At 40.4% G+C, this 62,429-nt stretch overlaps 1 protein-coding gene across 1 annotated transcript; it reads right to left on the bottom strand.

The window, feature by feature from the left end:
- Nucleotides 1-23,517: 23,517 nt before the first annotated feature.
- Nucleotides 23,518-33,246, bottom strand: LOC135464354 (ankyrin repeat domain-containing protein 33B-like). The gene is made up of 4 exons (XM_064741780.1): nt 33,070-33,246; nt 28,317-28,446; nt 26,242-26,382; nt 23,518-24,675 (listed from the first exon to the last, which is right to left on the bottom strand). Exons 1-4 carry the CDS (start codon nt 33,244-33,246, stop codon nt 24,095-24,097), a joined length of 1,029 nt encoding a protein of 342 aa, XP_064597850.1. The 3' UTR covers nt 23,518-24,094.
- Between the last annotated feature and the right edge of the window lie 29,183 nt (nt 33,247-62,429).

Genomic DNA, 62,429 nt, shown 5'->3' with positions numbered 1-62,429 from the left:
CGGAAAACCGAAGACTTCCGAGAGCTTGGCGAAGAAAGATTTCGTCACCGGAACTGACATCGTCAGGGAAACGGAATGGTTCCGCGAGACATTCGTCAAGGAAACTACCGACATCTACTTCGACTCCATTGACCGAAACAGCGATGACGTCATCACCTTGGCGGAATGGCAGGAATTTTACGCCAACAGAGGTCAAGTGGACGACGACTTCACGAAAAACACTTTAACAAAGTGGACACTGACGGAGACGGTAACGTTACCAGGGAAGAATTCAAAGAGGCTTTCGCGAAATTTAGCGTATCTGAAGATCCCGACGACGATTTTTCATTTCTGTACAACATTAGTAAAGTGTCTAATCAGTAAAGTGAAAATTTGGATAAATATCTAGCTAGCTAGCTAGCTAGCGCGATAGATATTTCTGCTTTTTCCCATTTTCTGTTTCTTTTAATGAGATAAAATAAATAAATAATTTCACATGTAAAAGGTGTGTATAATGTAATACTTTCACATGCGAAAGGTGTTTTAAGGAGGAACAGGTTATGGCTTTGAATATAAGGTTGATAAACTCCAAAATCAGGGGAAAAAACTGGGAAATTACTAACACCAGGGATTACTTCAAATTCGAAAAATTTGAGCAAAGTACAGCTCACATACATGATCTTAACATTTTCAGAGATACATTTTAAATATATGTTTACAAGGTCGCCGGCGAAGATAAAGGGCCTACTCTGAACATCATGCCCACACGGGACAACCCTTGATCTTGCCTAGAGGGCTGAGGTTCTATTTCTTCACATCGGAGACCACGTGGATTCTGCGAATGAAAATGAATGCGTGTAGGGTCAAATGAGGGGAGGTGTGATCGGCCACCTTGGTTTTCTTTTAGCAAAATATTCCTACCTACGGTTACCACTTCGGCAGCTTCATGGTTTGAGCGTACGCCTCTAAATCTGGTCATACCAAAGACTTTCATGTTTTTTTTTCGCTTGGCGCTCAACACCAAGATGTTAGAGTAAGAGAACAGGATTGGCTGGCCCGTTGTCAGTTTGTGCACAAAAAAAATTAATCTGTTATTTCAACAGACAGTCTGTTGTCTGAGTGATGCTAGAATGTACTCTGTTATTATAACGCAATATTCAACGTAATATCCCGTTAGTCTATCGAATTTTTATGTTGAATGAATAGAACATGTGTCTATGTTACAATATATTGTAACAGAACAATCTGCTGCACTAAGAATACATTCTCGCATCACTCAGACAACAGACTTTGTGTTAAAATTAGTAGATTAATTTTTTGAGTGTAATGTGACTGGTTGGTGTGTCTCGTGTCTTTGGTATGATATAGCACTGGAGACAGCACTTTTAGACTATCCCTTCTACAAGAAGACAAAGTATATGAAAACGCACATATTGTCTCCTCGTTGTCATATGGCTGAAATTTTTTAAAGTCCGACGTTGAACTCCAAGCATTCATTCATTTTTGTGCATGGAGTAAACACTCGCGCTGCAGTTGACAAGTGCAGTTCTGGCTTCCGCATACAAAGACAATGGTACATTTTCTTCGTCGTTTAACAACTGGCACGAGGAAAGTTCGGGTTGAAGTCAAATATGCTACAGAGCAATAAAAAGGGACTTGGCGAATTTCTTTTTTTTTTTTTAAGTGTGGACTTCTTATATTTTTTCCACTTTTGAAGTCGGAGTTTTTCATTTTTTAAGCAGGCCCACCAAAAGAAAAAAAAATTAAATTTAAAAAAAAACAAACAAAAACTTTCACAAAAAGAGATCGGGTTGGATTTTTTAAAATTCTTTTTTAAGCAGACAATGTACCAACCACAATTTGAGATTCTGATTTTTTTAAGCATTTGCAAGTTAAGGCCCCAGGATCACGAAACAGTCTTACATGTAACGTACGCTTAACCAGTCTTTGTCCAATTTTGTGGTATTAGGCCTAACCTTAGATTTGTTCCTAAGCGCTAGTTTTTGTTTTTACCTTAAACCTCAGTAAGTATTAATGATGAAAATTCCTGTGGTAAGTCACTAGTTTTGAACAGTAATTTGTTTTGATCCAGGGACCATGTTTCTTGGCCACGTAACGTAAATCTGGTTCGTCACTAGATTCCCAAATGTCGGCATTCCTTTTTCTCTTTCCCCCATAAAATGGCCGCCGTCATATTTGCTGAATTATGTGTATCATGCCAAGCTTTAAACAAATACATAAATAGTTGAGTGCCATAGCCAAGGTGATTGAGCCTCTTACAGATGTGGTCGCCGTGAGTTCAAATCCAACTCATCCAACTTCCTGTCCCACCTCACGTGGGAAGGTATCTCAGCAACCTGCGGGTGGTCGTGGGTTTCCCCCGGTCTCCTTTCACCATAATATTAGCCGCCGTCGTATAAGTGAGACATTCTTACGTACGGTTCCTACGACGTACGACACCAGTAAATAAATACCAGAGACGTGGGTTTAATCCCATCTTCCGACATTTCCTTTTCAAAACTTTCTACCGTTCATTGTTCTCCAAGCTTAGTATGAAGCGGTTTACGGGACTATGTTCTGTAGTCATCATAAAGTACAATTAACCCACATTCCGTCCGTCAGTATGACGCGACACACATAAGAACGTTTGCCTCTAACTTGCCAAATGGTTATGGTTCACTCAGACACTTTAGGATTTCACGTTTAATAAATTAAGAATCAAATGAATCAATTATTTTTTTCCTGTACTATACGAGGTTTGCAGCCATACGTACTTGTTAATCTACAACATGCATATCGAGAAGTGAAGCTAAGTGCAATTCCAAGGGAGATCACTCTATTCCACCTTTATGATTGCGTTTTCGGGCAATCACGAGTCTTCTCCTCCTTCCTTGCGCAACTTGGGAGATCAACATGACAATATGCTGAGGATAGAGATAAAGGATTGGTAAGGAGAACTCTTATACGAAGATTATGATTATTTGGGAAAAATTGGATAATTTGATTAACATTTATTTGCTAAATGTTTCATTTTGCTATATTTAAAGGTTAACTCTTCGGCCTAAAGGGACCAGCTTAGCGACACCCCAGGCCTCCCGCCGCCTGACGTGTCAACAGTTAACAAAGACCAGCGCCCATATTTTCTGTATGTCATAGAATGAGGGAGGCAGTGACGGTATGTACAATAAAAAGTTCGTTAAAGACACGGTGCCTTCCATGCACCAGTGTGGTGGGTGTATCTGTACGTACAAGTACGGTATGCCAGACGTGGAAAAGCTCATCAGTGACTTGCCAAAACTCGGTGGTTTGTCACACGCAATCTGATTTATCACCTGCATGATCTGACCACGACAGTAAAAATCAACATGCAGCTTGTGGCGTTAACCAATAATCAAATAAACTTGTCTTCCAGTATGGCGTGCACATTTGTACAAGTGAGAAAGTTTGTCAGTAGCTCGTCAAAGGTCAGTGGTTTACTCCAGGTACTCACAGGTTTGTCTACAAATAAAACTGACCGCCATCGAATAAGAGAACAGCGGGTTTTCGTTGTCTAGTGAGTAGCGTGCTAGAGCAGCACACCTCGGCCTATAACCAGCGCGATTCAAGTTCAAATTGAATCTTTGGCCTTTAGTATGGCATAAAACACCAGTCAAATAAATACGTAAATACATAAAGAAAGAAATAAATAGGTGTGAACATTCTTGAGTGAAACGTTAAAAAACAATACAATAAATCAAATTATGTCAATAAACTCGTAAATTTTTTTTTGCGGAATTTAACATAGTTATAGACAGAACGCTGTGATAAAATATTTTGCATAAACAAATTTAACATCATAGACGACCAAAAATTTCCAAACACTGTCGTTCAATTATTCTATTGGTATGTTGATCAAATGTTGATATCCTATCTCTAAAAGGAGAACAAAATATAAACTTGATGACAAAAGCAGATGAAAGAGCCTGAAAACTTATTTCCAAATATGGCCTTTATTATTTATGATCCATTTTTTTTTGTCAGGTGAAAGGGGTATTTGAAAATATTTTCGTATATTGGATATATGGGACCACTTCTTGGTATATATCCGCTTTGCATTACAATGTTCTAAATAAGGATCTGCTGAATGCCTAATAAATTTATTTGAATGCAAATTTGTTGTACATACCAAAACACGTATATTTAATCTGAATTATGATAATATTCAAAATATATTAAAACTATAAATATTATCAAAATCCAGCTTGAACATAGTTTTAGCTCAAATTCTAGTGCAACTAAACTTATTAACCATCTGCTGCATCCTCATTTATAGCATTATAACAAAGACAATATATACATAGATATGGTCGCTGTGAGTTCCAGTCCAGCTCATGCTTGCTTCCTCTCCGGCCGTACGTGGGAAGGTCTTTCAGCAACCTGCGGATGGTCGTGAGTTTCCCCGGACTCTGCCCGGTTTCCACCCACCATAATGCTGGCCGCCGTCGTATAAGTGAAATATTCCTGAGTATGGCGTAAAACACCAATCAAATAAATAAATAAATAAATAAATAAATAAATAAATAAATAAATAAATAAATAAATAAATAAATATGGTCCCAAATACCCACATACAAAAATTATTTATAACTTTCTAAACTGTTTTAAGAAAAATCGAAAAAACACATTGATGACCACATTTACAACTAACTTTTCGCACTGTTTCATCTGAACTTTATGTAAATTTCATGTTTTCTCCATCTTTATGTTTGGAGACAGGACCGTACAGTTAATACGAGGCCATATAGTAAATGTTTCTACAGGATGTCATCGCTATTGTGTATTTGTACTTCGTCAGAAAAACAAGAGTTTGATAGAAAACGTTTGCTACACACAGGAGTTAAGAAGGTAACAAGAAGAATAAACATACAGAATGTGTTACTGAGAGTCAGTTATTTTTGGATGATGTCATCAATGATGTTTGGTTTGCTTAGTCAGGATTCATGCGAGCGGGACTCAGTGGAAAGGGGCGAAGTCAAAGACAAAGCAGTGCATGCTTGGCGTGTTGACATTTTGTACATAAAAATACAACAATCCAAAGTAGACGCTCCTCTAACACATTTTCTTAGTTCAAAAAGCATAGTGACCCAGGACCCTCTAACCAATGCGGGCGCTGTGAGTTTAAGTCCAACTCATGCTGGCTTCCTCTCCGGCTGTACGTGGCAAGTTCTCAACAACCTGCGGATCGGTTTCCCCCGGACTCCGCAATGAAATAAATAGCTCAAAAAACACTTTTCAACACACAAAATTTCATTCAAATCAAATATTTTATGCCAAAACGCAAAATTTATTCGAAACGAAATATTTTATGTCTCAAGCCAAAATTTCATCTAAGACATCTTTTTGTTCAAGAAACCACGCGACTACTCACGTGACTGATGACGTCATGTTAAGACTGTTTGGATACTCACGTGCTTTCGTGGACAAATTATGGGTGATATAAATTTTTTACCTAGCACAAGAAAAAATGTTGGACAAGTGTTTGCATATTGATATGCAGTTTGTATCTTGGATGAGATTTCACGTTTTGAGCTAAAATGTGTGTGTTGCGAATTTCGATTGAAATATGCTTGTTTTGAAGGGAAATGTCCGTTTTAACTATTACATCTTTCGCAAGTAAAAACTTAAGGTAGAATTTCTTTTTCTGATGTTTTTTTTCCACTTTGACATTCCACATAAAGATAACCGTATAATGCTCTTCCTTTGTGGCAAGCTAAGAACTCCTCCCCCCCCCAAAAAAAAACCCCAGTAAAAAAGTCATACAATCATTGTAAATGGACATAGCTTCTAATGGCCGGTCATTAAAAGCACACTTAGATTTAGGCTTACTCTACACTGTAAAACGCACACGTTCAGTTCTTATCTTCTGTACAGAGCCAAAATGCGCAGCTTAATTCTTTACAGTGTATAAGCATGCAACGCCGGACTCCACCAGTAAATTAACTAATGGTTAACTACACCCTCGGAATGAGATGAGTGGGAGATTAATTGGCCCGCCCCAAACGGTTAACAGCTCCTCCAAACAGCTCGTCTATCACTGTCGACTCCAAGCTATAATACTCTACAACAAAGTCTGGGTAAACTCCTACTCTGTGCTTACCTCCCCGATTAATTCAGGGTCTAGGAAATCGATCAGGTTTTTGCCTGCCCCTCGAGGAACTGAAGATTTTATCCTTGATCAGTCGTTCACCAGCCAGGCGTTTCCACGCTCCTTCTAGATTCAAGCAGCTTGCTGGCAAGTTTTGGGTCTCTCAATGCCTGACATATTGTGCTAGGGATTAATAGGCCCCATATCCCAATTATGGATTGCTTGCCAACATGATCGCTTCAACGGCCTAATGGTTAGAGCGTTCCCTTTGGAGTCGGGAAGTCCGGGATCAAACCCGCTTCGTGTCACTCTTAAGACTGAAAATGGTAGGCCTACTTCTTGGTGCCTCGCCTGGTTGGATCGGTATCAGCATAATGGGAATGGATGGCATCTCGTATCTTGTCTATTTATTCAGCCGTGGCAGCTCTTGACGATACAGACTCGGTCTACCACAAGAAGACACGGCAGTCCTACACATGTCTGCCCCCTATGTCCACATCCCCACAGCCCCCTCGTCGTCATATGACTTAAAATTGTTACAAAACCAAACATGCATACATATATCCTTACATACTCGCCAATGTTGATTGTGTTAGAATACCTGTGTCCAGAGCCAATTTATCAATACTTACATAGGCCCTATTTGGCAAAATTCCGATATATCTTATGTCATAACTTGTAATTTTTTTATGATACATTTTGCATCTAGTTGCACAAAAACTGAATAGTTGATATCAATTTTATGGCAAGTATAACTGTTATTAACGTAATAGTGATGTCTTAATTAGAGTGGCTCAGAAGTTTCCGTTTTAGTAGTATATGGGGTTAGCATTGCACACTGAAAAGTATGTACAGAAGAAGGAAAACTGTCTTTGAAAATGTTCTCTTGAACATTTTCGTTATATATTGGAAATCTAAACAGACATTCGTACACCATCCCTCAACCAGTACGGACGTTCCAGGTCAATAATCGCAAGGCCATAGCACAAACCACCAAAGAACTAATAAAGTATATAAAGTACCGAAGCAGTCATCAGTTTTCAATGGTATCAACTGTCTACAGTTTTAAAATCCATGCCTACCTTTCCTGTTTAACATACGTTTAAACAAATATGCCCTTATTCTCTGTATGATTAGAGTGTCAGGCTCAAGTGTCAGACTCACCATCTAACCTTCAGACATACTGATTAACTTATAATCAGTATGAGCAGCTCATATTTTTTCGCAGCAAATGATATGGACGTCACACTCACTCAAACCCAGCTCATCCTGCCTTCCTTTTCGGTCAGACCGCCTCGGTGGCCTAATAGCTAGAATATCCGCCTCGAAGTCGGTAGATCCGGGATTAAAGACTTTAAAAATGGTACTTGTTGCTGTCTCGTTTGGCGCTCATAACAGAGAACTTAGAAACTGCTAACTACGACGTTAAAACCCAAGGATTCATTCAATCACCCCTTTGAGAAGGTCTGGCGGCACCCTGCGGATGGTCGTGTTTTCCCACGTTTTTTTCCAAACTCTAATGATGGCCACTGTCGTAGAACTGATATATATTTCCGTACGCTACAAAACACCAATCCCCTAACACCATCGCCGTCCTACTTCAGCGAGGGATATTTTGCATTGTCACACAACAACCCCAATGTTTCTACTCGCGGGCGAGACGCTATTTTTGTCATAATCAACAAGTGAAATTATGGTTTCTGGTTTCAAGCAGCCGAACAGAGCTTTCAAATTGACAGAGTAATATTCTGACCTAGTTAATGCCCTTAATTCCATAAGGGGCCTCCGTGAATCAGTCGGTTAGCGCGCTAGCGCAGCGTAATGACCCAGGAGTCTCTCACCAATGCGGCCGATGTGAGTTCAAGTCCAGCTCATACTGGCTTCCTCTTAGGCCGTACGTGGGGAGGTCTGTCAGCAGCCTGCGGATGGTAGTGGGTTTTCCCCGGGCACTGCCCGGTTTCCTGCCACCATAATGCTGGCCGCCGTCGTATAAGTTAAATATTCTTGAGTATGGCGTAAAACACCAATCAAATAAATAAATGAATAAATTAATTCCATAAAATCATTATCATTGATCAGCCAATTGTTAACCAATGACAATCACTTTAGCAAATAGGAACTATCACAGAAAATAATAGGCCATGACCTTTACACTCCGACTCATTACACTAAACCTCTGATTCCACGCGCTGTATTCCTTGCAATAACAACCAGTACAACGCTGACCGACTCATAAGTTTGCGTTCTGTTCAAGATATCATGAATAGGAGATCATAATGAAATAATAATAATAAGAGATATTGGAAGACAACACACACAGACGACGGTAATGAAAACTATAATCAGTAGGGAAAACATATCCGCAAACCTTGCCCTTGTTTCTTTCCTCGTCCAGGCTGAACCTGTTGCCAGTCTCCCCACTAAATGTTATCACAGTGGCAGGAATCAAAATGGGACCGGACAAGCGTCAGACCGACAGATATACCCAGCGACTTATATTGGCAGGAATCAACATGGGACCGGACAAACGTCAGACAGACAGACATACCCAGCGACTTACATTGGCAGGAATCAACATGGGGCCGAACAAGCGTCAGACCGACAAACATACCCAGCGACTTACATTGGCAGAAATCAACGTGGGACTGGACAAACGTCAGACCGACAGATATACCCAGTGATTATATTGGCAGGAAGAAACATGAGGCCGGACAAACGTCAGACCGATAGACATAACCAGCGACTTACATTGGCAGGAATCAACATGGGGCCGGACAAGCGTCAGACCGACAGACATACCCAGAGATTATATTAACAGAAATGAACATGCGGCCGAACCAGCGTCAGACCGACAGACATACCCAGCGACCTATATTGGCAGGAATCAACATGGGACCGGACAAGTGTCTGACCGACAGACATACCCAGCGACTTACACTGGCAGGAATCAACATGGGACCGGATAAGCGTCAGACCGACAGACATATCGAGCAACTTACATTGGCAGGAATCAACAAGCGTCAGACCGACAGATATACCCAGCGACTTATATTGGCAGGAATCAACATGGGACCGGACAAACGTCAGACCGACAGAGATACCCAGCGACTTACATGGGCAGGAATCAACATGGAGCCGGACAAGCGTCAGACCGACAGACATACCGAGCAACTTACATTGGCAGGAATCAACATGGGACCGGACAAGTGTCAGACCGACAGACATACCCAGCGATTATGTTGGCAGGAAGCAACATGGGGCCGGACAAGCGTCAGACCGATAGACATACCCAGCGATTATATTAACAGAAATGAACATGGGACCGGACAAACGTCAGACCGACAGATATACCCAGCGACTTATATTGGGAGGAATCAACATGGGACCGGACAAGCGTCAGACCGACAGACAGACCCAGCGACTTACATTGGCAGGAATCAACACGGGACCGGACAAATGTCAGACCGACAGATATACCCAGCGATTCTATTGGCAGGAAGGAACATGGGACCGGACAAACAGACAGACCCAGCGACTTACATTGGCAGGAATCAGCATGGAACCAGACAAACGTCAGACCGACAGACATACCCAGCAACTTGCATTGGCAGAAATCAACGTGGGACCGGACAAACGTCAGACCGACAGACATACCCAGTGATTATATTGGCAGGAAGCAACATGGGACCGGACAAACGTCAGATCGACAGATACACCCAGCGATTGTATTGGCAGGAAGCAACATGGGACCGGACAAACGTCAGACCGACAGACATACCCAGTGATTATATTGGCAGGAATCAACATGGGACCGGACAAACGTCAGACCGACAGATATACCCAGCGACTTACACTGGCAGGAATCAACGTGGGACCGGACAAGTGTCAGACCGACAGACATACCCAGCAACTTACATTGTCAGTAATGAGCATGAGACTGGACAAGCATCAGACCGACAGACATACCCAGCGACTTACATTGGCAGGAATCAACATGGGACCGAACAAGCGTCAGACCGACAGACAGACCGAGCGATTATATTGGCAGGAATCAACATGGGACCGGACAAGCGTCAGACCGACAGGCAGACCCAGCGATTATATTAACAGGAGTCAACATGCGGCCGGACAAACGTCAGACCGACAGACAGACCCAGCGACTTATATTGGCAGTGGCAGGGCTCAACATGCAGGCGGACAAGCGTCAGACCGATAGACATAGCCAGCGACTTACATTGGCAGGAATCAACAGGGACCGGACAAACGTCAGACCGACAGAGCGACCCAGCGACTTACATGGGCAGGAATCAGCATGGGGCCGGACAAACGTCAGACCGACAGACATACCCAGCCACTTATATTGACAGGAATCAACAAGAGTCAGACCGACAGACATACCGAGTGACTTACACACAGCTGCTGATCCCAACTAACGATGTTCATGTCACATGCAATATCATAATACAGACATTTGGCAGCAAGTATTTCCGAATAATAGATGATTTCCGCATTGATCATAGTTTTCTGAAAGTTATGTTTTAACCTTGCCGTGTCGATATTATCCGTCGGCAACGCGTCGCTGAAGTGTGTCATTGGACACCTATTCGATCCACTCGGATAAGGACATTGTTTTCCTTCAAGCTCCGAGATCGAATTATGTGCAGGCGGCTTGCACGTTTCTGTCATTCTTCAAAAATGAGCAGCTGTCACGGGACAGACGATTCGCTTTCCACAATCGAAAACACGTCAAACAAATGCTCTACAGATCTACTTAAAGTCACGGGTTTCGATGGTTTCCATAGGCTCATCCCTGCCGTAATTTAATCTCGAGATATTTGACAAGCTCTCCTGACGCTAATTTCTCACTCTTTCTGGAAAACAACTGCGTTTAATTTGACAGTGTGGAGTTGAATACTCTTTTAGTCTCTGGATGAAAGTTGTAGACCTACCAGCGACTGCTGTCAAACTCTTTGCGGACTCCACGTCATCATGTGACTCAACAATTGTTTTGTGCAAAGTCCCAAGCATACATATAGAGTCATCCTCGTTATTGCGCACATGCCGCTCCCGACGCTCGCTTTCCTCACTACCACCACCAGACAAGCTTAACCTCACCAATCATGTCCTCGCATCGACCCATAATCAACATTTTCCTCGATAAAATCGTTTTCAGTGCCCGTTTGAATACTTTAAATAAAGATAATACATGTGCATGAAGTATGATTAGAAACAAAGGTTAAGACAGAGTGTTTGGGTTTTGTGACATCACTTCCTGCCTCATCACATTCACCCCAGTGACGTTTCTGGTTCAAGACTTCTGTACAAAGTTTGCCGGAAATTTAAAACTTTACCCCTGTTTAACCGAATGTCGCAATGCTCCGGTATAGAATGGATACGAGAATAGACCTCACGGTGATCCATTGATGATAATGTAAAGATAAAGTATTTATTTATTGATTTGATTATTGTTTAACGCAACACTCAAGAACTGTGTACATATATATATACGATGGCGGCCAGTTGCATGGGTGGAGGAAACCAGCAAACCTGGTTATACCACTTAATGAGACGTTAGATAGCTCAAACGATCACATGACCGTCGTCGACTGTTTATTGTTACCAAGGCCCCACTGGGAGTGGGAGCTGGGTAACTATCGGGATTTTATTAATGTTGTTTAATGTTAGCTCCTATTGTCGCAATATGTAACCATAACTGTCATTTGAACGCTCTATTTTATTGCCTTTGAACAATCTGATAGCTGAGAACCCATTAACGAAACGCTGACTATAAAACGCCTTGTTAGGCTTATCGTTGATATTCAAAATGGAAATGGACATCTATATGATGACCTACATTAAAAGCGTAAGAGTTTTTTGGGGGGTTTTGTGTACTTTGACACTGTCGTCGGTGCTCTGCGTTTTCTGTCTGCTATAGTCTGTCATACTATAAGCCCTATAAACATATACATGGTGGTTTGAATATTAACAAAATTTCACCATCTGCAATAATGCTCCAATCTAGTTCACTAGTGGTAACAAGTGTCCAGTCTGGTTTATCATTGACAATTATTCCATGTGGTTTGTCACTGGTGATATTTGTCCCATACTTTCATTATTGGCGTCTGCGAGCAACTTGCAGATGGTTATGGATTTCCCCCGAGGTCGGCCCGGTTACCTCCCACCATAATGCTGGCAGCCGTCGCATAAGTGAAGTACGGCGTAAAACACCAATCGAATAAATAAAACAAATCATTATTGGCAATAACGAACCCATCTGGATCATCATTGGCATTAATTATTCCATCTGGTTCATCATTGACACTAATTGTCCCAATAATAATTGGTAATAATTGTTCCATCTGGTTCATCTTTGGTAATAATTGTTCCGTATGTGTTATCATTGGAATTAATTATTCCATCTGGTTCATTATTGTCAATAATTGTGCCATCTGTTTCATCACTGGCAATAATTGTGCCATTTGGTTCATCATTGACAATAATTGTGCCATCTGGTTCATCATTGGTATTAATTGTCCCATGGTTCATCATTAGCAATAATCGTCTTATTTGGTTCACTAGTGGTAATAACTGACGGATCCACTTCATCATTGGCACTAATTGTCACATCTGGATCATCACTGGCGCTGATTGTACAATCTGGTTCATCGTTGACAATGATTGTCCAATCTGGGTCATCATTGCCACTAATTGTCTGATCATCTGGTTCACAGGTGGTAATAATTGTCTCATCTGGATTGTCATTTTTCCATCTGGTTTCTCATCAGCACTAATTGTCCTATCTGGTTCATCACTAGCGCCATTTTGTGGAAACTGGCGTAGGAGCTAAAGTTTGTATATATAGGATACCAAAGGCCGAAAAAATGTTAGATCGGCCATAAAGTGCGCATCAGGAGTACTTCATAATTTGTACCTCAGAGAGCCTCCACTCATTTTGAAGTATTAGAATGTTTTATCAAACACGAGAAGATAAGACTTGCTATATAAAACAAGCCGGACGGCGTCACTGGCGTAATCTTGTAGCGAATGAGGGAATTTCATGACTACCAGCAATACGTGGTATATTTGTCATCGGGTCTGGAGAGTAGCGGAATTATTACGCTGTTTCAAGTTAAAGCAGTGCTCATTTTCCATGGCTAGTAAGCATTCAAACCTGAACAATGTGCAAGTGATGATCCCTATGGAATTCGATCCAATCTAGAACTGTACAAATTTGTCCAAGAATGTTGAAATTGTGTATGTATGTGTGTACGTATGCTTGGGTTTAAGGTCATAATTAACAATTTTTCAGTCATATGACGACGCGGAGCCATTGGATGTGTGTACATATACTCTACTTTTTGAGCCCATGCTGACGTCACTGATCTATCATGCCGAAGACACCCGACATCTTACCCCATCCAGTTAGACGATAGTGACACCGTGCCAAACAGTCCTGTTTCCTTGCCCTAACCTCTCAGTGCTTAGTGTCAAGCCGTGGTAGCAACAAGTACCATTTCTAAAGTCTTTGGTGTGACCCGACTTAAAATCTGGTCTCCCGACTTCAAGGCGGACGGTCTACCATTAGGCCACCGAGGCGGTCTGTGAAAATTGTGACATGAGCGAATCTTTATGTACGCGTATACCGGCGATAAAGGAAACCATATACCGGCATGGCTTTATAGACCACGACATTCCACCACAGACTTACTTCATAATTTGTACTCCGAACAATTCTCACTTATTTTGAAGTATACGAATGTTTTATCACTCAATAAAGAACACGATAAAATAAGAATTGTTACACAAAACCAGCGGAAGATTGTCATTTCACTTCAAAACAGAAAGTCCGTTTTCCCGTTTTTTCGGGGCTCGATAAATATTCCATAAACCAGATTTGATTTATTACATGCCCCTATTCGAATCCTCATTAAATATTTTGGAGAGGCGACCAAGTAGCTTGGCGTAATCTTCTAGCAAGTGAGAGAATTTTATGGCAGCCTACATTACGTGGGACATTTGTCATCCGGTTAGGAGAGCATTGTATATCAGACAGCTGCAGGAAACGGGAAAGTTAAGAGGAAAGCTGGCTTGGCCGAACATGAATGGAGAAGACTGGCCGTGTAGGCCTGTTCAGCAAAGTAACATAATGGAGTTACATTATTGATTGTACCACATATCATCCTATCCGACCAAACGAGCAATTGTTGCCTGTGGAAAGCAAATGGAATGCCATTCTGGCGAATATGCGTGAAATATTCTCTAAGAACCATCTATTGTTAGATATCTGTAGAAAGGAAATCGACAGTCAGTCATTGTTGCCTTAAAAGAAAACACTGACAGACAAAATAATATATTTTTATTGATTGCATTTATTTATTTAATTTGATTGTTGTTTTACACCTTATTCAAGAATATTTCACTTATAAGACGGCAGCTAGCATTATGGTGGGAGGAAAGGGGCAGATAGCAACAGCAGGTTGCTATTAGATTACTAGACTATGTTTTTATGAATACGTGGTGTCCAAAGCAAAGTTTGTGGGAGGATTTATTTAGCTTTCAAATCATATCAGCTGTCCTTAATGGACGATAATGCTCACAATATCTGTCATTTTAATGTAATAAATGGGACATCTGAGTAAATAATGTGCAGCAGGGAATGGATTAGGGTCAAGGTCGCGTCTGCCACCGCATCTAGAGCATTAAGTCGCAAATTACTCACGTTTAGTTTGTGAGGGAAGGCGTAGTGCTGAGTCGGCAATATTGTATAAATATGTCACTCTTGGAAAAGACCTGCGAGTAAAGCGGAAAGTCTCTTCCAAAGTCACCATGATTAATTCCGGTATGGTTGTGGCAGCCATGAGATCGATTCTTGAGGGTGGAGAATTTATTTCGCGCTTTCTGTCTTAGCATTATATGACTCTTTTTACGGCGTAAAATTTCCAATCAAATGAGAAAAGAGATAAATACTGCAAGGGTGTGTGTGAAACAGCAGAGCACGAGTGTTTAATTTAGTTTGGCCTAAACAAGCGTTGCGAATTAGGCACGTTGAAACTGTAGTTTACATATGCTACCAAGCGCTGAGAGTTTTTTTTATTTTAGGGACATTTTCTTTGCCAATACGAAGTCGGTTTTTTTGTTGGACGTACCGTAATAAATCATATTAACTGTCCGTTAATTGATAATAATCCTGACAAATCTGTCATTTTGTGCAATAAATGGGACATCTGAGCAAACAATGTGCATTAGGAAATGGATTAGGGTCAAGGTCGTGTCTGCCTCTGCATGGGAAGCATTAGGCCTCAAATTGTTCCGTGGTGTAGGTGGTAAATGAGCGATCACGTGATGCCGAATCAGCAAAGTTGTATTGTCATACCAGCAAAGATGGCTGTCTCTTCCAAAGCAAAGATAATCAGTGCTTTCACAATGTGGTTAAAACACGAGTGAAAAAAACAGAAACCGTTTTCATTGTCTACATCTATGATCTGGTCTTGTGATCCAACGTCCTGTGATGGAACCCATCAACCTATACTTTCGCTTTTTGGTTATGTCTATATAAACATTAACATCAGCGGCTGTAACCATACTAAAATATCACACGTCATCGTATTTAAAAAAATGATTTTGGCCAGTCTCCAGTGTCGCCAGATTACGAAACTTACACTTTGAGTTCCAGAAGTCAGAAAGAAAAACCTAAAAACGAAAAGACTGAATGCTTTTTTTTGTCAGGATGCAGCCCATCTCTTCCATTTTGCCAAAGCTTAATCAGATTAAAGTCTCCTACCGCAGCGTATTAATTTCCAGACAACTACAGTAGGTATTACCTGGTCAGACGTTATGAGGCCATACATTGCACAAGGCTCTCCGGTTACCCCCGAGATTTCACCCCGAGATCGCCCGAGATTTGACAAGAAAGCGGCATCCTGTTGGCAGTAGTTGACTGTTTTCTTTAATATGAATTGCTCATATTGTTTGCTAACACTTGAACAAACTTTGGGAAGAGATTTTGGATTTGTCTTAAGATGTGGAATTGATAAGTCTAACACTAATATATAGACGATGCTATTGTAATAATCTTGAGGCAAAACTTGACGATACTGTGGTAAATGATCTCTGGTTTGGGAAACAAATGTAGACTGAAAAACAAGATAAAGCGTGTTACCTTAAGCCAGATCCATAGAAAACTAAACGGCTAGCAGTTCTCATTGATTTTTTTTTTTGATTGGTGTTTTACGCCGTACTCAAGAATATTTCACTTATACGACGGCGGCCAGCATTATGATGGGTGGAAACCGGGCACAGCCCGGGGGAAACCCACGATCATCCGCAGGTTGCTGGCAGACCTTCCCACTTACGGCCGGAGAGGAAGCCAGCAAGTTCTCATTGATGTTGGGATGCCAAACTCTATGATCTTTGATCGAAACTGTGAAACTCCAAAAACACAAACTTCAGTGTAACCTATTGTTTTTAGAACTCTGCAAAATCAGCAATTCATGCTACCAAAATTGCCTTTCGTTAGTGACACCTAACACCACAAGTCTTATACATCCATATGTTTTGGACACTCGCATTATTACAAAGAAAATGCAGTTAGAATACTTTTTATAATTCATAATGTTAAACTTCAAAAGCTTGGTTTCGACACCAAGAATTCGTTGCCTCATCATGCTATTTTGTGTAACTATGACGTCACGCGAGGCAATGTGTGCTTGGTGTAGAAACCGAGCTTACAGAGTTTGACATTTTCAATTAAAAAAAAATATTCCAACTTCATTTTCTTTACAAGGATATGAACTTTGAACGGATCCATGTGTGGAGCTTGTGATGTTACGTGTCAAAGGCAAATAGCAATTTTGGTGGCGAACATGATTTTCCTGACAGCTGAATGTAGGCGATTGGCTAATGCAACAGACTGTAATAATCGCAATAATTATAATATTCTGATAAAAGGAAAAACAAAGGGGCGTCAGATCTAAACGTTTTCTGGGTAAATGTTTTTTTGTCTTCATCTGTGCAGACAACAATGTTGCCAGAAGAGATAGGCTTCTCTGGATCATGTTCGGTCGACACCTCAGTAAATAATTACAAGTAATCAGACAGGAGAGCCGTGTCAAACAAGGTAAATAACCTGTGCTATAACCCAAGTCTGATTAAACACTCGGTGTAAACTGTTTAGGTTCAATCCGTGAAACATCTAGAGTTTGAGGAGATCAAATAACGCTTTGTCTCGCGAGACTGTCCTGTGACATACATAGTTTGATGGAATGAAAATGGGAGTAGTTACTTAAGCCGTATTTGCTGATGTGCCAGAAGACAGTGTTTGGTTAAACTTACTAAATGTACGATCTGCAAAGTTTAGCTGGTGTCCAGTTTCTTGGACACTTGCGAAGTACAATTTCCCTTCAGGACTATTAATCAGAACATTAAAGCAAATCCTGAATCAAATACATCGAATCCAACTAGACGGTAATAGGAGCAGGTACGAAAACATGTAAGATTGTAAACATTTCTGTGTATAAATATTTACACTGGGAGTATTTTCTGCAGATAATTCGCGTACAGCATTTTATGTCGGTCTGAAGTAACGTTTTGTGTATCTCTTGTCTACATGGCTTGTAGCATTACAAGCTGGAGCCTACCTTCATTATACTGAGCGAGCTCGGCGTTTAGTTAACCTTTTGCTGTTTTCGCCCAAGTTCGCAACGAATCCTCGGGGATAGCAAACCAAACCCATTAAATGTTTTCAGTGGTTAATAGCTTCTGTGAAGTCACCGAGATCAAGTCATCTTTGACAGTAATGAACTTATCCGTCTGTACGTCAAAATCTCGTCCTACTTTCTCGGCACTGATGGTGGAATGTCTTCCGGAAACAATACTAAACCCACTTTACACCCCTTTTTCACGCGCGGAAAAACCGTTTAAGATTTCCTAGGATGGGCAAGTCAGCCACCCGCGAGACACGCCGGTAAATTGACATTGACAGCGCATGGTCTAGAGTAATCATCCTTTCTCCTAGCCATTGTAAACAGTTTAAGGTTTTTAGTGCTTCTGAGACAACAACAACCATTTTCTTGGCAACGGTTTCGTTTTGAAACAACGCGGATGTGTTTTTTTTCATCACTGGTGAACGTCAACGTTGATGCATAATAAGGCTGGATTTCTCAGCAGGGGAAAAAAGTCACCTAAATGACCAGAGAAAGAATTTCATCTCTAAATCAACAAGCTGTGGGTTCAGGTCCAGCTCCTGTTGGCTTCCTCTCCTGCCATACGTGTGAAGGTCTGTCAGCAACCTGCATGGTCGTGGGTTTCCGTCGGGCTGTGGCCGGTTTCCTCCCACCATAGTGCTGGCTGCCGTCGTATAAGTGAAATATTTTTGAGCACAGCGTAAAACAACAATAAAATAAATAAATAATAGCCATAGTGGCATAGTTTACTGTTTACATGTAATACGTAGCACTTACGTCCAGATTTACAGTTTACTACACGCCTAATTTAACAATACGCCATGGCATAGTAACCCACAATAATAGCACAAAATTGAATTACAACTAGAAAAAAATCGTGGAATTTTTAGATTGTTCTTGGCTTTTCCCACTAATAATTGCTTTCTATATAGAATCCTAGATCAGACATCAGCTTAGGCCATGCCTTGACTCAGAATAGGGGCTCTCTGGCTTTACTCTCTGTCCTGTAATTTTTTTATACAATGTGAGTTAGATGTTGTCAGTAGGAAACGATCTGGTAACGGGAAAAAAATAAAAAGATTAAAACTTGTGTGAATGTGATTTGCCCAAACTAAACATTCCACGTTGACAAAATTGTCAGCAGATATGTATGTGGTTCTTGTATATAAATAGGTTTCTTAAATTTCATAATGCACGTTCCATATTCGAAAGTATTGATATCATTTTCTTTGTAAATAAAAAAAGAAAACCCGTTCGACAAGAACTGCATTCATCCCACGACCTCACAGAGTTAGACGTTTCCAGCAATTGACTTCAGAACGCACTATTAGGCTGGGATTACAGCACAGAGGATTAATGTTAGCTAATGCTAGCCTAAACCAAACGAGCAAAGGCTGATTTATTCTTTGGTCTCTGTTTTTAGAGACCTGAGACCTGATACATTTGTCGTACTTAAAGCACGTCACGTTATGTATCGGTATCTCGAGTCCTGCCTTAGGACTGTATCCATTAAATTACATTCCAAAGCTGAGAGGAAGCCTTTGTTGGAGTATGGCTTGTGTGAGCTAATCAGATCTGCAATGGATGACATTGATATTAGCCAACTGTCACACTGTCGTCGCTGCTCTCGTTTTACTCTCTTCGTCGTTGCACATTGTTTTTATATAATTATTTGATTAGCGTTTTACGCCGTACTGAAGAATATTTCACTTATACGACGGCGGCCAACACTGTGGAGGGAAAAAACCGAGCAGAGCAGAGAGAAAATTACATGGACAACTTAAATTAAACCCTAACTTGTGTAAATTACAAGAGGCCGCGTTTCAGAGGTTACCTCTATATGACCATTTACCATCTATCACATAGGTCCTTACCCTGGTTTTGTTCTCCATTCTGTTGTCTTTAACAGTACATTGAAAAGCACTAGGGCATACTCGCAATCCATCTTGGTAGAACGTCATTTAGTGCAAATGGCGCAAAGCAGATTGAAAGACACACGAAACGACTGACCTTCATGTCTAAATATATAGTATATAATGTGGCCTAATATATACAACTACAAAAAAAATTTCAATTTTCTAATTGGGGTGAAAAAATTGCTTTAAACTACAATTTTCGCGAGGTTCCATGGGTCAGGTCGATAATTAAGTAGCCTGTTGTGGTAAGGCCAACGTTGATAGCTGTCAAAACAATTAATTACGTGCATGCCAGTAACATTGTGTCATTTTACTTTAGTGCTGGTGTGCTAAAGCAAGGTGTGTCTATTGTGTCATAATGTCCTTAGTGAGCTATGTGCGTCTCAGTTCCATACGGTTACGTATTTAATAATGTTGTCTTGGATAAGCTACGTGCACGTAAATCCCATGGTGTCTTTGGCACACCTAGTCTTGGCAGCTATTCGTAGTTAGAGGCACCGAGCGTGTTGTAAAACCAGTACCTGATGTGTTGTGCATTGGCAGATGCTATAGGAAACGAACTTTCAGTCGACAACGTAGTCAGCCATTTTCATACGTCTTTTTTCAAACTTCTACACGCTTATAACCAGAGTTACACCTGATAGCACTAATCTTCGAATTCAAGCCCAACCTCCTCGAGGGTCAGTCTTTACTATTTATTATATCTTCTAGCGAAGACTTGTCCACCTGATGTCTTAAAGTCTACAAGATATCAAGCTGAGATTAAACAGGCTGTCAGATGCTATCGTGTCACCACTGGCAACGGATTAGACAAGGCCAGGCTCACTGGTTACCTGGCGGGGGTGTTTTGTTGGCAGATAGCGAGATTTTACAGCCTTGGGAATTGTAAAAATCCGACGCTAATCAAGGATTATAGTCCATGCCAGATGAGGAGAAAGTTCAATGATTCGAATTTCAATCGTGTTGATCTTGAAATTGGTTGAAACTTGGGGTTGGAAGGTTTGGTTGGGGTGGAGGGGGGAGGGGGGCGAGATGTGGTGGGTGTAAATGGTACGAAAATGCAGGAAAAAAGAACATTCTGTCTTATGGAATAGATTGCCGATGTTAGATTTGTTTGTCACGGTATCGCTGCAGTTTTGCAAAATGGTAGACAAGTGGTCTCTAACCTAAGGCACCCAACGTCAACAGCCGCTTATTGCCACCACGGCCTATGGACATTTAATCAAGGGAATGTAGAAATGCTCTCTCGTAGGCCGAGACTGCATACACACGTCGCGTGAAAGCGACATAAATCAGAACAAACGTTGCCATAACTGATACAAAACTTCGTCAACTTCTATCCATTTTGTGAAAAAATATTATTTGGAATATAATATTTTCCACAAAAAGGATGAATTCAAATTCATATATATACGCATTACTTACTTGTAATAACAATTATGTATTAACAAGCATTTTAGCCAAATAACGACCAGTCATCAGTAGGTGTGTATACATTTATTGTGTCTTCAAAGTGCTGCCACCACTTAGGTATCATGCCGAAGACACCAGACATGACACCCTACCCAGTGACGCACTAACACCAAACAACCAGTCCCGTTTCCTTGCTGTAATCCTCAGAGCTGAGCGCCAAGCGAGGATTCAACAAATACAATTTTAAAGTCTTTGGTATGACCCTACCCGGATCTGATCCCAGGTCTCGTTAGGGACCATTAGATCACCGAAGGGGGTCATCAAAATGCATGGCACAGTTCAATACTTCTCTTACAAGCGTTGCTCCAACATGATACAGTTATCCAGCTGTCTAGAACAAACGCAGTCTGGCCCTTCCATATAAATTCAGTCAAAGGACGAGTCTGCTTGACTGGTACATGTTCGCTAGGACGCCATGGGAATTCCAATCACGCATCCTCGTAAACAACTTGTCTCTTGATGATATACAGGCTGTCTATTAAGTCTAGAGCGGATTACACAAAGATTACACCGGTCTCTCAATGGAATCTAAACTTTATTTTACCCGCTGTTATTTAGAATATCAACCAGGGAATTTATCTTGAATTGCTCACAGTTGTTTGACAGCATGTTTGTAAAGAACGGCTTCTCGACATGCGACGAAACACCTTCGCGAGTGAGAGAATTTATTGTATTTAAATTGCGTTGTAACAAAGCTGATTTCTTGTTAAACAATGGCTCTACCTTGTCTTTCGTGATGTGGATAATGAGTACGTAATGAAGTCTGCTGTTTGCTGTGTCAGCTGATACTTTAGTTTTCAGGGGTTTATCTGGCGACTTTCCTCCGATCTTTCCTGGCTTCATCCAACGTTAAAAATGTGCATAAGGCGTAAAAATGTACGTAAAGTATATAAGTAAAATACAAAAATGACTATGAATACAATGGACATCAGCATGAGTATAAAAGCTAGAGCAGTTACGATAGTGTGGTCACACGTAACCGGTGAAGCCCGGACTTTTGTCAGTTTACCTCAGTTAGGGTACCACATGTTTAAAAGATGGTAACTTACACTGCTCTAGTTTGCACAGTAACTTACACTGCTCTAGTTTGCACAGTAACATACACTCCTCTAGTTAGCGCATTAACTTACACTGCTCTAGTTTGTACTGTAACTTACACTGCTCTAGTTAGCACAGTAGCTTACACTTCTCTAGTTAGCACCACTGTATGTAGATACAGTTTATTAGATGTTTCTAGTATAGAATTAGTCAAAATGCCATTTTATCAAATTTAATAAACATGAAACCAATAAAAAAAACCCAAAGGAATGACGTACATGTCTGTAGTCTGCCTCATCTTTCTCCGATCGAATTCTTTATTTCGTATTTTTAGATCTGACTTTGGTGGGATCATGTTAACTTCAGATCTAGTTAGCGACAAGTCAGTATGCGGAAAACTATTAAGTCTGACTTTAGTAGAGTAAAGACATAACTGAGAAATCTCCAGAATACATGACAGTTTGTTCATGATAATGAATCAAGAGTCATGGCATGATTTGCAAACTAGCCACATGATTAATACTCACACTGCACTCTTGTGTCTGGTGTCTTCGACATGATTTTTCAGTGACAGTGACACTTTTTTCGGCATGGACTCCCCCTGCTACAGGAAGATATATTTATTTATTTATTTGATTGTTGTTTTACTCCGTACTCAAGATTATTTCACTTATACGACGGCGGCCACCATTATGGTGGGAGGAAACCGGGCAGAGCCAGGGGGAAACCCACGACCATGCGTAAGGTTGCTATCAGAGCCTCCCACGTATGGCCGGAGAGGAAGCCAGCATGAGCCAGCGACCGCACTGGTGAGAGACTCCTGGGTCATTACGCTGCGCTAGCGCGCTAACCAACTGAGCCACGGAGGCCCCAGGAAGATATAAGCCAAAAGATACATACATACGCATGGCCTAATCTCCTTGTGTGAGAATACCAAAAGACTTTAATAATGGCTCTTGCTCCTGCCTGGTTTGGTGCTCAGCACTTACAAGAGCTCGTGGGTCATCATCAGAGCAAAACTCAGTGCTGACGGTGCACTGTGATACCGACAACCTCTAAGACAAATCGAACGCTTTTTCTGCGATTTACCCACAATTCAAACATTTTTCGTTGGCAGCTAGGTGGTAATCTAGTCGCAAACATTGAAAAATTGGTCGTACCGCATACATGGCGGCCATCAATGGCACAATCCCGAAATCGTAGGGTCTGGTGTGATCGGCTCAAATTTCTTTATGCCTAATTGGCTCAACTATTAGCAGAGCTTCTACGTATGACAGATGAAAGACAAAACTCTTTTCATGTACCATAATTTTTTTTTCAAGTATAGAAACTTTTGTATAATAGAACGATGAATGTGCACAGATATTTGACCTTTGGAAAGAGACAAGGGTAAAAATATTCGATAGAAAATATGTTTATACGTTTGCCTCACACACAGAGCATCAGAAATTCACAAAAAAAAATAAACAGAACCTTTGCACAACATTAAATCTGGAGTGTCCGAACCAATTCAAATCTTCGGGAAGGCTCAAAGTACTTTTCTCACATCAAGACCCTTCAAAATCTGCTACCTACAAAACTAAACGTGTAACTGCTAAAGATGAAAAGGATCCACCGATAATAGATACAACAATCCAAAATCACAAATAAATCTTGTTTTAAAGAGAAACAAATATCAATCGAATGTAATTTCTAAGCCGGTTAAAATTTGAAATGCTTATAACATGCGTCTGCTTCAAGTATAGTAATGGCGTGTCGGGGTACATCGCATTATTGAATCCCATTGAATCCAGAGGTAACTTGAACAATCAAGCTGCCGGGATATAATCCAATAAAACACAAAGTCATCTTTTTGTTTCAACAATTCACAACACTATTTGGTTTCACTTGGAAAGGACATCGCAGTGTTTGCATCCACCAGAAGTTTGTTTCCGACGCCTTCGCGCAGGTGACGTGTTGTTATAATCTGGCTGGTCCAGAACGCCGGCTGGGGTAGTGACCTCCACTTTTGGTATGGCGGAGAGATGTTCGATACTTAATGGCCGTCGGCGCAAAGGAGGGGAGCTGGAAAAGTTCAAAATTTCCGGAAGCAGCGGCGTGGAGACGCACCTTGCGACAATCGCAAACGGACTCTGGTCCGTACACAATCCGTTTCCGCTTTCATTTTCCCAGTGGAAAATTTTGCGGAACGCCTTTCCAATGCCTTTCGTTCTACCATTGCTGCTGTGTTGACTGTCGTCTTTGCTAGATTTATCACTGGCGGCTGGTTTGCAGTCCTCGGCTTGACTCAGGTCAGGAACGCTACAACTTTTCTCTCTTAACGTTCGGAATTTGGGTTTGGAAAAGAATGAGCGTGTATGGGAGAGTTTAGCAATGGCGTCGGCACAGTCATGGCGGCCGCAGAATCTGGCCCACTCTTCGGCGCAAAGATGACGACCCGGATCTCGTATCTTGGGTGAGGCCCCTGAAAAAATGAAACAGATGGGAATGGTATAATTGGTTGGTGGTGACTAAAATCGTGTGCAGTTGCGATCTGACTCGTGGAATGCGACTAACCGAATGAATGACATTCTATGCACCGCGTTCACATGATCCGAGCACAGTTGGTACAGCGTCCGCTTCGGGACCGGTGGATCCAGGATCAATCCTTGATCGAGTCACACCTAAGACTTTAAAAGAGGAAGTTGTAACTTCCTCGCTTGGCGTGAAGGGGATAGTGCAACGACTGGTTGACCCGTATCAGTATAATGGCTCGGGCGGGGCGGCTTACTTGCCTTCGGTAAGTCGTCTCAGTGAAGCAGCACTAAATAAAAGAGCGGTGGAAATCCGTCCTGCAACAAGGAATTTGACAATTCTGCCTAAAACACATTCGCACGGTGTGATTGTCGATTCGAACCCTCCAATTTGACCAGTCCAATCAAAACATGGAATGCGTTTTTTTATGCAAATGTAGGATTCAACGCAAGGCGTCGTGTGAACGCGGCCTACGAAATAGACTTATTCTGCTTTCATTCCACATGTCGAATTGTGCGATTCGGTACGACAAATCGCATCGTATGACAAATCACAACTGCTTAAAACAATGTTTACTGTTTTACTGCGAGATTTTACTGTTTTACTGCGAGATTTTACTGTTTTACTGCGAGATTTTAACTGATTGTCTGGAGTAAATCCACTAACCTTGAGCAAGTTACTGACAAACTTTCTCACGTGTACACGTGACTTGAGCGCTACATCTGTGTTAACCTGGTTGTCTGGAATAAGCCACCGCACCTATCCAGCTACATGGAAAACATCCTCACTTCAAGCTACTTCCAAACCAACAAGAACTAGATTACAGCCTGTAGGCTGTAATAGGGGAGTTTTGAGTTCGAACTCTTTTAGCTCTAGAGGTAAAAATACTCCTACTGTATCATGGGACCTTTCAGAAATATTAGGCATCTACTTCAACATGACTGTCTAAGAAAAAGTTTCACAAAAAGTTATTTAGAAGAGATGAACGATGCACATAGGATGTTCCCGATGAAAAGATGTGTCATTTGTGCGCACGCAAACACGGTGAAACAGGTGATCGGTGGCATTTATGTCAACAGAACATGTTGACATTAACATATTTGACAACACGATATAGTAGGTTTTTACCTTTAGCCACACAAGAGTTCTATCTCAAACTCCCCTATTTGCTGCGGTGAAAACAAGTCTTAAGTTGAATAAACCAGCAACAGATCTCATGGTAAACAATACATAAATATAACATTGGCAGTATTTTAAAAATAAATGCAGATAATTTGCATATACATCAACAAGTGACACTAGAATAAGCGAGAAATTATTTATTATATCAAAAAGATAGCTGATAGGGGCAATAAATAACAGCTTTCAAAGTAAATAAAAGGTGAAAAGAATACTGATTTTTTTTTATATAAAGGCAGACAACTTGCATAAATGTAACAACTGACATGAAGAATAAGCGAGAAATTAGGAATATATTATATCAAAAAGACAATTAATCGATTTAATAGATATTTACCTGCAAATAACAAGAGCTTAGCGCAGGATGTTCTACCTTGGATGGCGGCTTTGAGTAAGGGCGTGAAGCCCAACCGGTTAGCTTGGTCAACACGAACCTTCTTGAAATTGTTTAACAATAACCTCACCACATCCGTGTGACCTTAGGGAAAGAAATACATATTCATGAGTTCATGAATACGTGTGTTTCGAGTTGTGATGTTACGACATTGTGGAAACACCCCTTTGTGACGTGACGTCACGAGTAAAATCAATGCATTTTATACATAAGCCGGTATAAACAATAATATAAATTTTGCACATAACATGGCTTTAATTACGAGGGTTACCGAGCAAATCCGGTAAAAGAAATATTTCATTTTATGTAATTCATAGATTATTCATAATATTAATTATTGTATATAACAGCCCATGTCAAAGTGCATTGATTGGCCTCAGTGATTAATTTACTGATTTGATTGGCTGTTTACAGGTTAATGGATCGAATTCATGATTAATGGATTCTTGTACCCAGTCATTGTATTCAAACTACTTGATAGGCAATCGCTGACGTTTAATACTATCATCGGTATTCACGTTGTGTTCATTATCACGTCGACAGCAAATTTCAGCGAGCAGAACCAGGTTACTTCTTACAAACATCTCCAAAAGTAAAATATCTTTACATATTGTTTCATACGACTGAAGGTCATACATACACGCTAGTACATACAGAGGAAACTTTTCGCACAGAGGAAACTTTCGGACAGAACACTATAAATTATTTCACATAAAGATGAGTAATTTAAAACAGGAAACTTTTCCCACCTCAAGGAAATCGGGTGCAAGCTATTCAGCCATTTACACAATAATTTCGTGTTGTTTTTTTTTATTTCGTTTTATCTCACCGGGCACGGTTGTTCAAAACAGATTTAAGACTTAATAGCAGATTTAACTTTAAACCAAGTCTTCAATTTTGTACTTTGCCGAAAAACATTGTGTAACATTATATTAAATATGAACTAAAACTGCTATTGTTACACAATGACTTTGGAGAGCTGCATTGGCTGCTGATTTGGCTAAAATTTTATTTATTTATTTGATTTATTTGATTGGTGTTTTACGCCGTACTCAAGAATATTTCACTATACGATGGCGGCCAGCATTATGGTGGGTGGAAACCGGGCAGAGCCAGGGGGAAACCCACGACCATTCGCAGGTTGCTGGAAGACCTTCCCACTTACGGCCGGAGAGGAAGCCAGCATGAGCTGGACTTGAACTCACAGCGACCGCATTGGTGAGAGGCTCCTGGGTCATTCTAAATTTTAAGTATAAGATATGACCTAATACTAGTATTAGCTTATACACTTTCGAACAACTAGGCCCTGGTCTTTTCCGCCGTACTCAAGAATATTTCACTTATACGACGGCCGCCAACACTACGGTGAGAGGAAACCTTTCAGTGTCTGTGTGAAGCCCAGGATCATCCACCAGCTGCTGGCAGATCTTTCCACCTCTGTTTTCATGGTTGTAGTAGATAATTTAAGTTTTAGCAAATCAGATTTTGTTTCTGTTTAAAAATTTCAAGCTGATTTACAATACTAACGCTGTATGACAGGATTTTAATCCATTAGTGTTGTATGAAGAGGCCATCGGGAATACTTCCACGTTCACAAAATTGTAGCTAAAGAGTTTACATAGTATAATTAGCAAAAAAAAAAAAACGCTTTTGAAATACGCCGTTTTGGGGTGACATTTCAGATCATGTGATTTTTATTCTTTAAAATACATGTATATACAGTGATTTGATGTGTTCTACAGATACGTGCAAATATTCCATGTAAGATTAAAGGTTTACTGCAAAGTTTATGTATACTCTAACGGACACGAACAGGTGCGGTCTGGATGTTGAGGATTTGCTTAATGCAAATCTATTGTTTATATATAGGCATATATATGTATGGTATACAATGTGAGAGACACAAGGTTCTAATAAATGACGACAATTACAGTAACAATTGTCTAGACAGAAAACTGCCTTGCCAGGAGCCTGCAAAAAGTTACGCCAGAAGGAAAATGATTTCCGAGTTAATATACCTGCTTGGGCGGCAAAAATTAGCGGGGAATTCCCTTCACTGTCTGCCTGATTGACGTCCACTTCCGGTACCTCAGACAAGGCCTCCACCGCAGGCGTGAACCCGTTTGCGCATGCGTGGCTGAGTCCGGTCTGTCATAAAACATAAAAGATATCATATTGGTTGATAAATTCTATTTTTTTTATTTAGTTGATATGGTACCGAATCACTTCGAACGTGATGGTTTTGTAATTTTGATTTACAGTATTAGAAAAGAAAAAAAATAAAGCATGCGTTAGCAATTCTAACAACTAAATCCATTATCTAGCCCATATCTTTTCCTATTTGCGTTATTTTTCAGTGAATAAAAAGCAGCGACACCTTTGGATTCTGTGACACTTTAACTTTTGACGTAACACGGCTATTTGTCATCCCGAAAATGGCATTCACTGGAGTGGCTTGCCATATGCATAAGTACGTAATATACAAGTGAACTTCACCAGAATATTACAAGGCTACAGACGGAACTTTAACATTGAGACACTACTACCATACGGAATATGGTCCATAATGGCCACTATTACAGTGAATTTAAATCAATGAATAAAATCTGACAAAGAATGAAACTAAGGGAAGTTCAAACACAGTTAGTAGTCCACAAAAAGCTCTTAAACCATTTATTTTTATTTTTAGTATGGTTTTTTTTTTTTGGCGTTGTCCCTGAAATATTAAACCAAGTCAGTCTAACTAGTGAAACCAGTATTCGAACCTGTGATTACATTGTTTAATGACTCGGTTTTGTCTCAATGGAAAAAAAATACATGATCAAGAATTCGTGTTTATAATCTTACTTGTCAGTTTAGTTTTAAGGTCTGTAACTTGAGGGAATCATAAAGTCAGACGATTCTTGCACAGAAGTGTGAAGCTATGTGCAAAAGGGCTTAAAGGCAATACCATTTCAATCCTTATCACACGAAAACACGAACTTGACGTTTCTCCTGTCTTTTAGTAAAGAAATAGAACTGAGTCGATGCTCTCACCCAGTTCATTTCTTACGTCGCATTTTAAGAAAGGCTTCCATGGTAATACCGCAAACGGCATAAATCATAAATGCGCAGATTTCATCTTAGACGAACTCTTTCCAAGAAAAGCCATTTTTTCCTAAGTATCTCAGCTTTAGAGCAGTCGCTGTCATCTCCAAACCCACGCATGTCAAATGGCAGCCATTAGGCATTTCTCCAAGTGTCTGATGCGCGCACAGATTATGCGCAGTTACCTTGGCTTCCACTGAATCCTTTTCTGAGACTTATCATTCCGGAACATTCCGGATCTTTCCGGAGCATTCGGCAAAGTAGCAGGTTATTGGTGACATCTTACTCGACTTAGACAGGTCGTATAAGACAGTGTCTCCGGTCACCTTACATTCAATGTGCCTTTGTAACATCAGAAATTTTCGAGGGAAAATGGCAGTTTTTTTGTGCACTCTGACATTTTCAGAGACAGATCTGCTTAACCCCTTAAAGAGCAAATGCCATCAAATTAAAAAAAAAACAACATGAACTGATTACCGTGACTGATGATTAATCGTCCTGCATGGATGCATATTCTGGCAATAACTTGTGTAGTTTGAAAACACACTTGTTGCTGTTTGAAACTCCTCAAGACGAATACCGAACCTCAACTGCGATAGTGTTTATAGTTTGAAGGAAACTTCTAATGGCACCATTTCGAATCTCAGTTCTTGTGGTATGTTCTGGAGTTTGTTCGGAAAGCCCTAAAGGCGTTTTCTGTAACCTCTACACGATAGTATGTTGTGTAGTTTGTTGGATCTTACAAAGCGCTGTTTTGAACCTCAACCTCCACAGTATCTTCTGTAGTTTGTCTGATCTTTAAAAACGCTGCTTTGAACCTCAGTCGCCATAGTATGTTCTGTAGTTAGTTTCATCTTACATATCGCTGTTTTGAACCTCAGCCGTCAGAGTATATTCTGCAGTTTGTTGAATTTTACAAATCGCTGTTTTGAACCTCAGCCGCCAGAGTGTGTTTTGCAGTTTGTTGGATCTTACAAATCGCTGTTTTGAGCCTCAGCCGTCAGAGTATATTCTGCAGTTTTTCGGATCTTACAAAGCGCTGTTTTGGACCTTATCCGCCATAGTATGTTCTGCAGTTTGTTGAATCTTACAAATCGCTGTTTGAACCTCAGCCGCCAGAGTATAATCTATTGTCTGCTGGATCATACAAATCGCTGTTTGAACCTCAGCCGCCAGAGTATAATCTATTGTATGCTAGATCATACAAATCGCTGTTTTGAGCCTCAAGCGCCATAGTATGATCTGGAGTTTGTCTGAAAGACCTTCTCAGCTTGGATGGTCTTCAAAATGAACGAACTATCGCGTGAAAACCAATCTACCTAATAAGCTGCAAATCTGGCTCTAAAGCGTTATTTCGTGTTACATGAATTTCAAACTATAGCTTTGCAGCTCTTATTTATTTATTTGATTGGTGTTTTACGCCGTACTCAAGAATATTTCACTTATACGACGGCGGCCAGCATTATGGTGGGTGGAAACCGAGCACAGCCCGGGGGAAACCCACGACCATCCGCACGTTGCTGGCAGACCTTCCCAAGTACGGCCGGCGAGGAAGTCAGCATGAGCTGAACTTGAACTCACAGGGACCGCATTGGTGAGAGGCTCCTGGGTCATTATGCTGTGCTAGCGCGCTAACCGACTGAGCCATGGAGGCCCCGTTGCAGCTCTTGAATGCAGCCATACTAAAAAGCCATTCTGGCGATCCAGTTGTGATTAGACTAGACCTAAATATCATATTTTTTGTCACTCGACAGCAGTTTTTCAGGACCTGGCTTATCGGTTACACACTATCGGTTGCGCACTTCGAGGAATTGTATATATATTATATATATATACTGTATATTCCTTGTGACAGGGAGAAAGTCTTGCTGCCACTGAAGTATTATGCGGAAGACACCAGATATGACACCACAAGAGCGGTCGTCTCCCGAATTCAAGGTGAACGCTGAAAGACGATCAAGGTAGTTAACATCCCATCATTTATTGATGTGTTATTTGGTATTAAGTTACAAATTTGTCAGCATTTTACGATGTTTTATAGAAAAAGTGGAAGCAACACGTCATATTATAGCGTAGTATCACGCGAACGTTTCCTAATCTATATTTTTGCCAAATGCCGCATCTATTACGGAAAATAATCGCGCTCGCGTAGCCCATGGACTAAGTTTGCAGCATGTATATGACGATCGTACCGTTTATATCAGGCCTGGCGCGAGAACACCCCGGGGGAAGGTTATGTAAGCTGACAAATCTTTGCTGGACGAAGTACCTCGTCAGCCGCCTATGACGTCCATATCCAGGCCTATTTTGTGCGGAAGAGACCAGAACTGGCAGGGTTATTCGCTGGCAAACCTCTACTAGCCAGGTACATAGCCTGCTGTCTGTGATGGTCCTTACTCTGTGGATCGATGGATATTGCAGTAATATGGGTTGAAGTATCACGACGGACGTATATGAATTAGCTCTTCAATCTCTTTTGAGCATAGATATCTGCCTATACCGGAACGACTTCAATGGGTGAGGGAAGCGTTGGGTAGGGAAGGAGCACGAATGTAGGGCACGCAACCCTCGAAATGATTCTAGGTCGGACAAAAATAGACAACACATAAAATGCAAATATGATTCTGCAGCGCAATCGGAAAAACGGTTGGACGTGATATACCACTTTACATGCATACGTGGCACGTTTTTACCAGGGAAATATCTTAAAGTCGTGTAAGATATGCGGAGTTGGGATTTGCTAAATCCAACGAGCAAAAGTCTTTGTTCAAAATATAGATACATGATTTAAAAATTAAGTCTAAAATTGGAGAAATATACAGTTGATATAAAAAGAGTCCCACGTGGCATTTAAACTAAACCGATGGGAAATCACGAGATTCAGCATGGAAATAGCATAGTGCTGATGGGCTTCACGTGATCGTGTACCGCATAAAAACCACAAGCAAGCCATCAGCCAATTCACAAATCACATCCAGTATGCGGAGCCCATTGAACACGCTTTTCGAAATCCATATGGCCCTCATCCAGATTCAGGTTTTGATTTATTAATATTTTTATTAGAGTGCTATAAACTCTTCAGTCTCTTTTTATTGGTGTGCTATGCCGTATATACCGGGGTTCGTGGATATTCTACTTGTGGGTGGGACGCGAGTGGTAGCCGAGTGGTTAGTACGCTTTCACACATGAGATGCGGAGTCTTAGTGAAAAGCCGTCGATTTATTTATTTATATGATTGGTGTTTTACTCTGCACACAAGAATATTTCACTTATACGACAGCGGCCAGCATTATGGTAAAAAGTGGTCAACAACACTAGTGTAAACCTTTGCGCTGTCAAACGTTCGCTGATGACCGTTTCTTTTCTACTAGTGCGGTGCACATACTTGTACGTTATACGAGGGACAGTTTGTCTCCAACTTGCAAAATGTCGGCAATAAACTGTCGACGATGGTGTTAATATCTGTACGTAACATGGAAAAGCTCATCAGCAATTTGCCAAAGTTTTGTGGTTTTCGCCGGGCACTCGTTGTAGTATTCAACCAACCATGAAACTGAAAGCCATGGTAAGCCACAATTTGTTGATAGTGTGGCGTTAAACAATAATCAAATAAATAAATAGATAAACAGAAAATAAACAAATACCTAAAAATATAAATAAAAGCAAATAATCAAACCAACTCACCCTACCGGATCTGTCGACTTCGTTAACCTCTTCATATTGAGGACAATCCTCAAGGAGCACGTGCAGAGCCTCGATGTCACATTCTATGCACGCGTCGAGAATAGTGATATCATCACCGGAAGCTGTGTATTGGGAGTCAGAACTGGTCGAACTGTCATCGTCAATGTCTTGATGCATGGCCGATCACTAACCGGTCACAGTTCTGCAAAAGACATTAACGGGTAGATAATAATCTAATCACAAAGAGGGCGTTGACATACAAAAGTCCGTCCTAATGTAGGATACAATACAAGATAAACTAGAACGTTGTCAGCAGAGAAAAAACTGTTTAAGAGATCACATTTGAGTTCAAAACGTAACTACGGTAGAGCGATTAAAACGACAGCATTTTAACCAAGATGCTCAGGTTCGATCCCGAATCAGGTCAACTTTTGATTTTGTTCTTGGCATTCTAAAGACTATCTCAGCAAGGTATAAGTCACAAGTCCTCATTGTTTAAGTATACTTGTATTGTGGCCAGGTAGGACGTCATGTATGAAATATTCTGTCGGACGTTTCAGTGAGGTGACACGATAAAAATGTTGGTGTACTCAAACGAGATTTCTTAGTGAGACACACACCGGTGTGATATGATCACAACAATGTTGAAAGCGATGACAAAATCGAAAACAAACTCTAGACGAAATCAAACATAATCCTAAAGACTGTCACAATGCACATGAATACAACTGGTTACATATGTCCAGCAGAGTGTAACACAGAGAAACTTGTCTATCACAAAAGTCTGCTTAAATAAAAGGCATCTCGGCGGTAAATTCATGAATACATGTCTCTTCACAAATCGATGCACAGTTACATAAATGACCTCTTTCCTGTTATAAAGTTGGGATCTCCTTGTGCTTAATGCAATCATCCCCCGCAAATTATTCACCCAAATTATTCCCGTCTCCTTTATGATGACAATCTCTTCCATCGTCAACCTTTCAACCAGATGCGCCAGCATGGCTCGGAGACAAATCAGGAGAGCGCTATGTAAGCGGGTTGTTTGATCAACTGCCCGGATGCAAAGAAAATCCCGCAAAATATCATCGATCTCTCGCGAGAACGTTTGTCAGCCAAGACTCCGTGATGGATGGATTTCTTCTGTCAGCTCGGAAAACGATCAAGCCAGAAAAAACAACACACTTCAAAATCCGGCTTTCTCTATTAAATTTAACAGAAAGTCTGTTGTCTGAGTGATCATATAATGTATTCTGTTATTGCCGAAAACTATTCTCTTAAATATAGCGTAAATATTCTATTAAATCAGCAAACTGATTGTATTACACTAATGGAATATTTTGTTGAAGATGACTTTGTATTATGTTGTAATAACAGAACAAAAGACATTCCGTTAAAATTAACAGTTTATACTTTTGAGTGTTCGCTACCTCGTTCGGTACCTGACAATCATCCTAACTTAGGTTTTCTTCTGTTCTCTTTGTAGCGTTAGTATACACAGTTTTTCAGGAACATTAATTCTGCGATTATCGACCTTTACATAACACCAAGGTTCAAATCCAGTTTTCGATTGTTCGACTTCAACTTTTAGTTAAATACTGGTTAAGAAGAAATGAAGTGATAAGAGAAAAGACCTCACGCTTCGTCACAACCCTACCGTACAGTTCAGTGGGGCTCATCATCTTTTACCACTTTACTAGTTTTGATCATGATTCTCCGTAAGTCTACCTAATCGTGCTTAACACGCCGTGCTGTAATGCGTGTAATTTGTTATTGTTTACGCATTTACATGAACAGCTAGAATAAAACCCTGACTGAGGTAAATTGACAAGAGGCCGTATTTCACCGGTTACGTTAGACCATTTGCCGGTTTTCACACTGTCGTCGATGTGCTGGTTTTACTCTCTATGCTGTAGTATTTTTTATGTAATAAAAATCCCCCCACCCAGGGTGTTAACAATACAACCTCTTGCCTTGTGTACATTGAAAAAAATCCAAATCTTTAACATTTAAACGCGTGATAAACATCTCTTCGCGACAGATAATAAAAATGCTTAATGTTTAATTGTAATAAACTGAAACATGTTTATTCAACAACTGATAATAAGACAGCTTTGAAATGTTTATCATATATACTGAAAACCAGTACCTTATCGACGCTGGTTGTAATGCTCTCCAGTCTGGTTTAAGGTAAATGTGCGTACACTACCAGTACCATATACCTGCTAAAAAAATGCCTTATAGAGACGTTTCACTTAACTCATGGCGCGACAGCAGCAATTCAATACATAGTGTGTACAAAGTATATCCATAGTACATTCAGCTCAGATTTAGAAGTAAAACAATCTCCGCCATGCTGATAATTAAATTAGTTTTGTACGAATTTATGCTTTGAAACAGACATTCAGAAACCCGCCGCCAACCAATATGGACGCCCCAGGTCAAAAATGACAAGGCCACTTCCTAGAAACAAACGTTTAATGCAAACAACTAAAGAACTAGGAAAGTAAATAAATGATGCAAAGACAAGCCGTCAACAGTTTTTAATAACGTTGGAGAGACGTCATGGAGATATGTTGTAGGTGAATGAGTGAAATCAGTATGCATCTTGATTACCATGCTAGTGTAATGGTTGAAGGATTTCACTACGTGGGTAAGACAAGGATTCGAACTCGGGTCTCTGTATCTGATGTCCAGCGTTCTGCCCACTGGGCTAAAGGGAAATTCCCGCTGGCTAATGCTAGTATAAGCACTCGAAAGCTGCTCCTGTTACACTCCTCCCCACTTAAACCCTTCCCTCTCTCTCAAGACACATCCACGTTCACAGGCCCAGAGCTCTACACTTCCTGGAACCTGTTAGATCACGGCATCAGTGTAATGGTTGAAGGAGTTCACTACGTGGGTCAGACAAGGATTCGAACTCGGGTCTCTGCAGCCGATGTCCTGTGCTCTGCCAACAGAACTAAAGGGAAATTCCCGCTAGCTACTGCTAGTATAAGCACTGGAAAGCTGCCCCCGTTACACTAGAATATAAGTTGTCAATAATAAGATGTGTTCCTCAGTTGCGCTTTGACCGGCCCCGATGGCTTAGTTGGAAGCTTCGGGGCGGTAGGTCCAGGGTCAAACCTGGGTAGGGTCACACCTAAGACTTTATAAGTGGAAGTTGTAGCTTCGTCGCTTGCAGCTTAGCATTAAGGAAAAGTGCAATGACTGAGTGACCCGTGTCAATATACTGGCTCTGACATACTCTCAACTCGTCTTCATATGGCTGAAAATTTTTAAATACGAGGTTAAACCGTAAACACTCACTCACTCATTCAGTTGGCTTTGATTGCAGTTGTTCATATACCCAATGTGGCGATCCAATTCAACACGATCAATGTACGCCCCTAGCCCCGGGTTAAGCGGAATTAGACACACTCACAAAGGCTTGCGCCAGACATTCTGAAACCCCATTTGAATGTATACACATTCACGGTATGTGTCGAGATGCTTTTGGCGCCTTATTTCTTGTGAATTAGAGTCGAAGTCACGGAGTCACGATGAACACCTCGCGGGTGCTTGTTACTGGTATGCATCCACGCAAATAGTTTCTAGAACCGGTAGTTCGCAATGTATAATTGTTTCCGGTGGGAATTTGGCATGTCTTTGATTAGGAAAAACACAAACACTAAAACTGTTATTTCTGTTCTTTGAAATTCCAATCAAAGTCATAAAAAAACCTAACCACAACAAGTAGAATGAAAACGACTTTTACACGGCATTAAGAATTAGATCAAATCGCTACCCAATTAATTATTCAAGCCCACTCGTTCTTCTACTGAGCTAGACCCTTGACTGATCGGTGCATTGATTCCTTATTAGTCGCTTGAACGACCTCGCTTACACAGGCGGCACATTCTCAATCTCACTTAGCTCCCCACCGTTATGGCGTTTGTAATATCGGGTTTATAAAGATCAATAAGCGCCAATCAAACTAAAGTTCGTGAAATGGAAACTTGTGATTCTGACGGATTCTGATTGGATATCTGACCCTTAGCACTCGTATTTACATCATAAAATACACGGCTTTCGATTTACGACGTTATAACATATGAATGACCTCCCTTTGTGGCTTAACACTGTCGCTTTATGATTACAGGTACTGTTATGGTGTAAACTGTAACAAAATAAAAGACATCCCAGGCACAGCCCAACTGACAAGTTATGACGTCATCAACCTATTTACCAATATCATAAGAGAAGAAGCTGAACAGCGGACAACACGCCCTCAACACAGCCATGAAACTTGGCAGCATTATAAACCTTCTGGACTCGTGTACGCGCTCCACCTAATTCACGTGGGGAGATGACATATATGAACAAGTTCACGGATTACCGTTGGGATCCCCCCTATCACCACTTATCTCCGAAATCTACATGACAGAATTTGAGATCAAAGCCTTAGCTGCAAGCCCCATCAGACCGTTGTGTTGGTTCCGTAAGGTAGATGACACATTCGCAGCACTGAACAAGACTGACAGCCCCCAGTCTCTACTTGACCACCTCAACACCCAGAACAGCAGGATACAGTTCACCATGGAACAAGAATGCAACCCAACCATACCGTTTCTGGATGTACTTATCAGCAAGAAGAACGGCAAACTTCTCACTTTAGTATACCGCAAACCCTACGCTCTCAGGCCAATACGTGAATTACCAATATAAACAACCTAATCAGATCAAGAGAGGAATAATGTCTACCCTAACGAAACGAACCATACAGATATCCAGCATCAACCTCCAAGAGGAAATAAATCACCTCAAAACAGCCTTCACCACCCAAAACCGATACCCCCCACAATTAGTGGAGAGAACGATCAGCAAAACCCTCAATCCGGCTAACAAGACCAGAGCAACGAGACCCGACCACCCCAATATATATATAACCATTCCGTATATAGGCATCCCAAGCTACCAGATAAGAAGACTCCTGCATGACAAACTGAACACACAAACCACGTTCAAATGCAAGACTTCAAATGTGCCGCTCTCTACACTAACTTTACATCACTGCCACCACTACACACTAAAATCAGCGTTTCGTTTGTTTGTAAATACGTCCTGGTGTTTACTCATAAACACTATGTTTAGCACATTCAAGAGATGTGTTCATTAGTAAACCGTAGTAAATGTAGTAATGTGGCAAATATATGTAGTTTCAGCAAACACACATGTTCACTAAACATGACTTTGTGTTATTAAATGTAAAAAGGCGATACAGAAATAAAAGTGTAAAAAGTGTATCGATATAGTAAACATTAAACATGTTTAGATACTAAACACTTTTACGTGTATTAAGCCCACTCAAAACTGTCATTTGGCTTACAGAACATGCCATATAGAATGTGTTTAATATAAAGTGTCCTAAGACATAAAATACACAGACGTTCACACAGAGTTGGTGACATTATCCTATAGGCCCTTTCTCTTGTTATTTTCTTGGCATTGAAAACGCAAGAATTTCTTTATCTTATTAATTATGAGCATGCCCAGAATTACATTTTACATTATAATACGGATTCATCCACGCAAATGGATTTGAACTGAAATTTGTCACCAGAACAATTACACTAAAAAAACGATCTACGTTGCAAATACACGAATAATTTACATCGTTTGTATGGAATCTCATTTGTAGAGAAAAGCTGAGAAAATATGTTCTCATGAAACAGCACATTTCAATTCCTGCTCTGATCAATTCTTTAGGCTATCGATTTTTTCTTTACCAACGACTCGATTATTGAATGTAACTGCAATAGAATCACTTGAAAAGATTTGTTTTATTTTTTCATCACTGCATTTTTAGAATTTCATGACGTTTAGACGTTCAGCAAAATCAATCGTTTTTGGTAATGTACCTTGTAGCCTATTGGAAAAAATACATTTTTCATGGAGGTTGAGAAACTAGGGCTGTGTTAAGACGTGACCACGCCATCTGAGAAAGGTTTAACACTCACCTTGAGATTTATCGACGACTTACATACTAGAATGGTACACAATTTGAATTCTGATTTCATTAACTTGCCTAAAACATTCCTTTTGCCTTTCCAACATCATTAAAAACAGTTGATTACATCTGTTTGCGTGATTCCCTTCTAACTTCGTGCTTTATTTACTGGTACTTACTTAGTTCTTTGGTATTTTGTGTTCAAGGTCGTTTTGATCATTGCCGTTGTTGATTATTGGCCAGGAACGTTCATTTTGGCTGATGGCTGGTATACAAATGTCTGTTTCGACGCATGCATTTAATGATTGGAATATTGATTTCACTCATTCGCCTAAAACACTTCTTTCCAACATTATTAAAAAGTGTTGATTACTTTTGTTTGCACTTTTCCGTCATAATCCGTACTTCGTATAATTTCTTGGTGCATTGGCGGTTTGTGTTAAACTTCGTTTTGGGAATTATCCATGCGATTATTGACCTGGAACGTCAGTTTGGTTGACTATAACTCATCTGACGTACAGATAAAACACACCCTGCATATTGATGCCCGACGTCTTCACTGACGTTTGGCTGTGCATGCATACGTCGTCGAATGCTAATTGCTCTCAAGGACCCACGGACAATAAGAGCGATCTCATTTTCAGACCACGTTGTTGGAGACTGGCTAACTTTCCAAACTGCGTGTGATGCAGAGATTGGTCACTTTTCGTCGAGCTAAAACGACTTAAAAGACTAGCAGAATTCTGAAATATGAGCATGCTCGTGACCTCGGAAGGAGAATGGGTTTATAACGGAAAGTGATTGGGGAAGTGGAGGCGTGTGTGTGTGTTGGTGTGTGTGTTGGTGTGTGTGTTGGCGTGTGTATGTGTGTGTGTGTGTGTGTGTGTGTGTGTGTGTGTGTGTGTGTGTGTGTGTGTGTGTTTGGGGGGGGGGGCATAATATTGAATATTTCGGCACGGTAGGCGAAATTGTTTGAAAACATGAAAAACTTGAAAACATCCTAGGCACATTAAATTTGTAATTGTTCAAAATATTTCTAGCATAGTATTTGACAGAAAAAATAAAAATAAAAAAATAAACGGAAATTATTCGTGGTTTCATCAACAAAATTAAGAAACACAGGCTAAATAGTTTTAAAACAGTAACCATTCTAAGTGCGTGCCTAGAGTGTATCGAATTAAACATTTAGGAGAAATTTAAGTGGGTTAGCGTTCTTCGTCTGGTCCACCCGATATAATACACATGTAACGTAACTCCGAAAGACGAAAACCATTTTGAGTCAGTGTTACGGCATGTTATTGGGCCACCATCAGGAGACGACCTATTCCCTGTACATTCAAATGCGACTATGCTATAGGGTTTAATTCAAGATTTTCTTGATTATATATATAAATAAAAGCAGCATCGACGGTACTTCTCTGAAATGGCGGCGTAATGTAAGTCAGTTGGCGTTTACAGGTGCAACAATCAAGCCAAGAAAATTACATGGAAAGCCTCAAGACATGAGACAGCCGTCAATTCTCGTTGACTGGTAATCTGTGCAATTAATTAACTTCAGATTTACTTGATATCATGAGTGCACAGGAACTTAATCATACGAGAAATATGTGGTATCCATGGCCAGTGTGGCGCAATGACCCAGTAGCCTCTCTTCAATGCGGTCGTAACGGAAAGAAGTAGGTTTCTCCCAGGCTCTGCCCGGTTTCCTTCCACCATAATCCTGGCCGCTGTCGTATGAAATTTAGTTATTTAGTTATTTAGTACGGCTTAAAGCACCAACCAAATAAATACATTTTTAATACAGTTCAAGCCATTTCCGGTTGGCGCCCCTTTCCAATGGTTAGAGCAGGGAAACACGACTTGTTGGTCCGGTGTCAGTATAATGTGACTGTGGGAGGGTGTCATGATACTTAAGTGGTGGTAGCACTTTGGCGGCATAGACTCACCATGCCACAGGAAGACAAAATATATGTACACACACCTAGTTACCCCTCGTCGTCATATGGCTAAAAAAATGTTAAGTACGGTGTTAAACCCCAAGCTTACATACAAATACATACAAATCGAATAGTCTTATCCTGTTTTTCATTTCCCTTGTTGAATTCGACAAGTCGATACGACAATTCGTACTTTGCGAATTCGGCCCTGTGTCACTTAACCCGCACTTTGAGTTTGTGTTCTAACTGTTCATGTAAATACTTAAGTAGCTGAGGCTTACCCTACCCCTAGCACCATGGCTTAAAGAGACACTGATCTAAAATTAAAACAAAATATTTCACAAACAATAAGAAGAAAATAATAAACAGGGCCCAATCCTCCGGATGCTGAGTTCACCAGCAGAATCCCGATTTATGCCAATATACTGCCCTAGCCATATCTTTGCTTCCATGTTTTCAGAAATGAAGCTCATGTCTGGAGTCTTTTCGTTACATGTTTTTTTTATTTTATGACCTTACATTTAGTCTGTGCTCATCAGAATGGCTGGAAAGGTGTTACTTCAGATGTACCAGTGACAAGACAGTACAGGGAGCGTTTTTTAGATATGACTTCACTGAGAATGATTTTAACATTGTATGGCATCTAGTATACTTGACGAAGCTGATAGCCTATCGCACATCTCAGATACAACGCTTACACTTGATACTTGGCGATTTGATTACCCCCCATTATACTTCTCGGTTTCTAATTTGCAAATGATGGAACGAATTCATTGATCTGTATCCACGCAAACATCTGTCTTGCCTGCTCTTCTCAGCCAGGCACATCCTTTGTGTGATGCGTTGATGTAACGATTTGGTCAGAATACATAGACTGCACACATATTAACCTCCTTGACGATACATCTTTACACAACCCACGTATCGTGTCCAATAGCTATCAGCAACGTACTAATTTTCATTCTTATTCCACGCCGCACTAAATAACCTTCTATTAACAAGGGCTATTCGCATAATCACAACAGCCTACAAGTCTTTGAGCGGCGGGCGAAGTAAAATCAATATATTTAATCTTGTGCCCGTATTAATCAAGCAACTTTAAACTTAAGTCATAAACTGCAGGTGCTAAAAGAGCCAAACTCAGAACATGTGTGTAATAGGGACTTGAATAAAAAAAATTCGAGTCATATAAACACTTTCAAATCCCTATTGAATAGCATTGCAAAATCCCAGCCTAGTTATTCTAAACAGCGCTTGGTAAACAATATCACATGGGCCGGGCGAAACCATTGGTTCTAAACACGAGAGGTACCAGGCTATATGGGTGACTGACTTCAGCTCGAAAGAGAATCAAACTGATCCACAAATGCGGCTGTGGGAAATTGATCAGCCAGTTGTGTAAAGGGTGTAACATTCCTAGGTAATGACCTATTTGTAAAGCTTTGACAATGATAGATTTCTCACCGAAAAATGGACACTACTGCCAGACGTGTACATATCGTCTGCCCCACATCTGTGGCAAGACTGAAACTTTGGCACCACAACAGCGTTTGCCGAGGACAAGATGAAATCGTCTCGAGAAATTGTTGAGGACATTACTGATGTTTGTCAACAAAAAACATCCCGTTTTAGAAACAGACTGGTCCGTTCTATTCTTGTCTGTTGACGAGCATTTTGCCAAAGGTAATCTATCATGAGATTTATAGTCTTTGGTCGCCTTCGTCATGTGAAATAACAAAACGGTCAGGAAGATTTTGCTTTTGTCCATGCTTTTATTGTGTTAATTTGGTTATTTTATATCAGAGCTTCCTCATGGATTCCATGCAGTTCACACCCTTCAAGGTAAAGGCGCCTGTTTTAACACGGGTTCTGCCCAGTTTCGTCCCACCGTAATGCTGGCTGCTGTCATGTAAGTGGAATATTGTTTAATACGGCGTAAAACACCAATCAAATAAATCAAATAAATAAAAGCGCTTGTTGTGTTTTTGTCGTAAACTTTCACCCGGAGGGTATCCTTTTTGCCGTGTGTATGCGTAAAATGAATATACTGTCGACGCAGTATATTGATTTGTTCACATCGGCGATGTCTGCCCCCTCGCGACTTCATCACTGGCTGCACGCATGCCTAATTGGAGAGTAATTAATAGGAAAATATGCCACCAGCGCCAGGACTTGGTGGCGACGCGTATGGATACAAACAGGACTTAGAATTTTTCTGGTTTGGAAGGGAATGTAGTATCAGCTATTTTTAGATTTTTTTTGTTTTTTGGATTATTTTGAACTGGGTTTTTATACACACTGGAAACGTTGTGCAGAGCCCGTTGTCACTGTTGTCAAGCTGACACCTCCAGGCCCCTCTGGTATTTGAGAGGCTGAAACTAGAAATTTCATCCATGGTGACTCGAAATGTTTGCCTTAAAAGTCTCACTTATTGGTCAGTAACATGTGGTGGGGGGTGGGGGATGTGTGGCCTCCAAATTTAGGGACTGCTCAGTGGTACTGGATGTTAACATGTAAATAAATGAAAAATCTCTTGGCCTCTGAGCCCGTATTTTAACCGAGACTAGCGAACTTTGACAAAACGTCTATAGGGTAGGTGAGGTCAAAGTTCAAGGTGTTACTAGCTGTTCAGTGAGTGAGTGAGTGAGTGCTTGGGGTTTAACGTCGTACTCAACAATTTTTCAGTCATATGAGGACGAGCTGTTCAGTGAGATAGATTCTATGGTAGACGGCGCGTTCGGTTGTAGCATATAACATGAGGGGCAGAGGGGAAATTCAGCAACTACATGGATATGGTTTTAATTTTCCAACCCTTACCTTAAGCATGGCGTAAGAATCTACTCCAACATGGCGTGAGAATCTACTCCAACATGGCATCCTATAGGTGAAAAATTATATAGCACAGCGACTAAGCACCATTCAAATATCATCAAATTATAATTATTAAAGTAATCAAGCAGAAAAACTTCCATGATTGTATGTCATTTATGTCACTCTGTAGCGTACACTCTGAGTTGGCATATATTCGTATAAGCCGAATTCAAAATGGTTCATAAATGGATGACAATCGGCCAAGAAACCTGGTTAGGAAAGCGATAGCCATTTTCAGCACGTTCACAGTATAGGGCTAAAATCGCTGATGTTATAAATGTTCACGGATGACTCCGTCAGCCCGTGGTTAATTAGGCGGAAAATCGCATACCTTCATCGGAAACCATCGGGGAAACACTTATCATACTGATTAAGTCAAACTTTCCGGTGGTTTCCGAGAGAGGCGAACCGAATTTTCTGATCGATTTAGCCCAGTGGAAGACTAGGCATGAACTCGGCTAAGCTAGGCATGGCTTTGTTTGTGCCAATTAATTCAGGCGTCAAATCCACTTGTATTATGCGGCTGTCAGAGATGTCCAGTATCAGTTTAGTACATATACAAATCGACGCGTCTAACAGCTACTTAGAGATGGTTCACATCAATTCTCTAAATGAAAATAATATCTCATGGAGGAATTTTGTTAATAGCATTCCCATCAGGCTCTTGTCATTATCAGAAAAAAATATAGTAATACAAAGGAAATGTTAAGGCCGACCAATACCAAAACGACAGTCTGACAATTGGTGTCAGGTGAGCACTGTTAGACGACAAAATCTTTTAAAGGATTTTTTATTTCGACTGTTTATGATAAAGATTAAATTTTTGCATTTAGTGAGTTAGTTTTGTTGATAGGTTTAAGGTTTCCACTAAAAACCAGGCATTTTGTGCACAGGAAAAGCGTTCTGTGCTTCGATATATATTTCGACAGAAAATTTCCATAAAGATATCGAACATCGAAAGGAAATAAATATATCGTTAACCAAATACAGATTTGTCAAAAAAGAACACTGATTGGTTATTTTCTAACTGATAGTGATTAAAAACTAAGACACATCAAGGTTTGCAAAAATACCAGTTATTTAGTAATATTAATATCTTTGAAGTATTATTATATAATCCTGAATCGACCCTTATTCATTGTTTTTATGACGATTGAGTAAAAAATGTAAAAGCCTTTGTGGCAAAAAATTGTTTTTATTTTTTGAAGACATTACTGCCTAAAATTTAAAGGCGTTTTTTAGTACTGTGTAATTTATACGATCATCGAAGTAATCGGAGAAAGACATGCGTTAAAGCAGATGTAGCCTTCGAATGATGTATGTGCGGTTTAAAGCGTGTAGGTTACTAAATACTGATACAGAGGCTTCACACATAACCATGGTGTTAATGGATAAGAAGCCAGTTAAACGCTGACCATGCTGGACGTGTGTCCAAACACATAGGTGAAAAACTGTTAAAGGGTTGATCGTTATGTCACCAGGTAAACACTAAGTGAATCAAGGCAGTTATAAAAAGAAAAGGCGTAGATTACAAATAACCACAATTTCTAGCACAGATTAGCAACAATTATACCCAACTGTAAACAGCTCGTGGCATTTTCTCAGTACTCCGGAGCTCTCGATGAGTACGTCGAATAAAAATTTCGCCGCACACAAAAGATTTCTGAGCCATCAGGTCGCAGGTTGGAGTCCAGTCCTTGGTGGTGCCTTTAAAGCTTTAATTCATGAGGTTTGTCCAGCACAAATTCCTTTATATATGAAAGTGTGGGCTACAAATTAAAACCAGCATCGTTGTAAAGGTGACGCTCTTGACAGTTTTTACCATGAAAACTGTCAAGACAATCTCGTCAAGAGCATCATAAGCGCGGGTATACCTTAACATGGATCTGGAGCTACATGTTGGTACAATGAGCACAAAAGACAGCAACGCTTTAGTGATACACGGCAACCGTGTACAACAAATCAGCAATAGCTCAAATGGTCTGAACTTTTATGTTATGACAACCATTAATCATCTAAGAACAAATACTAAGCAATCCAAGACTATGGTTGATTCCTTTTAAATCCGATTGAGTGTCTTTTCTTCGGAGCAACAGGAAACCATGGCAACCGTAAGGAGTATTCCCGTAGATAATCCACCCCGACAGAAGTGAGGTTAAAAATACCCTGGAACCCAAGCTACTTAGAGCATCATTAACGAACATTTCGGCGATTTACCACAGATGTATTTGGGCCTGGAAGTCATTGAAATTGTGCAAACCCTCTGATACGTACAAATCATTGACATGTGTTAGCGCTTGAATAGTTCTTAAATGTGTGGATACCTTGTCTCATTAACAGAAAGCCAGTAACCTCAAGGTGGCGTTTAGCTCAGACACAATACGCTTCTTCATTCTCGCTCTTTCTCCCGCTTCCAGAGTAACTTGAGTAGCAATTGCGTGTGTGCTTCTCTGTAAAGGAATCTTTTCGCATCTGCTTTAGTCAAGGTTTTGTCCGACTGACTAGATGACCCATTTTGCAATATTTTGGACTTTGGCTTTAGACTTAAGGACGAGATAACCGTGAGCCTGGGTAAGATTGTGTTACAAAGTGTATCGTTTTATGCCCCTAGCGTAAACACACAGTTGGTTTTTTTCCTCTCTTGGTCACGAAAAGCCCTCGGGATAGATTTTAGCTAAGAAGTTTTTTCTCAGAAAAGAGGCTATTAATTTAGAAGCAGAGAAAATTAAATAAAAACAATTAATTTTCAGTAGAATGTTTCCTGTGGAAATTAACGATTTTTAAAAACCCACGTTTGCAAACTTTGTATAATCCGGGATAGATGCACCCTTCGGAGGAGAAATGGGTAAGGCAGAGGATTACAGAGCATACTTGTGCAAACTACGCTCCTTGTCTTTCTCGTTGGCATGTTTAGAATGCTCAGTTTTATGGATAAAGATATAACCAGCAGGGCTTGGATTAAACTACCGACAATTCTGTCAACTTTCCCACCTGTGACGTACAAGCTTCTATGGAAGCCGATAGAGGATATCTCGCTACCTTGCTACCTTCTAATACAAGGCGAGGCAGCGAGGTGGCGAGGCAGCGAGGTGGCGAGGCAGCGAGGTGGCGAGGCAGCGAACGGAGGTAACGATGTAGCGAATCGAGGCAACGAGATAGCGAAATGCTACCTCGCTACTGTCTACTCGCAATCTCGTTACCTCGACCTTTACAAAGGGGGAGCAGTTATAATACTCAGTTTAGTGTCAGGCCGAGGCATACACCGTGTGTAAGTTGGGTTGTTGAGATGGGTTCTTGCGCAATGTCACTAAATACAACCGTCATTCAAATTTCAGCTACCGAGGAGGTTAGCGCGCTAGTGCCCTACTTCGGTCGTACACAGGAAGGTCTTGCAGCAACTTGAGGGTGGTCAAAGGTTTTCCGCGGGCTCTGTCTGGTTGTCCTCCACCATAATATTGGCTACCGAACATAAGTGAAATATTCTTGAGTACGGCGGAAAGCAACAATTGAATAAATAAATAAGTAAATAAATAGATAAATAAATAATCGATAAATAAAAGACCTGGTAGGGTAAGGCGGAGAAACGCGAAGAAAGTGCAGATTTCAAAATCCCAGCACAGTGTAAGTTTCCAAATCGGGAGTATACAACCTGGTCGAAGCACCCATACACGTTATATGATATAAAAAAGATGGTTGCTTTGGATGCATGGGGGCCAACGAGAAGAAATAAAATGGAAAAAACGCCGTCACATACCGTTAGGAAATTGTGCAGACACGTGTATACCGAAATGGTGCGAAAATACAAAATATCTAAACACAGTCTAAGAACAGTACAAACTAAATATAGAATAGAGCACAAAATCCCAGCACTACCGGAACTATGGTCTCTGCCTTCAGAACACTGCGTTACACTCGCCCTTTGTGAATTGTAGTACAACAGTTCTATCGATTTCTATGCCTACCGCTTTAATTGGCATGCCTTTATCAATCCACAACCTGATCGCCGCCAAACGTAACAGAGCTAGTACTACTGAGTACCAACTAAAGCACCAATTAAATATACAAATTAATGGTCAGTTCACTGATATAAGAACTCTACACTTCGTAAAACCGTGGGGCGATGCCTCTAAAGAACAACAAATAACAACGCTTGAAATATGTTATTTCTTTCGGTGAGATACGTGTCTAAGGTTTGTTGTCTTTCCTTTAACCTGACCTGCTCTAGTGGTTCTCAATGTCACGTCAAAAACCTCAACAACAGGTTCTCGCCTTAACAACAGTCAACATAAAATCGCCTGCAATCAGTCAGAAATCTGGCGAAATCCAAGTACTTTGTCCAGTGACACCCCGAAACCTCTGGAAAGACAATGGCGATATTTTCTAGTATGTCAGTAAAAGATGACTCCAGGGAATTTCATAGCGGATGCTTGTGGGCGAAAGTGTGTGTAAATCAAGCGCTTCTAGTGCGCTGTTACAGTAGACATCCTTCCTATTGTAACTGAAGAACAATTTGATGTTTGTCCGGGGCTTAAAATATCCCGCAAAACAGGGCTTCGGCTTTCAGGGTTGTTTATGCCTTATCTCAAATAACAAGGCTTCCTGAATTCCCCCAGTAAATGATAGCTTTACGATAGCGTGTTTCTGTGGCTGAAACATTTGTCAACGAGAATATACCAGAAGGCTCTATATCAACAGCCAAAGCGCAGATAAAAGCAGTCAAAGAAACTGTCGGGCAGTCTTAATTATCTGAGAGACGGATCCAGTTAACCACAGGATTGGTAGGCCTATCTATTAGAATGGTTTTACGTCAAATTCTAAGATATCTTTGTATTTATTAAACATGACTGCGCTTTCACTTCCAGCATTTCTTTAGCGGAAAACTATTCAAGGGCAGTCGCAAGATTAAAATTCAAACATAGCCTACGCTGACTTAAATTTGTTTTTTTTTTTTGCCTAATCTAACATCTGATCAGTCTCTGATTTGTGTAGGAGGTTAGTAGATGTGGCTTACCATGGCAACATGTAAATCCACCTCACTTCCAGGTTTGATTCCGCAATTTACATGTACCCTCGCCTACTGCTCTTCCTGGTATGGCTTACGGCACGACCGGTTACTACACCACGTGGAATATATAGGGATTTTCACTTAACAGCAAACAAACGCGTATGCACTTACTAGCAGTAACATGCATGATGTGGGTTACCATGGTATTATGTAAATCCACTCCATCTCCAGGTGTGAATCCGCAATTTACATGTACCCTTGTCTCAGTATGTGTCCTGATTATTACTTACTGCAGCAGGGGCGTTGGAAGCGGGGGTAGGGGGCAGTGCGTGTGTGTGGTGGAGTGGGGGGAGCCGGCGGGCAGCATATCCTTTGGCCCCACCTTATTCTTCAGGTTCCGGAAATTATATATACGTGTAACACAAAGTGGCCCCTTCGCCGAATAAAACATCACACTATTGCAAATATATTTTCTCGGCAAACTAAATTTTTTCAGTGCACATTACTATTAATATAGGGCCTACATGTTTTTCCGTCCTTGGGCCTACATATTTATACATTTATAAGATTTTACTTTTCCAGATCACAAGATATAGTGTCACGAAGTTATATGTACCTGTTTTTCCAAACTGATAATGTGCCTAAATTACATAGGTTTATGTAGGTCTCCTTGTTTTAACTTTCAGTACACCTATAGAAGTAGCATATATTAATATATGCAATAATGTATACAATTCTCCCATGGAAGGGCAAATCATCTATAATGTAATCTGACAAACAAGTTGACTTATTTGTCTCCCAAAACAATCCTTTTTTCTAATTTAGTGACTGTGTTTCAATGCGATGACATTGCAGTTCTGTTCAGCCCAAAAAGCAGAATAATTAATGTATTTGTACAATACATTCACTCATCGGTGTTGAGATCTTTATTTAATTATGGTTTGTCGTCGTTCCATGATCTGAGCCAAAGACCTGATCAAAATGTGTATGTATACATGTGAATGACATTGATTTCATTCGAAAGCAAGCCAGCAGGAATAGGCCGGCAAGTTTACCACCATGGCCCAGTAAAAAACATGGAGGTTTCTTTCCACCTATTCTCCTCCATAAGAGTTAAATGCTTGTATTAGTCAATCTATACCAACCTTTCTCCGACATGCATAAATTTAATGTTGAATTCTGGATAAATTGTTACAAATTTCTTTGTTGACCCGTGGTTCTCCAGGCAAAGCGTCAACAACTGAGCTAAACATCTATTTCAATTTTTTTCACGCAGGCTTAAATAGTCAATAACACCTCAACGGGCATATATCAGATACGGCAAATGGTCTCTAAGGCGATTCGTCTCTAAGATATAGCTCCTTCAGGGCTTCCGGGACCATGGCAGCCCCTTGACCATTGCTGTTTTTGCTGGAACTCTTGCACCCCCACCCCCCCCCACCGTTCTCAACAACTTTGAAATTGCTACCTAGGTCCCTAAACAGTATTGCGTGACCTGTTATTACACCATGTGGTTTATACATGGGTGTTTCACGTAACAGTTAACAGAAGCATATGCACTTACGAGCTGTAATATGCAGTATATGGAAAGGGATAATTGAAGCAGTAAGTCATACATGTATAAGCTTTCCGTCTAAGGCTAGGCGTGGACTAATTTGCCATCTTTGTGACCTAATAAGCTGATTAGATCAGTCCGGTGGGTACAGCAGCAGACATGGTACAATCAATAGCGAAGCCAGGCCTGTGTACGTGTGTACATTACCACTACTCGGGAGACATAACGGTTGATTTGAGTAGAAACCTACATGACGTACGCTTGACTGGTGTAGGTATATGCGATGTAAAGGCACTGGTATAAGATATGGGGAAGGATTCAGGTCCAAGCTGCGTAGTACAATAACCATCAGAACGATACTTTGCGTCTTATTCGTCTCGGGTAGTAAACAGGTATACAGGTAATGTGCGAAATGCAAATACAGCCCATCTATGTTGGCCACTGCTGTTTGTAGTACACTTAGCAACATTGAAGGCAAACCTAAAAGTTAAGAGCTCTGTCCCAATTATTTGTAAATGCGTTTACCACAAAATAGCACCAGAGGTGTATGACTGTACATGGGTTTAGATTAGATACCCTATATGTCTCTCTCCACCTAATGACTCCTTGTCGTAATATGACTGAAAATTTGTTAAGTACAACGTAAAACCCCAAGCATTATCTGTCTCTTATTAAGTGGTTTCCTTAATAACCTATTATTTTGCCTTCTCTGTTGTTTACGCCTTAGGGCTATGATGTGGTACATCGACACTTACTCGAAACCCACTAGACATCCAACGGCAACAAAAACCATAGCCTAACGGCAACAGTAGTGCGAGTCATGTCTTGGCGGTTAAGGCAGTTGTCTTTTAGTTGTCATACCAGATAAGGGTTCGATCAAGGCTTAGGGCAAAAAAGTTTTGGCTCTTGTGCACTATTTCAAAATGTGTTCTAAAATTGTTGACTTATTTTCTGTAAAAAAACTTGAATTGTTTTACCATAAAAGAATATGGAGAGTCCGACCAACCATATATGGCCCCTGTACAAATATCGTGACGGTTGACGGAAATTTATTTACATCATAAAACAACCGGAAAAATGTGCCTTTTACCAAAACCAAAATGTCATATAAGTTACCTCTGCTGTCTTCACTGCTATAGGGTAGGCCGTTTTCATCTACATCAGCTGTATGTTAATACACATGTATATGTCTCGTGTAACTGTCTTTTATTTAACGAACGATCGCGATGTAATTACGAGTTACATTGCCAAATTTTGCTTAAGCCACTTTACCAGGGGCGTGTAATTTGCTACTATTTATACATTTACATAAGCAGTTAGAATGAAACTTTAACTAAGGTAAAATGACAAGAGGTCGTATCAAAGCGATTACGCGCCATTCTTTGCCGACTATCACATTCTCCGGGCTGTCCTGGGTTTACTCTCCACGCTGAAGTCTTTTATATTGGAGAGATATAAGGCATACCTTTGCATTTTGTGCAATGGCCAACTCAGGGTTGGTTTTAAGGCAAAATCATCATGGTGGGTTTTATGGGTCAATGAAATTGGAGTACTCGTATATCATAACGTCATTTAGGAAGTTTCTGGTACATTTTCCCAATTTTCACAGTAAGTGTCTTCTCAGACTGCTCAAACAACAGTTATGGCGTATACAGGTTAGGGGTTGAAATTCTGAATGCATCGCAATATCGTAGAATGTTAAAATCACGAGAAAGTGAATGTTTATGATCCGTGATTATAACCGTGCATCTGCAGTGTTTAATGACACCAGAAGGCATAGTTATGTTTAATTAGATTATTTATTTATTTATTTGATTGGTGTTGTACGCCCTACTCAAGAATATTTCATTTATATGACGGCGGCCAGCATTATGGTGGGTGGAAACCAGGCACAGCCCGAGGGAAACCCATGACGATCCGCAGGTTGCTGGAAGACCTTTCCACGTAAAGGCGGAGAGGAAGCCAGCATGAACTGGACTTGTACTCACAGCTACAGCATTGGTGAGAGGCTCCTGGGTCACTACGCTGCGCTAGCACGCTAACCGATGTTCCAGAGCAGACACTCTGAGTTCAAGTCCATGTCATGCTGGCTTCCTCTCCGGCCGTACGTCTTCCAGCAACCTGCGGATGGTCGTGGATTTCCATCGGGCTTTGTCCGGTTTCAACCCACCATTATGCCGGCCCCTGTCGTATAACTAAAATATTTTTGAGTACTACGTAAAACACAAATCAAATATAAAAATAAAAATATATATTAACTTGAACGTTTTGTGGCAAGCGATCGTTTATTAAGACAAGAACGTGTAAGGCGCCATAAATTCCTTTTCTAACTTAGCAGTAATACCTTTTGTGAGACATGCCCCAATTGTCCGGAAACGACCGACTTTATTTTTCTCTAAAAGGCCGCCAATATAGGGCAGTATCGTAACAAAATTCGGTGAGTAGGTTGCCTTCCATAATCGGGCGAAAACAAATCGAGAGTCTGATAGGTCAGGCTTGCTGTCTCAACCTCTGAGACAGGGAGATAATCAAATGTAGTCCAGATTCCGAAGAGCTGATATCGCGTTAAAAGCCGTACCCATTGCCCAGCACCAGTACGATAGCATAAAAACGGTATCCATTACATTGATGTTTAACGCCAGGCTCAAGGATATTTTAGTTATACGACGGTTAATGGCAAGAGTAAGCTGCAAACCTAAGGCTTTCCATAGGTCTCTGACGGACCTTCTCACTAACCACCGGAGACCAGTCTCTAGCCAATTCACACTCTTAAAGGCAACTATTAAAATATTAGCATTTTCTAAGTGTTAAAATGTCAAGAAAATCTAGGAGCTAAACTGAAAGACGCCAAATGCCGTAAAATGTGAGTTAAAACTTACTAAAGCACTTAATAAAGTTTTACAATGTGAATCACATTGATAGAATGCGGAACATGATCAATATGTCTTACCATTTTGCAATATTTATTTTGTAACATTTTAGAAACTGTTAATCCGACACTACAAATGTCTTCTCTCTTCCACTACTGCCAAATTTTTGGATCTAATATTCTTAAAAATCTGACTGTATTTTACGGTGAACAGAAGTACCGTGACTATTTTCAAAGACAAATGGAATGTATTTACAATATACAGTATAAATACTAGTAAGTGCGGTAGGTTTACGGAATTCACCTGCCATCGATTTGCGTAAACTTATTTTAGCTGTAACTTTACATCATGTTGCTGGATACACCAGTGGTATTTCAACACTGTTGCTACGAAACAAGATGAGACAATGTTCTTTCACAACACCTTGTCTACGTATCGAAGCAGTTGTCTGGGAATCTTCAGGTAAAAGAAAGCAGTTCATGTAGAGGGGAATATAATGTAGCCCAAATTTTATAAATTTGTTATCTTACAGTTCACATACGACCGCGATTTTCTATCAGCTAGCTAAGACTCATTTGTTCTGGTATAGATCGATATAACGACACAGAATGCTTACACTTCGCTAGGCCTATTCACTCGTCACATATACGCAATGGATCCAGCGTAAATCCATTGAAGCGATTCTAGTATCAACGATAAATGCCTGTCATTAACTCATTTCTGCTCACAACTGAGAGACCTAAGACTTCGCACAACAGCGACTTTCAGGAAACTTATGTTGTAGCACTGTGCATGCACAAGGAATGTCAGCAAAGACACGCCAACTGCGACAGTTTTGTGTCTCGGTATAACTCAGTTTGGTGTACCACATTATTTACCTTCACGGGGATGTTTAAGTTGTTACTTATTAAGCATTTGCACGGACGGTGGGAATAAAACACTAATTGAGGTAAACTAGAGGTATGATTTCATCGGTTATGTATTACTATTTGCCAACCATCACACTCATCTGGTTTTACACTGAATAATATTTAGCGGACGAAGGTAGTTGCACTCATTCTAAATGCGCCTCTTGAACACGCCTGGAACATTCTCCTAAATAAAACTCTACTTGAACACCATACATAACTTGAAATACTTACGTTTCTGTGAGGAGCAGGCACTGCATTCCGGGATACGAAAGTCACACGTCCGATGGCCAGTGATAACGATGGTACACTACATCCTGACGGGGAAATCGCGTGGAACATTCACCTGTGGGTCCCATGCTATGCCTTCACACTAACAAATCAGCTTCCGTCGTTCACATCTGAACCAAGGCTCTGGCTCTGCGTCCGTTGCACTAGGACTCGCCGAGAAGGCTCGGCTTACTCGTACACGCCCGCGGGGAAGTTGATCGATGTGAAGCCGCACTTGGCGCTATACAGCCCTCGGCCCACATAGCTCAAGGCCACCGGTATTCACAGCGCCCAATTTGGACAACTCAAGTACCATCGAGCTTGTTAACGCAGGCTGGACTTATAGGCGTCAGTTGATGGCGTCCTGAGAATAGACATCTTAATCCTAACACTTTGGAGAAATTTCCACGCAGCAATTTAAGGGTTATCGATAATATTTGCCGGTACTTCCGTTCTTCTATATAGATTTGCATGTCTTCAATGCAAATGTCAGGCGTACTTTAATCCCAATGTTTACCTGCTACACTTTGGATAATTCCGTGTTAGTTCGGCATCATTTATTACATGTTTCATAAATATTTAACTTTTCAGCGTGACAAGTGAAACAAGAGCAGCAGCGACAATGTGACAATTGTCAAATTATTGTCCATTTACCTCACAATTAACAGCCTTTTGATACCTATCGGCATTAACTGATAAAAGTATCAGATAATCTTGTGTTAATCTGTCATTGCATTATTAACTACTAGTTACGAGCTAGATCCATAGCCTTTATCAACATATCAGAATTATACGGTAAACTGTTTTGAAAGCAACTGTAATCAAAACCTGGAAAAATTTCAACGCAGATTTGATATTCAACTTTGAAACGGCTGACATGAGACCATTGAAAATCAAACCTTAAGTTTAGCAAGAATATACAACTGCATATATCTATCCGTTAAGCGTTTTACAATATTCTATTCAGTGTTTGTGCTGGGGAGAGGGGGGGGGGGGGCTCCGTGGCTCCGTGGCTCCGTGGCTCAGTTGGTACGAGCGCTAGCGCCTCAGGAGCCTCTCACCATGGTGATCGCTGGGAGTTCAAGTCCAGCTCATGCTGGCTTCCTCTACGGCCGTAAGTGGTAAGGTCTACTAGCAACCTGCGGATTGTCGTGGGTTTACCCCGGACTCTGCCGGGTTTCGCCGCCGTCGTATAAGTGAAATATTCTTGAGTACGGCGTAAAGCACCAATCAAATAAATAAATAAATATATATATATATATATATATATATATATATATATATATATATATATATATATACTATAAAAAGCTTAACGGACGGATACATTTAGTTGTGAGTTTTTGTTTTATTTAATTATTTCATTCGTGTTTTACGCTGTATTTGTATGTCGGCAACAAGTGTTATGATGGGAGGAAACCAGGCAGAGCCCGGGGAAAACCCACCACCATCCAAAACAAACAAGGCAATGTGTTAATTCAACACATGACAGAGTTGCTCAAATATGACCAAGACATTTCTCAGAAAGAACACAAGTTAGTGTTCATACAACACACATGTTTTTTTGTGTGCTTTAGAGCTGTGGGTGAGATGACGGACACTAAAAACAAAGGGGACGACATGATTACTCCGAATGGAGTTTTCTCAAACCGTTTCGTTTTGACACTAAAAATTGATTTCAGACACAGTTATACTTTCAAACAAACTTGTGTTTCTCGTTGTTACGCGGTAAAGGACCGCCGTACAGTAAGGCGGTGAATCGCCACCCAGAGAGGTACGATAAGAAAAGGCAAATTTCAAAATCCCATCACAGTTCAGTAAATTTTCAAATCAGATGTATAAAACTTGGTCGAATCACCCATAAAAGTTACGTGGTCGTATAATATAAATATCAAAGTTAACCAGAAAAATGTCTTTACTGAATCTTTCATGTGTGTGTCTTTCTACGTGCTGTCAAAGTTTCGTTCTGGTTAATGTATGTCTTCATATGTAAAAAATAAACTTTATAATGAGGTCAGATTTGTCATATTTTAGAAGTATTGTTTTAGCAACATACTTTTTGTGTGAGATAAGATATTGGCTGCCATGCATTAAATATGTATTAAATATTAACTTTGACATGTTATGCGTAGCGGAAGTATAAGTAGGAACATTTATTATATATTTATTTCACTGATTGCGGCTTAACGTCGAGTTCATTCATTTTTCAGAATTTGTGGTGCACTACAGTGTCCGATATAAAAAAAGATACTTCAGTGCGCCTAGAGCAGTCTACAAATTTTCGATTTTGACCTATACATCTCTTCAGTGTATGTTTGGAGCTTTATAAGAGGTGTGCTTGTTATATATCAGGAAATGAAGAGTAAAACAGAACTGAAAAAGAAGTAGCCCCACGAGTGTGTCAGCAGCTTTTGTCAGTTTAGCTTCTTGAGGTGCACACTTCCTTGCACTGGGGGTCGATTCCCCACCATACCATACCAGGTCCTTTAAGAGCTGCAGTTACATCTTAACTACATCTTAACATGTTTCAAAACGTTAACAAAGGCATCTCGTCCATAAGGCTCTTTCACCTTTAATTAGCGAATTTATAATCAATATCAAATAATTTTCTCATGCAGTAATTGATTATTTTGCTAAGGGTATGGGCCAATTTGATTTGAGTTCATCTACTGTCACAACTGATGTGTTAGATCGGTCGATAGGGTATGGTGCAATCAGAAAGCTGATTGTACGGATCAGCATCGCGTTCTCATTAAACGATATGTACAGCGATCCAGGACAGTCATAGCCGGGCGTATAGAATACAATATGTCAGAGATGTTATACAGGAGAGTAAATTCGGGCTGATATTACATGTAAGTCCTCACTTTACATCGGCTCTTTTATCCTCCCTTTTTTGGCCGTATTTCATTTGTAATTGAGTAACGATTTTTTTTTTCAACTTTGCAGTGCTTATGTTGTTTTCATGTCAAATTCGGCGTTTTTTTTATCTCTTAAAGCAATCAAACCCAACGGATTGCTAAACAACCATTATTACCGTTATTGTAAGCTTTATTTATTTATATTTGGAAAGGCGCTTTACGCCTAGCTCAAGAGTATTTCATTTGCACTACTGCAGCCATCATTATCTGGCAACCGGCCAGAGGCCCATTACAAGTTTAAAACTCACATTTATTGTGTATTTTTTTCTTTCTTTTTCTCTAAAAATTACATCATCGAAGAGAAACAGAATATATTAAATAGTCATAGCGTTCCACGTGAGAGAAGACGAACGCATTTGTTTTAATATACCTGAAGCGTGTTCCTTGTCCTTTGAACCGTTTTACCTGCCTTCATTCGTCATTCTGTTGTCCAATTGTCAGAAAAGAAAAGGAAAGAAATTGGCAGCCTATGTTTCGAGTGACTGGCTCAATTAAATGCCTAGAAGATTGACTCACAACAGCACAAACGGCTGTTGTGATAGTCCTATACGTGATCCCTGTCACTCTCGCGCATAATCGATGGATTGCAGTTATACAGATATGCACCCAAAATTTTCACACATTTCGCGCCAATTCCAGTGTACAATCCTGCACTTGTACGATAACGACCGATGCTGAACTGGAGGCCGTTTTTTCTACTTGTTCTTCGACGATAACTATCTTAATGCTCAGGTGCGCTGTCACTTGTCGTTCTTCTCTTTTTTTTATTAAGCTTTCATGCAAGTCGTTATAGCCTCTGGTCTTAGGCAAAAAGCCTTTTTGGTTTCCCAGATGCTAACTGAACTCGTATCTTACAATGTGCAATTGTTTTATTTGAATGTATCAATGCTAGGGTGTGTGGAGAATGGAATGAGTTGATAATGGATGTGTGGACAAAAAGAGGGATGTATAAGCAGATAGGTGGACAAAGGAATGGGTGTACAAAGGTGTTAGTGGACAAAGGCATGGAGGAATAAAAGCATGGGTAGACAAAACAGTGAGAGTAAACGGGGATGTTTGGGCAAAAGTAATAAATAAAGAACTGAGCACTGACTTCTTACACTTGAACAAAAAGGAACATTTATATGTGTAAACATTTACAATCCACTGCCAGCAATGTTCTGTTTATTTAGTTATTTGATTGGTGTTTTACGCCGTACGCTAGAATATTTCAATTATACGATGTCCGCCGGCATTACGGCGAGCAAAGTTCCAAGAAATCTGTTGAAGATATTGGCTTTTCTTCACAGTAATCGATGTTAACGATAAAAACTGGCCCCATCTGCCATGAAGAGGTAATCCCTGATTATTCCGGTTTGTAATTCATCTTCCATTTGGACCAGATTAGAAATCTTAAGCTCGGTGTGACCAAAGCAAGAACCTTCGTTATACATTCAGTTTCTTCAATCGGTGTTGTTACAGCAGAACTAGTGTATAAAGATGCAAACAGAGACCACAAATGAGCTTATACGCCAATGTGTGAAAGACAGGAAGTAACTGGATTCTAAAAATAGAAGTCACAAGAAAGTAGAGAGGAGGGCTCGAAGAATGACTGACTGGTTAATTGATAGTTCAATTGATTGTTTGATTGCTTGCTTGTATAATTGATTGATGTTTGAGAATATTTCTCTTTTATAAGCACGTTCTGTATCGCCGAAGGTGGAAACAAATGTATCCGTAGTAAACCATTGACCTTTGTGATGAGCAGATTTTCACACACAGAGCATGACAATTTTTTTTGTCATACGTGATATATGAAACAAGTGACTTTCAACGGACTTGATGCAAGATAACAGGACGACTCTAGGAGAGCTGTGGACCGCTCCTTGATACAAAGGACCCAAGTACTTTGGAGACAGGACCGGAATACTCGACAAAACTCCCAGTGCATTGCTGGTATTGAACTTCATGCCAGCCGACATATTTGCATGTTGTGAGATAGAATGGTGTTCCAATGTCATTGAGTCATTGAGACACGTACGTTTACCATATACATGATAAAGAACTCTAACGCAGAAATTATGGTTGTACGGGAAATGACGAAAGTTTAGCAGAAAATGTTTTTGAAGCATAGTTTATATCTCTTAATTACTCCTATATTTTACCGTTTTCCGTCAACGATCGGGAATTGTCGGAAATGACATCAGCGATGAACTTACCGATATCTCGGGGCCAACTTTGTGCCCCCGATGTGTGATATTCTGCCTACAGATCTGTTTTGGCAGCTATTACCGTTTACATGACGACAGCAGGCTGCTTAACTTCCAGACTGACCACTGAGGCCTAACGAAAAGTGCAGCCTAAAGCCAATTTTAGGGTCCTCCGTGGCCGTGATGGTTGGCTTGCCAGCTCAAGTCCAACTCATGCTGGCTTTCTCTCTGGCCGTACGTGGTAAGGTCTTTCAGCAACCTGCGAATGGTCGTGTATTTCCCCCAGGTTGTGCAACATTTCCTCCCAGCAAATAATGCTGGCCGCCATCGTATAAGTGAAATATTTCTGAGTACGGCGTAAAACATTAATCCCATAAATAAATAAATAAAATAAAGCCATTTTTTCGATCCAAGAACAAAACTAAAAAGTTTCTTGTAACTGTACATGTTAGGACACATCGTATATTGCATATTCAAACGTTTCATGTATCCTTGATGAGGACAATGATGAGCTCCTTCCGCCGCTGCCGGGTCACTCCTGTCTATTGGCGTCATGGAAATTCACGAGTGTATCGGAAAACAGTATTGTCACAATTCTGAAATTAAACCTAGGGATAATTATTTATCGTATTCATAAAAGCATTTATTATTAATGACCACTGACAGCAATCGTGGTTGAAAAGATTGATAAAAAAAATCGATATTGATATAAACCTAGATGGTCTTTTTAGGAATCATAATTGTCTTCTCAGGAAGCATTGTCACGTGATTCTGAACACATCACTCGCACATGAAGCCGCGCATCTCTACTACCGCCGTTGTTTTGTCTTGCCGTCGTAATTTCTAGTATGAAAAAAAACTTTTTCTGTCATTTTGGAGAGATTGGACACATGGGGTTTAGAGCAATAGAGCAGATAAATTTCCGATTAGATTCCTCATGCATATTTGAGAAGCTTATTTGAGCGACAGGTGTAGCCTACGGTGGTGAAGTGGTTTTGTTTATTGATTTATTTGATTAATGGTATTAATTATGCTGGGAGGAAGACGTAAATTGTATTCTTAATAAATAAGAAACGATTGTTTAAAGATGAACATGTGATGATATCTGTGTTAAATCTTAATACGTGCATTTTTAGCAAGATAAAATTAAGGTGTCCACAATGTACTATTAATAAACTGCTCATTTTGATTGCTCTTTTCCAAACTGTGAGAACAACGATGATTTACTTCATTATTTATTTATTTCATTAGTGTTTCATCGTCGTGAGAGAATACAGGACAGAGCCACAACCGCCCACAGGCTAGTACCAGATGTTCCCACGTAAAACCAGAAAGTACGTTGACAATGTCATACTCTGCACAGTCTGAAATAGTCAGCAAAATACAACAACGTAACACACTTTTTCAGTCTATCACAGTTAATGTGTTGTAATTCTCTATCCATATAAATAAAACACTGCTTAACACCAACGCTTACTGCTCAAAGGGGCATCCGTGGCCGAGGTGGTAAACAGGCCAGCGCGGCGCAATGCGCTGTGAGTTCCACCCGAAGTCTGCTTTGTTTCCTCCCACCATAACATTGACATAAAAAAACCCATCTGACAGACGTGTTAGAGGCCAGTGTAGCTGCCAATCATTGTTTCATGTTACTGCTTATCAAATACAATTGGAACACAGCATTTTGAATAATTTTAGACCGCAGACTAACACAGTACAACGTTATAATAGCATTTTCTTCCATACCTGCGTATAAGCCATGGTGCGAGGGGCTACTTAAGTTGCTAGTATTTAACAGTATTTAATATTTGAACATTTAGAATAAAACGCATGACCATTTCTAACCACCCACACTGTCGACTCTGTTCTAGCTTCACTCTCTCTTCCTTAGTCTTTTGTATTAACAATTCTCTTGTCAAACTTTGTGTGTGAAATAGCTAGAAACTTACTTTTCTACGCCCTTCGGTAGGTGAAAATATAATATCAACAGATATTACAAATCATTTTAACCCTGAGTACAACTGAATTATAATTAAAGACCTTAGACAAGGACAAGTGGAAAATATGTTTAATGCATTGTCCATTGTAGCCGGCCTATAGAATCTCCTGGGTGTCTATGACTGTGTGATATTAACGCAAATGCTGTTGATTATTTCATTCCAAGGCTCCAACTTGCCAAGTTGAAATCCATCAGACGCAGAATTTGGTGTGGAATTTGTCTGGAGCGCAGACACTACCGGAAGTTTTATTCTGCGATTGCGTGATGAACGTGTCCGGATATTTCGCCCTCGGGATATCTCCGTCGCTGAACACTTGCCAAGATTCACCAAACACGGCGTTGTACAGCATCTTATTAGAACATGTTATTCTTCTTATACACAAAAATGTAAGACAAGGTCATTATGCTTCAGCACAGACAGGGCATCCCCAACACCTCATTAATTTTATACAGGTAATTAGGGGCTCGTCGTAAAATGCAGAGCGAAAACAGATCCTTCTCTTAGAGTGAATATAAATGATGTGTCGAGTCAGTTAAAGTGCTCTGCAAAACTGTACCCAAAACTATCCTCATTTATTTTGTTAGAATGAGCATTAAATGTAAGATCAATAAGTTGTGACCACATTTAAGAAATGTGACGTCACATTACTGTCTTTAGAGAATTTCCCTCATTTGCCAACGGAACATGCTATAGGAACAAAACCAGTGTTTTTTGAATAATTATGACGTCACCCGAGGCAATGGGTTCTTGCTGTCGAACCGAGCTTACGGACTTTAACATTATGAATTAGAAAAAGTGTTCTAACTTCATTTTCCATGTAATAATGTGAACTTCAAACATATGAGTGC

Source organism: Liolophura sinensis, chromosome 4 (genome assembly GCF_032854445.1).
Source record: "Liolophura sinensis isolate JHLJ2023 chromosome 4, CUHK_Ljap_v2, whole genome shotgun sequence".
Lineage (NCBI taxonomy): Eukaryota > Metazoa > Mollusca > Polyplacophora > Chitonida > Chitonidae > Liolophura > Liolophura sinensis.
This window is presented reverse-complemented; position numbering and strand designations above follow the sequence as displayed.

Bases quoted from the DNA above. Each gene is read 5' to 3' on its own strand.
- LOC135464354 (XM_064741780.1), bottom strand. From the start codon at position 33,246: ATGCATCAAGACATTGACGATGACAGTTCGACCAGTTCTGACTCCCAA. The intron at 26,383-28,316 runs GTATATTAACTC...TCTTTCCCTAAG, and splicing joins AATTTTTGCCGCCCAAGCAG to GTCACACGGATGTGGTGAGG. The intron at 24,676-26,241 runs GTAAATATCTAT...TCATTTTTTCAG, and splicing joins TAAGCTCTTGTTATTTGCAG to GGGCCTCACCCAAGATACGA.